General features: G+C 35.4%; 1 pseudogene; it reads right to left on the bottom strand.

Annotated features, from left to right (window-relative positions):
- Nucleotides 1-11,370: 11,370 nt before the first annotated feature.
- On the bottom strand, nucleotides 11,371-53,101 carry LOC149579790 (cell division control protein 2 homolog D-like; annotated as a pseudogene).
- Between the last annotated feature and the right edge of the window lie 18,988 nt (nucleotides 53,102-72,089).

Raw genomic sequence — 72,089 nt, 5'->3', positions numbered from 1 at the left:
ACTAAAAAATTCACATGTCTTGTCTATGGTTCCATGAAATGCTGTGGCTGGAAAAGTGAAGGAAGATCCTTCCATATGGGTTAAATATTCTTCCTTTGTTGGGAGTTAATGTGCTCTGTAATTTAGCTTTAGATTAGATGTCACTGATGGAGAAAGAAAGGGGCAATTTGTCAAACAAGTCATTCACCCTGTCTATGGTTGTCAATGTCAAATTGCACTCAATCATTATTTATGGAAGCTTATGTACTTGTAGAACTTTTATCAAATGGTTGGCATGCCACATATGAATCACCTATTCATTATGCATTGTGTGAATCTATTAGTTGGTATACTAAACTTTCATCAGGCATTTCATCACATAGTTGGATGTCATCTTTTCGACAGTGTCATTTCATTGTGAATTATGAATCTCAGGGATCAAGCTTGGTGTTCATGAAAACCATCGAACAATGATCATTCTAACACCTCACAGTTAATTCTACATTACATCTACAAGTAAGGCACTTCAAACCTTGCATTGGGCGTATTATCAAATAGTTTGTGTGCCTGCCAACGTTATCATTTCAAAACTTTATACTTGTAGTTTAATTGACTTGAAAACAACTAATTAAACAGTTCACATGCCTTGTCTATGGTTCCATGAAATGTTGTGACTAGAAAAGTGAATGAAGATCCTTCCATGTGGGTTAAATATTATTCCTTGGCTGGGAGTTAACGTGCTCTATAATTCAGCTTTAGATTAGATGTCACTGACGGAGAAAGAAGGGGCAATTTGTCAAATAGGTCATGCACCCTGTCTATGGTTCTATTTCAAGTTTACATTTCTTCTATCTTTGCTTGTAGGCTCTTATCTTTGAATACACATAGAAGATTTAATCATTTCCTCACCATTCATACTTTTGATTAGTATCAACACTTGGCAAGTAGTTGGTTGTTTCCTGCACGCCCATGGGCAACTTAGAAAGTAATTGCCATCATTTCCCTTTTTGAATTGTCTGCTACCGACCAATGTTTTAATTCTTCATGTCAGGTTCCATTCGATCAATGCCATGACTAAATAGGGGAGCCATGATTTCCTGCTAGCTAGAAAATGGGGGAATACAACTAGTTGGACATACTACCAACAATCTTCTGCCATGGCTCATCTCTCTAACGTTCCCAACAACTCATGCATGAAACAACCTCTTCGCAAGACATTTAGTCAAACAGTTTACACCCTATCTATGCTCTGCACTTTGTTTTCATATCCGAGCATTTTGTCAAATGGTTCACTTTTCTTCAATCTATATGGGTATAATAGAATAGATACTCAAATCCATTGCACAAGCATGTGGGATATTGGCAATTGGATTGAAGGAGGTCGAATTTAAAATTTCCTGTTCACCGTTTCCCAAAGAATCATTTGGCACTTCCCTATAGAACAAACCAAGCTTCAAGATTATATCTATGAATTTTATTTCTAGCTGGCGGTTGTTTTAAAGTTGGAGTTTGGGTTGGAAAGTTTGGGTTAGGATTAGGTTAAAAATTTGGAGTACGTAGTGAGAGAGTATTTTAGTATGGGGAGAGAGAAAATTGTTGAGGGAGAGAAGGAAACCCAAACTCAAACTTGAACTTCTCTCTAAAAGTTAAAGTACAGGGAGAGAGAAAATGTTGAAATAGTGGAAAACAATTATTTCCTCTCTCCATCTCTCCATTAATTAACTCAATTAATTCTCTCTCTCTCTCTCTCTCTCTCTCTCTCTCTCTCTCTCTCTCTCTCTCTCTCTCTCTCTCTCTCTCTCTCATAAAATTATCTGGGCAACAACACTCTAACCACATAAATATTTTATAAGCAGTGAATGGGAGCTTCAATGTTGGACACAAGCATCAATTGAACGAAGAATTAGTCAAAATGTTAAACAATATATCATTATAATTATAATTCTATATACATTGAATATTTGAAAAATTATCATTCAATCATTAATATAACTTTTCCCTCTTGCATAAAGTTCAAAATTTTCTGCTTCATGACTTCATTTTTTCAATAAAAAGAATTATCTACAAAATATATTTAGTTAATTAAATTAAACTTATTTAAATAAGAAGAATGTATTGAACGGGTGTGAGATTTCTTAAACTCGCTCAATAATAAGTGTAAAATAAAAACTAAGTATATTTTATATTTGAAAATTCTAACAAACATTTAAATTTTAATCAATCATAAATTATATTCTAAATAAATAAATAAACTTGTACATCATTCCATGACAAGTATTCTTTATTGTTAAATTGATTATTACTTTGGAAATGGGAAAGCAATTGCTCAATTACTTCTATGAATTATGCACATAGTGTGTGGCTTTGTGTTATAAATACTCATCAATTTGCAACCAATTTCATACAAAGAAGCATCAATTTGTAGTGTCTCTATAATTATTACTATTATTATTGAAATTGAGAGGGCCTCAAGTAAAACATGTGCAAATACATGTTTCTGTTGGTGGTGTTCTTGGTGGGAACCTGCTACTGCTCTTCCTCCGCCTCCTCATTATTTGGGGAATATGCACTCCTTTGCTTCAAACAAGAGTTGAATGATATAGATGACTACTTGGCTTTGTGGAAGAGGTTGTATTTCCACTCTTGGAAATGAATCACCTATGACAAGGGCTCTAGCCATGTCGCTCATCTCAATCTTGGCACCTTTAGTTATATCACTCCCAACATTTGCTAGGCCAGACAATTCCTAACAACAATCTTAGGGCTTTTCATAGCCAAGGAAGTAGATTGAATGCAACAAGCTTCTGGATCTTGGGTCTCATAGAGGGAATATTATAAATTCCAAAAGACTCTTTGATGTCCACTCAAAAGAGGACGACTTAAACATCACACACTAATGCTTGATTTTTTGGATAAAAGTGTTAACAATCAAAGTTGATTTATTTTTTATATAAGTTTAATTTTTCCCTTAGTGTGTGATGTTTAAGGATGACCCTCAAAAAGAATTTTAAGATTTTATGTTTAAGGTTGAGCATCCTTTCCAGTCAATGGGTTTGGCATCTACCGAATGGAGATATTGAATATCATAATAGTGTAGAATCAAATGAGTCAAGGAAAAGCTTTGACTGTATATTGCATTTAATTGTGATCTTTGAATTACCTTCTTTTTAGCTTACACAAAAGGTCTTATTTTAATAATTCATAGGAAATGAAAGTTGCTGTGATTTGATATGTACTTATTCTTACCACCATTCTTTGTATATTATGGTATAGAAGTGACATGCATAATGAATGCATATGTTTGGTACACAAGAATATGAATGCATAAAATAAAGGTATACAAAAAGAAGAAAAGAGTGATAAAGAGAGGGGTAAGGGTTGGATAGAGGTCGTTGAGAGAGAAAGATGAAAATAGAGATAGGAAATGATATATAAAGAGAGATAGAGAGGGAGGGTTATAGGAATAGAGAAAGATGGATAAATTGTGTGTGTGTGTGTGTGTGAGAGAGAGAGAGAGAGAGAGAGAGAGAGAGAGAGAGAGGTACAGAGATGGAGATTGAGAAGAAATGTGATATAAAGAAGAGAAAAAGTTAGATAGTGTAGATGGAAGATATAAACATATAAAGAAGAGAGAATTAGATAGGTAGAAAGTGATATAGAGAGAGGTAGAAAAAGGGAGATATATAGGGACAGAGAGATAATGAGATAGAGATGGGGGAGGAAATATGGAGATGTAGAGATTTAAAAATATAGGGAGGGGGTGGTGGAATGAGTGGATTGATAAAGAGTGGGAGATGTGTCTAGACATGGAGGGGAGAGAAGATAGAGATAGAGATGAATATATAGTTTGATGATGAGAGATAAATATATAGATAGATAGAGATAGATTAAGAGGTAATTATAGAAAGAGATGTAGGGAGACAGAGGGTGACATAGAGAGGGAGAGATAAAGAGTAACATATATAGATGGTACGAAATATTGATAAAGATATAAGGAGATATAGAGAGTATGAGAGGAAGAGACATGTAAATGATGAAATACTTAAAATGATCTTACTACCTCTACGATGTACCTATTGCACACTAAGGTGCGATTGCTAGTTATTTTTATTATAAGTAGGGAAAAGAGAAAATTTTGATGGGTACTGGTATGGATGAATCACTTCCCCATTTGGTTTTTGGAATTGGACATGAATTGGCATTTGTAATTTTGAAAAAATTCTAATCCAATGTTTTGGTGTGCAAAATCAGAATTGGAATTTTTTAAAAATTGATATTCTCATTTACCTCCTAAAACCAAAATTTGGTCTTCCATCTAAATAAGTGGAATTGCTTCAAATCCCATTCTAATTCCGAGTTCCAAAAATGAGCATTACATATTAATTGAAATGACACTAGTACATTTGAGGCTATTTTTTGACCAATATTGGTTGAAATTTTGACCCAAATTTTGACTAAATTCAACCAAACCATTGTTCACAATTTACCTTGTCAAAATTTCAACCAACCTTCTGGTTGGTCAAAATTTTGACCAATACATTGGTCGAAATCTTTCACAGTTGATGGTACAATCTCTACCAAGAATTGGCCAAATTTTTGACCAATGCAGGTAGAAGAGTTGGTCGAAATATTGACCAAATCTTCTACTTGGACTGGTCAAAATTTTGACCATTTCTTATGGAAGCATTGGTCAAAAACTTTGACAGTTGATGGCCCAATTTGTGCCAAGAATTGGTCGAACTTTCGACCAATGCTTCTCCAAATTTGATCAAAATTTTGACCAATTTTGGTGGAAGCATTGGTCTAAAGTTTGACCAAAGTTGTGGAAGCATTGGTCGAATTTTTTTTAGGCTCACACTTGTTGAGGTCCACTTCAGCAGTGGCCCTTCCTGTGAAATTGCTGTCTAAAACCTTTCTAATGAGATAATGTGTTATGGGCTCTTCATTAGTGGGATGGAACATGAATGTAGAAGGAAGTTGTACATCACCCATATCATGAATGTAACTAAAGTTAAGAGCCTCTATTATTGAATTCTCTTCCCTATCACCCATATTCATTTCCTTTGCTATTCATAATTCACATGATGCATTTATTCCATTTGTTTTGATAAATGTATCATGTGAATTATGAATAGCAAAGGAAACAAATATGGGTGATAGGGAAGAGAATTCAATAATAGAGGCTCTTAACATTAGTTATAGTCATGATATGGGTGATGCACAACTACCTCCTGGATTCACGTTCCATCCCACTAATGAAGAGCTCATAACACATTATCTCATTAGAAAGGTTTTAGATAGCAATTTCATAGGAAGGGCCATCGCTGAAGTGGACCTCAACAAGTGTGAGCCTGAGGGAGGGTTCAATTCCCTCCTTTATTATTCACTATGCATATAATTCCACACACCCATTTGATCTCGAATGATGATATGTATTGAATGCTGAGTGTCTGTACTGAGTGCTCCAAAACCATCCATTTCATGCCTTCATCTATACACAATGTCATTCTAGTTTCTTTCTACTCGCATGCCCATTTCATTTCATGTGATCATTTGAAAATTGTGTCACTCTAAGCTCTCAACTCTTTCCTCTTGATTGATCATCTCATAACTGCTAAATGAGAGCTCTAGGATAAGATATAGGCATCTATCAAAGCATAAAGGATTTTTTCAGACAGTGTAGATGAAGTAGTAGCATTTGCCTTGGGAGACATGCTTGCAAAATGGAAGCATAGATAAGTCATGTGAACTATTTGATAGGATGCCTTAACGTAATGTGGTCATCAAAAGCCATGGTTGTTGGATATGCACAAACTGGGAAATGAACATAAGCTATAGCACATATTATACACTCCATAAAAGAAAACTTGCATTTGGTTAGAACTCTTATTTTGGCCCTCTATAACAAGATAGATACTGTTATTTTACTTTATGATCATAATATGTCTGTCTGTCTTTTGTCATATAAAACTAATTGCCTTATTCTGTCTTCTTTTCTATAATAGATACATTCACAATGATCTAAAATGCTCCCTAAAAAATCTAGAAATGAAAATGAAAAGAAGAAAGCTTAAATCAGTTATCGTGTTGTTTTTTATCTATATGAATCTTAATACCTGTGCAGCTCTTGGGAGGTGGAGCTTACCCAATCGTCTACAACTTTCATAATACAAAGATGATATGCAACAAAAATAGATATGTCTTGAGAAAATTTATCAAGAGCATCTTCAACAATATGCTCTGATTCAACATCTATAGATGAAGTGGTCTCAGATTAGGGACCTTTAGTAGGTAGCCAATTCAAACAACTTCTTTTTATAAACCATTCAATTTAAAATAGTGGATAGGCTTTTTATTGAAAAAGCTTATCTCTATTTTCTAATAGATGAGATAATTAACATAAAACTTAAAATTTAAGCTATCTTTGTAGCATAACTAACTTGGAATTACATATATATTAGAAACAAATTAACAAAGACCTTGATTTCAGCTACCTCGACAGAAACATTAGAATCTTTTCCTCAAAGGGTTTGCAAAGTTGCTCTAAACTCTTTCTCTTGTCCAAACTTTTCCTGCAAGTGAATTATATAATCAATTGGGATTACAAAATGGATTCTCTAAACTAAAACTACTAAGTAGAATTGTGCTTTGGAATTGTGGATTGAGTTTCTCATAGCTTCACTCAGTCTATTAACTACCTACATAAATCTAGTATGGTGTTGCTAGCTAATAAGCATGTAACATATCCAAAATCTGGTTTCTTGCACCAGGCATAAGCTATAAAAAATAAATCTAATTCTAAAAGTACTAACAGTTCACATAAACCATTGACCATGAGGAAATTGTTAGGAAAAAAGGCTATTCAATAACCACCTAGGGGACTCTAGAATAAAGAAGAGACCTTCCTACAAATATCATTCATGACACATATAAGTGGACCAATGTTAAGTTTCCTCAAATGCAAAATAACAATCTCAATGCTGTGATTTTTACCAGACATCAACCTGGATGGAGACCATTTACTATTTATTGTGATATTTTATTTGATGAAAACATGTAAAGCACATTACCTATAATAGCAAGTTCGCGTCATGATACCAACATCCCAAGAAGATATGCTCTTAGTATCCCAGTGGTTATTGAAAACTGTAGAGAAGTCAAGTAACAATGAATCTCATATTTACAGATAGTATTACTTACTTTTAAGTACAATGATGTTGCTTCTAGCATTTAAGTAATATAATTATGTTATTAAGATCATTTTCATATCTAAGGATGAAAATAGCTATTCAGTATTTACAAAGTTGTGGTATATATGATTAAAGACACTGACCCAATTTGTATTTGAGCACTCCTTTAATTCTTCAGATGGACTTCACCTATGTAGACAGGAACATAACTAGGAATTGAAAATAAAAGGAATAAAAATAGTTGCAAAAATAAGCATAGTCAAAATTCAAAATGCAACACACATCATAAATAAGTCAAGGTTAGCTATACTATACAAATAAAGATGTTGATTCACCCATTTTAATTATAATTATAGGAAAGGAAATTTTAATCCTATAGCATCGACTTGTTGAACCAAACTATAACAAGAATTGACCCCACAACTTAACCTGCCAACATACATAAAGGTAAGTTTGTTGAAAAATTAGGTAGTTGAAACATCTCAAGATCTGTTAGTGGCATCATCTATAAGATATTATGTATTTGAATTGATGTTCTCAAATAATGATGCACAATGCACCAATATGGAAAATTTAGAATAACAACCCTTGTAATGCATGAAATTTTGGATGCAGCAAGTGAATTTGATAAAAGTACAACATAAAAGACTAGAAAAACCAAGCCATGTTGGTTTGAATTAAATAGACCACTCTACATCATTGTTAAAAAAATACTAAAAAGAACAAAATCAGTAAACTCTACAAAGAACGTAGGCGACAAAAAAAGTAATTATACACTTTCAATGCAAGATATAAAGGACATATTTCAGTTTCAGATCATCAAATGGAAAAAGAAATGATCAATTTGTTAAAATAACATGCCTATTAACACTCTAAATAAGGCATTACAAGTCCAAAGGATGTATGAGGCTCTTCTAATTTTTCCCATTAATGTGTTTAGAAAGAATAACTTACTTCCATTGAAATGATGTACCCCAATCTTTGCAAGCATAGCATAGTACTCTATTTCTGATCTACGAAGAGGAGCACAGTTGTTTGCAATTATAATAAGCTTTCCTGCAAACCAATAAAACATACAGTGGTTAGTAACTTGTCATTTACAAAAGAAGTGTACTTAGAAGCCATGCTCATTACATCTGAATATCCCATTCTCTTCAACATCTGGACATGCGCAAACATAAATGTAGATCCCATGAATCGTAAGTTCTCAACACTCACCACATAGCTCCTAAGATCTCAAAGTACTTAATGTTTAATTCATCTTTCAAAGTACTTAACACCATAGCTTCCATAGTCACTAGATTACATCCTGCACATGATTAGCATAAAATTCATTTTGAGAAATTTGTATCCCTAAAACAATTTCAGGACTAAAGAAGTTTATATATTTGAACATGATTTCTTTAAAAAAAATGTTGGAACATGAATACAATAAAGTTGTATGATAAAAGCTTAGTATAACCCATGTTGAAAATGTTGAAAATTTTGTGTACTGAAGAATACTTACAACAATGGAACCCTTGAAAAATTTACATGTATTTGATGTCCAAGCTATAAATAAAAAATCTGGAACAATGGATCCATATAAATAATAAACTATGAATGTAGATAGCTTGCCAAGTCATGGACTAGATCAAAATTTCCCTAGCCAAAAGGGATCATCACTTTCCCAATAAAAAATATCCTCATTTCCATCTCCACTTTGATTAAATAAACCTTGCAATGCCGAGCCTATTTGCTTTGCATCAAAGCAATCAATGAAATCAAATGTGGTTTGTGCTTGAACCTCCACTTCTTCACATCTCTCCCCCAATGTAGAAGCTATTAAATTTTTCTTCTCAATATCACTACATCCTTCTTGATTAGCCATATCATGCCAACTAATATGTGGAATACATTCAATGGGTTTTGTAGTGAATGACATCGCTAAGACATTGAAAGAAAGAGCTTTATGAAATGGGTTACATCTAGAGATGAAAAATTCATCAACACCAATGTGAGTTGGATATAAATTTTGGCTGTTGGAAATAAACTCTCCATTCAACTGAGGTGGGTTTAATATATTGTTTTGAGAAGAGAAGATAACTTGATTGCACCTTTGTTTATAAAGAGGATCTTGTGGAGTGCATTCTCTTTTAACACAACTTGTCCCCTCATGTTCTGAATATCCAATTGGGATTTGGTGGAATGAGTTCATATTTTTGTCCTTTTTGTGGAAAGAAGTACGAGTGTATGTACGAGCACCCACAGTAAATTATTGTGTACAGATGTGACAAAGAAAGCGAGGCTGAATGGATTTGCAGTGCTAGCAATTGTTGAGATAGTGGAATGTGCAACTATGACAAGTATTGCAGAAAGGGCAAAGAGGAGGTTTGCAACATCTAAAGCATTAAAAAAGACATGGTCACCTGGGCATGTCTAGGGGCTGTTTGGAGGAAGAAGAGATTCTTGGCATATGTTCTCAATGGACTCCAACAACCACCATGCATGGTGCAGGGCACCTTGGCAAGAGCATGAGAGGAGAGTCATTTAGACTCATGAAGATCAAAGTGATCTTGAAAGATTAAGAGTTAAATACAATCAAATCTATGATCCATCTTTGTATTTGATGTTTTGATGTAATGAAGCCTAAAACTATAAAGGCAATGTAATAGAGGTAAATGGTATTGAAAGATTAAAATGCACCTAAGGAGTTATTAAGGGTCATTTTGTTGATCCTAGCCTAGTTATGGGATTTAAAGACCTATATGGTATTGGACCAATGTAATATGGTCTCTAAAAGCCATTAAATATTGTAAAAGCACTAAAAGTGCTCAAAAGTTGTACTTTGCCATGTTGTCAATTTAGGTCTAGTAAGGCTTGTAAGGGGTTTAGGTGTCTTTGGAAGGGTTAGTGAAGTTATAAAACCTTTGAAAAGGTTAGTGAAATTTATTAAAGGCATATATGATTGTAATTTGTCAAAGTTGACACTTTGTGTCAACTTAGACAACAAATTTCAGTTTATAACTAACTGGTAATAGTCAAATAACTGACTATTACAGTTAGACAACAATGGTTATTGGCCTTGTTTGGCTATTTAGTGGAAGGTGGTCAAGTTTTAGAGGCAATGGAGAGTTGGTGTTTGGAATAATAAGACATGTAATAGATTCTACAAGCAATAAAAACAACTTTTTTCTCTATTAACTAGCCACTGTTCCTTGGGTACAATCATAACCAATACCTCTAAAATGATAGTTGAGTTTGGCTCTTAATTGATCATGATGTAGGAATCTTAAGGAAGTTGTGTCCTATCCATTTCATGCATTTTCTTCCTTATTTCATAGTTTTTAGGTTCAAATAGTCAGGCTGGTGTTTGTAAGACAGTGATTGGCAGAGCACAATCGGGTTTAGATTTGAAGTTTTCTACAATGTGGCAACTCTTCCACCCTTTGTGATTTATGTAATTGGTGGAAGATTTCCACAATGTTGTACATACTTGTATATTTTTTTTTTCTATAGGATAATAAAGAATCTTGGTGGAGAAGCAATGTTGAGAGTTTATTTACTGATTGTGAAAGAGCCTGTGTGAGCACCAGTCAACATGAATGGGCTTTTCTTCAAGGATAATGGTATTTGGTGAAGGAACATGTATGGGGAGGACATTTATGAAGTTTTGGTGTAGTCCTTTTGTTTTGGTGATGTTGTTAGAGGTCTCATTGAACAGGCCCTAGTTTAGTGACCCTAGAACCAAGCCCTAGTTTAGTGACCCTAGAACCAAGGGTTTGGCGACAAATGAATTGGATGGCTAATAGAACCTTGGAGATTTCAAAATATCTTATTTTATGAGCCCTAGAAAGACTATTTCAATGTTTGGGGACAATAGGATAAGTGGAGCTATGAGTTTCTTTGAAAATGGTAGAGAAGTAGGCCTTGTTTGGTGTCACTAGGGGTATTGGATCTTGGGTATGGTCCAAAAGAGTTGATATTGAAACTTAGGGAGGATGTATAGATCCCAAAAGGGTATCTTAATCAGGTTGTAGTTTCCCTAGTTGTTTGGGAAATATTGGAGAAAAATCCAAATTAGTGACGGAGATAAAATGAACCACAGTTGTTATGATGAACCATGATAATCATATCATTCATGGGATAAAATGGGGTTGTAGTAGAAATCATCTCTCTTTGCAAAATCTCATGTTTTAATTATTTGACTGGAAAATTGCTCTTACCTAAAAATGATAAGGAGCTGGCTTATTTCTGAATCTCCCATAAACAAAGGCTTCATTTGGGACATTTCAGCTACATAATTAAGAACCAATTTCAAATATCCATGAATCATAAAATTGAAATGAAATATATAATTTAGGAGCAATAACATATAAAGGGATAAAAGATAAAAATTCTTAAGGGAAGTATAAATATGTACAACTATTAAATTAAAGTAGTAGATTGCAAAAAGCTTACCAAATATGTAGCTAACAAACCACATGTCCATAGCTGTGGAGTAAAGGGTGTCTCCCAAAAGCACCTCAAGAGCCCTATACCAAAGGGTCATAATCTGCAGCAACAAGCAAGGTATTAAAACAATGTCAAAATAATAGCTCAAGTTGATTTGAACATAATAGAATTCCCTAGAACCTATGAACATATTTTTATGGTATTATGCAACTATTGATAATGTAGCTAAATTTAATTAACAGACATAACTAAAATTTGTAGTTGAACAAAAAATCTATGCATCAAAGTCCAACTAAAAAATAAATTAACTTAAATGAGCCCTAAAATTGTGGTACCAGGGCATTAGTTCTTAGTTTAATAAGTTTATATATAGTCCATAAAGTTTAGTATGGGTTTATTACCTTTGACATCTAGATTGAGATTCATGTTACCCTAAGTTAAAGCCATGGTGTCCATGTCTTTGTTATTTTTTTAGTAATTTCATACAGACCCTAAAGTATGAAATGATCTCTTCATCTCTAGCATCTAGATTGAAATTTGAGATAACATATAGTGGCCTTTATTGCTTCAATTCCAATTAATCTTAAATAGTTATTAGCTGGGTAAGAAGAAAAATTGAATATGAAATCAGGATAAATTTTTAGAAAAACTGTCCCACCTGATGGGTATATTTCTTGATAGGAATAGTGAATGTTCTTCCATGCCCAAGATTTGTAATTTTGATCAAACCCCTTTCTTGGTCCACTAGTAGATTGCCGGGCTTCAAATCCCTGAACATTCTAATTATGTTTCAAACGAAATAGATTGAAAAACAACAACAATATTTAAAAGAAGTAAACAATTTACAATCCAGGTTATACAAATGGGAGCACCTATGCATTACACCCCTACTATGGCATAAGAAACACCCTTGCATATTTGGTACAAAAAGCTCTGCAATCCAACAATTAACTTACAATCATAGAAATATTATAATAGATAACAATTAAATTATTGAAACAAAATAAATTTTCTTCATGCAGCATTTGGAATAACCCAACTAAGCAATTACATGAAATCTTGAAAAAATTAACAACATTCAACAATAGAGCTCCTTGGTTATTGATATAAAATTTTAATCCTTTTTCAATGTCTCATAGTTTAAAAGGCTCCATTTTTTGTGAACATTGTCTATGCATACAAGCAAATTGCATTATGGTTACTTATTGATATAGTTAAGTTAAAAGAAATTACCCTGATAATCTGGGGAGATAATTTCTTTTGTCCATGGCAATAACCAACAATATATTTCTTGAGATCAAAGTCCATGTATTGAAAAACCAAATACGAAAGGAGCTTATTCTGTTTGTGCTTTATATGTTTCACGTCCAATAGCCTACAATAAAATACCAATTTATCAATATAGTTGTTGAAAATGGAATTTCTTATGAACAAGTAATTTTTTCAAGGGAAGAAAACATTGGACTATGGTTGCCTTTTCACACAAATATACAGATATTTGTCAAAGTCAAAACTTTGGAACATGATTGTCTTTTAAAACATATTTAGAGATATTTGTTAAAGTTGAAAATATATGAATATGATTGCTTTTCATACAATTTGATAAAACATCTGATGAAGAATCAATTCACTATTTGTGAAGCCCAAAACTTTGATTTTATTTCTCACATACATTCATTTGCCTGCTATTCTCTAAAAGTTATATTATATTTTAAATTGAATTGATTAATATTTAAAATTGTTATGATTAATTATGCATTATAATATAAATGATTAGGTTTTAACAATAAAATAAAATATATTATAATGAATATAAAAGTGTAACAACGAGAGCCTCTTTAGCCACATAAGGGACTGGAAACCTGTGTAATGTCTGAAAATATTTGCAATATATTATTTCAACACAATGGGAAAAAATGAGCTTTGCATTTGGTGAAAATATTTACATAGGTAGGTCCTTCTCAACTAGGCCAAAGGATCTTCAAAAAATTATTTTCTATGGCAGAGTCATCGCTCAACTTGCAAATTTCCTTCAAATTAAAATTTATGGGTTACCCAAGACTTTTGATCTCTATTTGGATACTTTTTTAAATTTAGATTAAGTTGTTATTATTATTATTATATTACTATTATATCGGGTTTTTGTGCAAAAATCACAATTTTGACAATACAACTTATATACAAAGAGAATTCGACAAATAAATTACATAATGGCTAGCAACCTTAGAGAAAGTTATAATTAATTAAGATCAAGCACTATGATCATAAGTAAATCCTATTATAAACAAGAGCATCCTAAATGCATTGGATCTATTCATAACATATTTCTTACAACCAACCATTTAGAAAAATTTGAGGGGAAAGCATGGTAGGATGCATAGAGATTGTCACCCACAACTTAACCCTAGAGCAGAACAACCATCCAAGTCTTTGACCCTGTGGCCCACAATCAAACCAACTCAGCATGGGCTACTTAATTGAGGGAACCGGTACTACTGTATCTTCCAGAGAATTAAAAAAAAAATTATGAATCCTCGATGAATTGGTAATCAATTCCTTGAATAATCTCTTTTTATGAATCTCAAGAAACTTGCTAAATTATACATGTATATATGTATATTGCTGGTTACTTTTCAGAATTTCCTGATTCAATGGACAATCCTCTTGATCGATCCTTTATTAATGGTCTGAAGTGCTGATCTATTCTTATTCCCATTTGATGATTTGCATATTTAACTTCTTATTCGCTTTGATTTTGCTCGATTAATTGGTTCCTTGATGTTTTATGATTCCTCTCCTGTTTATTTTTAGACATTTTGTCATTAATGTCAAGTATACTATTAGCACAATACATGAATCATAGAGGTTTGTAGATTGAAATGGCTGTATGATGAACATTGTTTTCCTCTTGGTTCTTTAAAGAATGCAAAATCTCGACAAAGAACAAATTGTTTTTTTTGGAATAAAAAGAAATACACAAATAAATCAAATTAATGCTTTAAGTAACAACTATTTGTTCTGTCTGTATCTACATGCTCAGATAAAGTATTTTGAATAAGACTTGAATGAAACTGCTTGACTCATACTCATGTACCCATATACCTCGAAGCACACATTTGCAATGGGCTTTGCAGGAAGAATGTATCCCATTATGTACTCTATTATTATGTTTAGCCCTGGTGTTTGCACATTAACTAAAATTAGAATCTTCCATGAATTGAATTAGCAAGCATAATTATTTTTCATCAATATGTTCCACTTTTATCTGATTAGTGGTGGCACTAATAACAATGATGGGCAGAGTGAAAAGGGATGCTAAAGCACAAGTCAGGATTAGACCCCACCATAGAAGCTCCACCTATTCCTTGTAAAACTCACATAGTGCAAATGAAACAACCAAAGTAGCTGCAAGGAGAGTATAGAACCACCATTATGGGATGTCTTTATATTTTCGCATCAATTTAGTATGGATATCAGGTGGAATACTTCTAGATGCTGTGGCCCTTTTCCATATCTCCCTAAAGAGAGGACATTAAAACAACACAAACAATTTTTTGTGTCAAAAATAAAAAAGCAAAATAATGGGTACCCTTCAAACACAATCAAAACTCTAGCCTCTTTACCAGTACCCTACCTTCCATACAAGAGAGAAACATGTGTGACTGTGGAAGCTATGGTGTTAAGTACTTTGAAATCTTAGGAGCTATGTGGTGTTCATGGGATTTACATTTATGTTTGCGCATGTCTAGATGTTGAAAAGAATGAGATATTCACATGTAATGAGTATGGCTTCTAAGTACACTTCTTTTCTAAATGACAAGTTACTAACCATTGCATGTTTTATTGGTTTGCAGGAAAGCTTATTATAATTGCAAACAACAACCCTCCTCTTTGTAGATTAGAAATAGAGTACTATGCTATGCTTGCAAAGATTGGGGTACATCATTTCAATGGAAGTAAGTTATTATTTCTAAACACATTAATGGGAAAAATTAGAAGAGCCTCATACATCCTCTAGACTTGTAATGGCTTGTAATGTATCCATGGCTTCTTAAATAGTTTAATGGCTTCTTAAAAATTAGAAGAGCCTCATACATCCTCTGGACTTGTACTGATCTAAAACCCTACTTGGTGTTCCAACTAGTAGATGTACTGACTGGTACAACCACATGATATCATCCTTTAAACTAGTTCCCCCTGTGGTAACCGGGTAAGTGCACAAAGTTGTGGTGCCAAAAGGGGGGTATAAGTGGACACCTTTTTCCTGAAATCAACAAATTCTAGACTTCAACAAGAATTTGAAGATAGTTATGCTCAAAATTTTAAGATATGACAAAAAAAAAAGTCGTAGTCCTTTGAATCTAGTTTCTAAACTACTAATTTTTTTTCAAAATGGTTTAGTTTTAGGTCCTCAAAAAAGGGGGCCACAGAAAGTGGTACTATTTATTCCAAAAAAACATAACATAGTACAAAGTGTGGCCCCCCTAAAATTTTAACTTTTTTTTTTGAAATTCTTTAATCGCTCTGGTCAAAAGTTACCTAACACTATGTAGTTTATCCCAGATTTTTCGGGTAATTTTATAATGTGTATTTTTTTTTTAATGAATTTTTAATTAGATCCATCCCAAAAATGTGAAATATCTGTGTGCTCCCCCTAGAAATGATTGAAAACTAATCTAAAATCAAAACTTCTTTTTTTCAAAGTGTGTAGAATGGAGTCTAGTTTCTAAAAAACTAAGTTGTTACAAAATTCGATGAATGAGCTAAAATCTACAGCCCAATTAGTACATGGTGGTTTTTGACAAAAAGTGAACATACATTCAAAAGAAATTATAGATGAAAGACTTAAAATAGTTCAAATTAAAAATAAATTATATGGTTAGATAGCTAACACAGAGACCTATAATGTTATGTAACCTGATCTTATCGATACCCAACCACGAGGAATGTTGAAGGGGAGCACACAAGAAAAATCAATCATTTTTTGTATGTTTGCTGGAAAACACATCTCAGACCTGTTTATAAACTCCAAACCTTTGGGTTGGATCTCCAAGGCAAAACCAAGCCTTAGGCTTGGTTTTAATGCAAAGCTTTGAATAGCGCGTGCGTCCTATAGCGCGCACGCGCTATTAAAATGCTATTGAATTTGAGGTAGTGCACACACACTATTGAGACCTAAATTGCAAACCAAAACCAAGAGAGAGCTAGGGGGGTGGGGTGAGGGAATGGCTATTTGTGTGTGTGAGAGAGATAGAGAGAAAGTAGGGGATGGGAGAGGGGAGAGAGGAAGTGAGAAAGAGTAGGGGTGGCAGAGAGAGTATAGGATGGGAGATAGAGGAAATGTGAGAGAGTAGGGGTGGCAAAGAGAGTACAAGATGCAAGAGAGAGGAAGTGTGAGAGAGAGGAGAGAGATTGAAAGTAGGGGATGGGAGAGAGAGGAAGTGTGAGAGAGAGTACAAGTTGGGAGAGAGAGATTGAGAGTAAGGGATGGGGGAGAGAGAGAGTAGGTGGTGGGAGACGAAGTGGGAGAGGAAGAGCGAGAGAGAGGAGGATGGGAGTGCATGTGTGTGAAAGAGAGAGAGTAGGGAATGGGAGGGGGGGAATATAGAGTAGCTTGAGAGAGAGTAGGGGATGAAAGAGAGAGTAGGGGATGCAAGAGAAAGTAGGCGATGGGAGAGGGAGTGGGAGAGGGAGAGAGAGAGGGGGGATGGAAATGTGTGTAAGAGAGAAAGAGAGAGAGTGTGAAAATGTGAGAGAGGGTAGGGGGTAGCAGAGAGAGAGTAGAGAGGGAGAGAGAGAGAGAGAGAGAGAGAGAGAGAGAGAGAGAGAGAGAGAGAGAGAGAGTAGGCAGTGGGAGAGGGAGAGCGAGTGAGAGAAAAAGTAGAGGATGGGAGAGGAGAGAGGGGGGATGGGTGTGTGTGAAAGAGAGAGAGTAGGGAATGAGTGAGGGGAGAGAGAGATAGAGAGAGTAGGGGATGGGATAGAAAGAGAGTAGGCAATGGCAGAGGGAGTGGGAGAGGGAGAGAGAGGGTGGATGGAAGAGAAAGAGATTAGGCAATGGCAGAGGGAGTGGGAGAGGGAGAGAGAGGGAGGATGGAAGTGTGTGTAAGAGAGAAAGTAGGGGATGGGAGAGAGTGTGAGAGTGTGAGAGAGAGTAGGGGTGGCAAAGAGAGAGAGTGAGAGTAGGGAATGGGAGAGAGAGGGAGAGAGTGAGAGAGAGAGAGATAGTAGGCGATGGGAGAGGGAGTGGGAGGGAGAGAGAGAGGGGGAATGGAAGTGTGTAAGAGAGATAGAGTTGGGGATGGGAGAGAGTAGGCAACGAGAGAGGGAGTGTGAGAGAGAGAGAGAGGGGGGGAATGGGAATGTGTATAAGAGAGATAGAGTAGGGGATGGGAGAGAGTGTGAGAGTTTGAGAGAGAGTAGGGGGTGGTAGAGAGTGCTTGTACAGGATGGGGGTGAGAGAGAGAAAGAGAGAGAGAGAGAGAGAGAGAGAGAGAGAGAGAGAGAGAGAGAGAGAGAGAGAGTAGGGGATGGGAGAGAGTGTGAGAGAGAGTAGGGGATGGAAGAGAGAGAGTGAGAGTAGGGGATGGGAGAGAGAAAGTAAAGAGGGAAAGAGAGTACTTGAGAGAGAGAGATAGTAGGTGGTGCAAGAGGGAGTGGGAGAGGGAGAGAGAGGGGGGATGGGAGTGTGTGTGACAAATCTAGAGAGTAGGGGATGGGAGAGGAGAGAGAGAGGGGGGATGGGAGTGTGTGTCTATGAAAGAGAGAGAGTAGGGGATGGGAGAGGGGAGAGAGAGAGTAGGGGATGGGGGAGAGAAAGTAGGTAGTGGGAGAGGGAGTGGGAGAGGGAGAGAGAGAGAGGGGGAATGGGAATGTGTGTAAGAGAGACAGAGTAGGGGATGGGAGAGAGTGTGAGAGAGAGTAGGTGGTGGCAGAGAGAGCTCGTACGGGATGGGAGAGAGAGATGAGATTAGGGGATGGGAGTCTGAGAGAGAGTAGGGGATGGGAGAGAGAGAGAGAGTGAGAGTAAGGGATGGGATGGGATAGAGAGAGAGAGAGTAGAGAGGGAGAGAGAGAACTTGAGAGAGAGAGAGAGTGAGAGTAAGGGATGGGATGGGAGAGAGAGAGAGAGTAGAGAGGGAGAGAGAGAACTTGAGAGAGAGAGAGATCTAGTAGGTGGTAGGAGAGGGAGAGGGAGAGAGATAGGGGGGATGGGAGTGTGCATGACAGATGTAGAGAGTAGGGGATGGGAGAGAAGAGAGTGGGGGGATAAGAGTGTGTGTGTCTGTGAAAGAGAGAGAGTAGGGGATGGGAGAGAGTGTGAGAGAGAGTAAGGGGTGGCAAAGAGAGAGTATGAGATGGGAGAGACAGAGTGAAAGGATGGGAGAGATAGAGTGAAAGGATGGGAGAGAGTGAGAGAGAGAGTAGGGGGCGGCAGAGAGAGAGAGAGTACGGGATGGGAGAGACAGAGTGAAAGGATGGGAGAGAGTGTGAGAGAGAGTAGGGGATGGGAGAGAGTGCGAGAGAGAGTTGGGAATGGGAGAGAGAGAGAGTAAGAGTAGGGGATGGGAGAGAGAGAGTAGAGAGGGAGAGAGAGAACTTGAGAGAGAGAGATAGTAGGTGACCTGGGAGAGGGAGTGGGAGAGGAGGAGAGAGAGGGATGGGAGTGTGTGTGACAAATCTAGAGAGTAGGGGATGGGAGAGAAGAGAGAGGGGGGATGGGAGTGTGTGTGTGTGTGTGTGTGTGTGTGAAAGAGAGAGAGTAGGGGATAGGAGAGAGTGTGAGAGTGAGAGAGAGAGTAGGGGGTGGCAAAGAGAGAGTACGAGATGGGAGAGACAGAGTGAAAGGATGGGAAAGAGTGTGAGAGACAGTAGGAGGTGGCAGAGAGAGAGTACAAGATGAGAGAGACAAAGTGAAAGGATGAGAGAGAGTGTCAGAGAGAGTAGGGGATGGGAGAGAGTGTGAGAGAGAGTTGGGGATTGGAGAGAGAGAGAGTAAGAGTAGGGGATGTGAGAGAGAGAGAGAGAGTAGAGAGGGAGAGAGAGAACTTGAGAGAGAGAGAGAGATAGTAGGTGGTGGGAGAGGGAGTGGGAGAGGAGGAGAGAGAGGGATGGGAGTGCGTGTGAGTGATCTAGAGAGTAAGGGATGGGAGAGGGGAGAGAGAGAGGGGGATGGGAGTGTGTATCTGCAAAAGAGAGAGTTTAGGGGATGGTAGAGGGGAGAGAGAGAGTAGCCCAAGAGAGAGAGAGAGAGTAGCGGATGGGAGAGAGGGGCGGATGGGAGTGTATGTAAGAGAGAGTAGGGGATGGGAGAGAGTGTGAAAGAGAGTAGGAGGTGGCAGAGAGAGAGAATGGGATAGGGGAGAGAGAGAGAGTGAGAGTAGGGGATGGGAGAGAGTGTGAGAGAGTAGGGAGAGGGAGATAGAGAGAGGGGGATAGGAGTGCATGTGACAAATATAGAGAGTAGGGGATGGGAGAGAAGAGAGAGGGGGGATGGGAGTGTGTGTGTGTGTGTGTCTATGAAAGAGAGAGAGTGTGAGAATGTGAGAGAGAGTAGGGGGTGGCAAAGAGAGAGTACGAGATGGGAGAGACAAAGTGAAAGGATGGGAAAGAGTGTGAGAGAGAGTAGGAGGTGGCAGAGAGAGAGAGTACGAGATGAGAGAGATAGAGTGAAAGGATGAGAGAGAGTGTGAGAGAGAGTTGGGGATGGGAGAGAGTGTGAGAGAGAGTTGGGGATTGGAGAGAGAGAGAGTAAGAGTAGGGGATGGGAGAGAGAGAGAGTAGAGAGGGAGAGAGAGAGAGATAGTAGGTGGTGGGAGAGGGGAGAGAGAGAGAGAGAGTAGCGGATGGGAGAGAGGGGCGGATGGAAGTGTGTGTAAGAGAGAGTAGGGGATGGGAGAGAGTGTGAGAGAGAGTAGGAGGTGACAGAGAGAGAGAATGGGATGGGAGAGAGAGAGAGAGAGTGAGAGTAGGGGATGGGAGAGAGTGTGTGAGAGAGAGTAGGAGATGAGACAGAGAGAGTAGAGAGTAGGGGATGGGAGAGGAGAGAGAGAGGGGGATGAGAGTGTGTATCTGTAAAAGAGAGAGTTTAGGGGATGGGAGAGAGAGAGTAGCAGATGTGAGAGTGTGAGAGAGAGTAGGGAGATGGGGGAGAGAGAGAGAGAGTAAGAAGTGGGAGAGGGAGGATGGGAGTGTGTGTGAGAGATCTAAAGAGTAGGGGATGGGAGAGGAGAGAGGGTGAGAGAGATAGAGAGAGTAGGCGGTGGGAGAGGGAGAGCGAGAGAGAGTAAAGGATGGGAGAGGGGAGAGAGAGAGAGTGTAGGGGATGGGAGAGGGGAGAGAGAGAGAGTGTAGGGGATGGGAGAGGGGAGAGAGAGTAGGAAGAGATAGAGAGTAGGGAGAGAGAGAGAGAGTAGGGAGGGTGGAGAGTGATGTGTTCTCACATAGTGCGTACGCGCTACTATGTGAAATCACCTAAAAATGGTCAAAAAGAAACTTTGGGGCCCATTTCATTCATTCTCTGCTTTTGTTCTATTCTGCACTCTATTATCCCGACAGAAATCACGGGTTTCAACACAGCAAACACTCTTTCAAGGTGGCAAACACTATTTCAAGCTAACAAACACTATTTCAAGGTGGCAAACACTTTTGGAAGCTAGCAAACACCAAATTCAATCATTGGATACACGATTTGAAGACTTTTTGAATATTCCTTGTATAGAAAAGGTTAGTGCAATCTATTTTAAATATTGTTTGTTGATATATAGATACAAATTTGATTATAATTTGACATGTTGTTTAATATATAGTGAATTCATTGAAATTTGTATGTTTCAATGAAATGTTATTTTGAAATGGTTAGAAATTTGACAAGTCGTTTTATATATATATTGTGTATTCATTCAAATAATTATAATGTTTATATGTATTTGAATAATTTGTAATTTACACATTTTAAGTAATTCAAATGTTTGAATAATTTGACATGTAAAAATCATCATCATGCCAAGGAAGAAACCAAAAAATCAAACAAATGAAGATAGGGAGAGAGATTTGGCAATTAAAAGAGATAAAATAAAATTACTACGTGAGCAAAGAAAATTGCAAAGCAATAATGAAGAATTGACTTTCGAAGAGGATCAAGAACCACCGGTACCAAGAAACAAAGAGGAAGAATTGGAAAGACAAAGAGAACGAATGATACTGTTACGCTCAAGAAGACAATTGAATTGTGAAGCTACACCATCTTCTAATGTTGGAGTCATATCGTCCACTACACCATCTTCCAATGTTGAAGTCATATCGTCCTCTCATGTTGAAGAGACACCGATTTGTAGATCCGACGATATACACACTGCATCATGTCATGTTGAAGGCACAACATCAATACATCAAGTAGGTGATATTCCATCTTTTGCATCTTATTGCCAAGGCACATCATCTTTGGTTCAAGGTATGCAATACACTCAACCTTATGTTGATGTTCAAAATGTTGAGAGAATTGAAGAGATTATAACACCTTCTAGAATTCGTTTTAGAAGACCAAAATATTTGATTGATATTGATAGTAACATTTTGAAATCAATTCCTAGCAAGATTAGCAAGCATACTTGTCAAAGAAAAGTTAATCATATGTGGAGATTATTTTTTGATGAATTAAATATTATAGGTCAATGCCAATTATTTGTTGAAATAATGAAGAATTTAAAATTTAGGCCTATCATGAAGATTCTTGGGCTAAGAACGATGGATGATTCAAATGAAAAAAACATTGTAAAGAATCTAATGAATGCTTATGACAAAGTGGGTTCTAAATCACGCACCAAAGATAGTAATATCGCAAGACGATTACTTACATCGACAATAGTAAGTAGCCAAATGAAGAAAGCTCGACTCATGAGAAAGGCAAGCAAAACATTAAAAATTGGTAGAGGTACTCTAAGGAGAGCCATGCTAAGGCATGAGAGATTGGAAGATCCAACAAAAAATGAGTTATGGACATTTAGCGGTAGACTACCACGAAATGATAAAGAAATTAGTGAAGCCTTGAAATCATTGATCGAAGATTTTTGAAAAAATAACACACGTGTTTCCCTTAATCAAAGAGATGTTGTAAGAAGGAGGATTGGTAGCCAAAATCGCGAGCCACATGCGAAACATTTTTTGGACACAACTCAGACACAATTTTTTGCAAAATTTATTGGTATGTATCCTCAAATTCAAATAAGTCAAAGATTTTTTGAGATGGGTAAACCTTTTTATGTGAAGATAAATCACACACGCACAACTTGTTGTTGTAGGATACATATTTAATTTTCTAACCATTTTGATGTTTTTAGGCATATATGCATAATTTTGCATTCTTAGTTTGTTTTGCAGGATTGTGACATAAATGAGCCACCAAGATCTTCAAGGGAATTCATATACAACATTTTATGTGAAATAAGGGACGATCGACAATTTTACAAGACATCATGCTTGGATGGTACGTGCTTATCTTGTGGTTCTTTGCAACTTTTATCAACTTGTCAACATATGGATAGTACACATGCAATTGGAAATGAAATAGTAGATTACGGAAAATTTAAGACAGTGACATATGCTCTAAAAGATGGGAAACATGGTAAAAGATGTGATTTAGTCATTGAAAAGATTCCAGTGTATGAGTTCATGAAGATTTTTTGTGAAAACATTATTTACGAGTATGCAAGGCATACCCATAGAGCTCGATGGCTGGATTTGCAATTCAAGTTGTGCAAGGATATGTTTCCATTGGATACCATTGTTTCAGTTGTAGATTTCACAGAGAACTACACACTACAACCACAAAATGAGGTGCAAACAAAGTATTATACTTCTCAACAAGTTTCCATATTTGTTCACATAACATTCATGCATTCACCTACAAGTACAGAGGATGATAGGAAGATTTTGAGCGAGTACCATTTTTACATCAGCGATGATCGATCACATTCTACAGAGTTCGTACATGGTTGTTTTCAACTATTTTATGAAAATTTGGCTAACAGGGGCATCACATATCGTCAGCATATTATTTGGTCAGATAATTGTGCATCTCAATTCAAGAATGCACGGATGTTCTATTGGTTGAGCAGGATGCACAAGTTGTGTAGAATTCAATACATGTGGAATTTCACAGAGGCTGGTCATGGAAAGGGAGAGCACGATGGTGCAAGCGCATGCATCAAAAGAGCCTTAGCTTGTGAAGAACTAAAGTACAAAGATGGAGCAATATTGACAGATGCAAAATCCATCATCTAGTGGTGTAATGCTACAATGGGTCAAGGTAAGGAAGGTGAGTCTACGGTTCGTAGATTTTTTTGGTTGATAGATAATACTAACATTGCACCATATCAGGATTGTTGCACACTAACAGGATCCAGTGAGTTGCACTCTTTTAGAAGCTCTGATGCAGGTTCATGGAGTATCCACACATGAAAAATGACATGCTATTGTCCATCATGTGCAGAGGAAAATTGGGATGACTGTGAGTCGACTGAATGGGTGGACAAATGGGATATACGGGTTTTGGACCCAATTGACACCTATCGTCCCCCACAAGCACTGGAAATGGTACAGATGGAATCGTCTATTGACTTTGATCGCTTGTCTGATCTAGTGCAACCTGGTAATATATATATTTATATATCTTTGTAATTTCAATATGTAACTTTATAACTTTTATGCAAGTATTTTCTGAATTAATGACCGCATTTTGTACATTTGTCACTGTAGGCCATGTTTTTGCTGTTATTGCACCTGAAGACAATGAAGAAGGGACAGATTATTATTTGTGTCGTTGTGTTCAAACCAAACAAAAATTGGATCACTCAGTTATAGATGGTGAAGGTTTAGAGTACCATGTCGGTGCGGTGGTTGTAACCGACACATGGCTTATACGATATTCTATGAAGAACCCTAACTTGTGGTTATTTGAGGATTGGCAAACAAAGAGGAAGATTCTTCATTATTCAAATCTTGTTGTCGCATCAAATGTCCACTTGATAAAATATGGTAGAAAACCACATAATAAGAATCTTTGGAAAGTTTGCGAGTCAGACCACAAGGCAATACTTGAGACATTAAAATGTCGAGCAGATCCAGTTGGCTCATTAGATTGAATACAGAGAGAGGGAGAGAGAGAAAGAGTGATCAACTAGATCCAAATACATTGTTGCAACCTCTTCCCCAAGACTGTCCACATGACTAAGGTGGACCGAATTGTTATGATGCGTAAGTGATGAGATTTAGTTTAAATCATAGATTTTATGTTTTGATTTGTTTAGAATCTAGATTTTATGTTTTGATGTCTCCAATTTTTTTAAAGCTAGAACAATATTTTTCATATTTTCTTATTGTGACGATATTTTTCTTTCATTGCATGTTCTCTTGGATGACAGGAGGGAGAGAAGAAAAATAAGTAGATTTCCAAACAACCAGCCACCCTTCTTCATGTAATTTATTCATTTAAGGTAAAAGTCCCATTTCCTTTGTTTGGCTTTGGTATTTTGTTATTTAAAGTCATTATTCTAGTTGGACCTTCGTATGTTTGAATTTGGGATTGTTTAGTGTCTATTTGTTATGATTATACTGAATTATTAATTCTATGATGTTTCTATTATTTAATTATTTAAAATAAATTAAAACTTTTTGTATAAAATTATTATTTTTTATTTATATCTATTTGTTATGATTATTTCTATCTATTTGTTATGATTATTTCTATTATTTAAAATAAATTAATTCTATAATATCTCTATGATGAACTATTTATATTTCTAAACTTTACATATTTTAAATTAGATATCTCTTGACTTAATTTACCAAAAAAATAAATTAAAATTTTAGGTATGCTACTAGTACACCATGACCAACAATCAAACTATTATAACAATACAAATACATTTAAATAGTAATGTAAGAATGGTTTAGTTCACATAAAAAATAAGTCTATCTTAGATATTCTAAATACATCACAAAACTTTATCGCTTCAAAAAATTTGGAATTTCTCCCATCTACTTGAGTTCCCATCAATTGTCCATAAAACTGGGAAAGGGAATAGGTGCTATGCTCCCAATCCCAACATCCTCCTGTCCACTACTAGGAGATGTGTGTAATGTAGGATTCAGCTCCATCAACTTAGTCATTTTTTTCACTAGTTGATTAGGACTCTCACCATTTGTTGCCAACTATGGTGACAATGCTTGGGGTTACACTTATTAAGTAAGAATATTTCCTAATCTAGGGATTAGAGCATTGAACATATCAGAATGTGATTTATGTTATGGGAGAAGAGGTATGTTGGGCATTAGCCTCAAATATTTCTTCATGTAAAGGTATATCAGAATATTTCCTTCATGTAAAGTGCATTAGCCTCAAATAACTTCTTAGTCTCTCTTGTTCCTTAGAATTTTGTATCCTTTTCTTTGGTAGCTATAGGAATCTACTGGGTAAACCACTATGTTGTTTTCTGTCTAGTGGCATGTAACGTATAAAATCAACATCTCCATCATAGTCATTTTGGGCCTGGGTATCAAAAAATTGTTAACTATTTATTTCATCATGGTTGTCACCATTTGCAAAGCATTAGATGACGTCCTTGGGGTCAACATGTGGTGGGGATGGAATTAAAAGGGAAACATTTTCATCCCCACAAGTATTTGGTTACCCAAGGTTTGTGACAACCTCCTACAACCTCTGGTTGTGAATCTTGCATTAGCAAGCTTAATCTAATATCAATGTTTGTTGTATGCTCAAGGTTTTATCTCCTATAATAGTCCACTGGCTGGTTCAGGTTTTCTGGTTGGGTATTTTTAGGTGCAATTGTACCTAGTCCCTTCATATTTTGTCCATAACTCCTCAACAAAGTGTTAATTGGTTCATCTAATAAGCCATTGATTTTTAGGAAGGATTCAATAGTGATTTCCTCCCCCTCGCTTTACAACTCATCAATATTTGCATCATCTACAGTAGTTGTTTCTTCTGATCCACTACTTGTGGGTTGTGGTTTAGATCCCTATTTTCCATCCTCATCAACAATGAAGCACTTTCTTGGGCCTATATCATTCACTAAAACCTCCCTATTCAAAGACCATATCCCTATCCTATGGAAACCACTCATTATATTATTGGGTGTAAGTGCCAAATTGGAGGCTTTACTGGATAACATTCCTAACTCCTCACGACCAATATTGATTTGAGGGTTCCTAGCCAACCACACATTCCAAATATGTTTTAAGTAAGATTTTAATGGTGAGAAAAAACTAACATCCAATGATTGACACCTATAGATGGTATACGCTACAAGTGACACACAATCTATGCCCGACTTCTTTGCTTTATCAATTATTTTCCATGTCATATGGATTCCATGATCATCAAATACTAGAAGACACCTTTTTGAGAGAAACACCCCACATGGAATTGTTCTTACAAAGTGGTCTAGCCAATTCAAGAATAATTATTTCATCATCCATCCATGTACTTGGACTGCCATGCAGGCCTTGAGATCATAATTGAAAATGTAGTTTTTTATATGTCTCTTAGCCTTGAACAAATAAAAATTGGAATTCTCTAACCAACAGTAATGTAAGGAGACCCACCCTGCTAGTTTAGGCCACTATGTCCAAACTAACCAATGACTTCTTCTGATCCTATAGGGTTTCTTTTTGACCCTATTCCCAAGAGGATATCTCCCAACTATCCCGTTCCCTAGGATCTATGCACACCAATTGACTATGTCAACTTCAATCACCCCAATATTCAAAAGAAGGCATTTTCTCTCTACTAGGAAAAATTGGGCACAAACCCCAATGCAATATCTAGGGTTATTATATGGTCCTCAACTTGATATTTCCAAACTCTCCTAATCATCACAAGACTCCACTCACCAACCCAAATCATAGATGTCCTTTTCTTTCTTACTTGACCTACTAGGTCTAGAGCCCCAATTAGGCCAAAATTTTCAAACTCACTAGGTGCTCTTGCACCATTCTCCCCATGTGACAAAGAACTCATGGTGGATAAATCTGAAGGAATTTCGTAGGAATACCTTTCTTTCCAAAATCACTCTCATCTATCCATGTTACTTCAGATTCTGGTTGATCCTTCCATTTGATAAGATGCTCCATATAGGTGCCATGACAAGTCTTCTTCTTGATTCTTGAATCCATAACCTTTTCAGCTTTTGGTTGAGATTATAATGGGATAGTGACTTCTTCAACCTTTGATTTTGTTTGTCCTTCTATGAATGTAGGCCCTTTATATTGAACTTAGTCCTTGACATTAAAGATAAGGTAAATTTCCAAGTTTGGTGGGAGTTCTATTTTGTTGGCATTAGAACCATAATTTGCAAGTACCTTACAAGGTCCTATCCTATGCATTTGTAGCTTGGTTGGAACACCTTATGCAAGTACCAAAACTCGGCCTTGGCATCATATCATGGCCTCAACACCTTGGATCATCTCAAAACATCTCATCCAACATGCTCCAACTCCTTGAACACTCTCAGCAACTCATCTCTTACACTTTCTCAATTTTGCCTCTTCTAGGCTTGTTCCAACTAGCCCTTGCCAGTCACTAATTTGTTTTTTTCTCCAAAAATTTTCATATAAATTCCTAAACTATTGGGTGATTAAAATACCCTTTTCCTCACTCTAAAATATACTCCAAAACCAACTACACTTGTTTTGTAAAATATCACTCAAAACTGGCTATTTCAATCTGCCAACTAGGCCTAGTTTGAGGCCATTTACAAAGCAACTCACAATCCCTTGACTTTTGGAACTCCCATGACCCAAAAAAGTCTTAAGACACGACTCAAATGCAAGGATTATTCTATTTTTTTGGTCTCATGATCAACTTTACAATGGTTTTTACAAAACCCTTCTTTCTAGCCCCTTTACCCTAGGGCTTTCTAGAACTCTTATTTTGCAACGTCTCTAGAACCCCAAAATGGTTCAAAAACCTTCACTTTGGTTATATTAGATGAATTCAAACATAAAATGCAACTCTTGTTTGGAGAAAAAACTAAATCCACCTTGGGAGCAATCACATACCCCTTTTTATGCACTCAAATTTTAGGGAAAACTATGCAAATACTTCTTAAATTGTTTCAACACTCAAATTTTCAGATGGAAATGGTTATTATAGACTCAAACCAACAAGAAAAATCCCAAATTTGAGGTTTCTCAACACTCAACAATCAAATTTCAAAACTGTTACCAGCACTTACTACTAGGACAATTTCTAGTTTTAACGGTCAAACTCCCAAACCATACAAAGGATGCCCCGCTGTTTTTGCATTTTTAAACACTCTTTTTGGAGACCTACAATAACCTCTCTCACTTTTTGGAGATCACACTCCGTTTTCATTTTACGACGCCATCTCGGGTGATGCTGAAACTTGCAATGTCGGCTAGTACAAAGTTGCCAACTGCCAAATCTCTCTCACCTTTCCTCGTGGGATCAAAATGTCTACTCTGTTAGCTCTGTGTGGCTAGGTAAACCCTATCCTCAACCTCGTCCTATCCCCTTCAGTGCTCGAACGTTCTCAGGCACGCCAATCCAGAATGTCCCCAAGGGTCACTAAATGCCATAGGGCTGCGATCTTTGATGGGCATATCTCGGAGCTCATGTGAGGTATGGATGCGATTCTAGTTCCTATAGGACCATGTTGCAGAGACCTAAAATAAACTCTCTCACTTTTTGGAGATCACACTCCATTTTTTTTTTACAACGCCATCTCGGGTGATGTTGAAACTTGCAGTGTGGGCCAGTACAAAGTTGCCAACTGCCAAATCTCTCTCACCTTTCGTCGTGGGATCGAACATTCTGCTCCGTTAGCTCTGAGTGGTCGGGTAAACCCTATCCCCAACCTCGTCCTATCCCCTTCAGTGCTTGAACGTTCTCGGGCACGCCAATTCGGAATGTCCCCAAGGGTCACTAAATGCCATAGGGCTGCGATCTTTGACAGGACATATCTCGGAGCTCGTGTGAGGTATGTATGCAATTCTAGTTCCTACAGGACCGTGTTGCAGAGACCTACAATAACCTCTCTCACTTTTTGGAGATCACATTCTGTTTTAATTTTACAATGTCATCTCGGGTGATGCTGAAACTTGTAGTGTTGGCCAATACAAAGTTGCCAACTGCCAAATCTCTCTCATCTTTCGTCGTGGGATCAAACCGTCTGCTCCATTAGCTCCGAGTGGCCGGGTAAACCCTATCCCCAACCTTTTCTTGTCCCCTTCAATGCTTGAACGTTCTCAGGCATGCCGAACCTGAATGTCCCTAAGGGTCACTAAATGCCACAGGGCTGCGATCTTTGACGGGGCATATCTCGGAGCTCATGTGAGATATGGATAAGATTCTAATTCCTACAGGACCATGTTGCAGAGACCTACAATAACCTCTCTCACTTTTTGGAGATCACATTTCGTTTTCATTCTACAATGCCATCTTGGGTGATGCTGAAACTTGTAGTGTTGGCTAGTACAAAGTTGCCAACTGCCAAATCTCTCTCATCTTTCGTCGTGGGATCAAATTGTCTGCTCCATTAGCTCTGAGTGGCTGGGTAAACCCTATCCCCAACCTCTTCCTGTCCCCTTCAGTGCTCAAACATTCTCAGGCACGCTGAACCAGAATGTCCCTAAGGGTCACTAAATGCCATAGGGCTGTGATCTTTGATGGGGCATATCTCAGAGCTCGTGCAAGGTATGGATGCGATTCTAGTTTCTACAGGACCGTGTTGCAGAGACCTACAATAACCTCTCTCACTTTTTGGAGATCACATTTCGTTTTCATTTTACAATGCCATCTCGGGTGATGCTGAAACTTGTAGTGTTGGCCAGTACAAAGTTGCCAACTACCAAATCTCTCTCATCTTTCGTCATGGGATCAAACTGTCTGCTCCATTAGCTCCGGGTGGCTGGGTAAACCCTATCCCCAACCTTTTCTTGTCCCCTTCAGTGCTCGAACGTTCTTAGGCACGTCGAACCAGAATGTCCCTAAGGGTCACTAAATGCCACAGGGCTGCGATCTTTGATGGGACATATCTCAGAGCTCGTGCAAGATATGGATGAGATTCCAATTCCTACAGGACTGTGTTGTAGAGAACTACAATAACCTCTCTCACTTTTTGGAGATCACATTCCATTTTCATTCTACAATGCCATCTCGGGTGATGCTGAAACTTGTAGTGTTGGCCAGTACAAAGTTGCCAACTGCCAAATCTCTCTCATCTTTCGTCGTGGGATCAAACTGTCTGCTCCATTAGCTCCGGGTGGCCGGGAAAACCCTATCCCCAACCTCTTCCTATCCCCTTTAGTGCTCGAACGTTCTCAGGCACGCTGAACCAGAATGTCCCTAAGGGTCACTAAATGCCACAGGGCTGCAATCTTTAATGGGGCATATCTATGGGCTATCAATACTTCGACTATACTTTAAGTCAATGATTATCAATATGTGAAAAAATGGAACTTGTTGTATTTTGAATTACTGAGAAGATGGCCTTGCCCTTCCCCAGGAGTTTCAGAAATGGGAGACATTAGGTAAGAGAGTGAAAATGTTACTATCGCTTCAACGCACATGACGCAATTGGAAATGCAAATTTTGATGGTAATAATTTTGTGATAAGGGAGAGACTAGGGATGATCATTGTTACTATCTCTTTAGTAGTGGAATTTTGTTTTCTCTTGAATTTGGTGGTGGGGGATCAGTGGTAAGTCTCCTTGGATATTCCTTCTTATGATGTTAGTGACAAGTGTTGCTCTTTGAAAACACTTGTACAATCTTTTTTAAATTATTAGATAAAAACAGAGAATTGTAAGTATTAAACATGATTAGCCTTTAGTTCCTAGAAGATCTTTATTTCCCCATCAATGCATTTAGAAAGTTAAGTTTTAAGAAGATCATAAATAGAAAAAAATAGAGAAGCGATTTAAACATTTATATCGATTGGAAACACGTGAGTCTTGAGTTTCCTCTACCTTTTAAAGAACGTTCCTTAGCTAGTAGACCTAATTCCACATTCCATAAGACTGTCATTGCGCTAAAGATTTAGGAAACCAACTACTCTAAGATAAAGCTTCCCGGTCAATAATAATCTAGCCTATTGAGGAACATAATACTTCTCAATTAAACTTGTGTTGATTCAGTATTAATTTTGTAATTAACTACAATTTCAGTATCTGTGTACAGGGGGTGACTGAGAAAACTATTTGAGGTCCAATTTGAAAATATATTTGTAAGGATCTCGACCAAGGTTCACAACTTCGATGATTAATACATTCATTCAGGCCAGAACCTCACTACAAAAAAATAATATATAAAAAAGGTAGTGAATAACGTCATGTCTAGACCCAAATCAACCAATGAAAGTCAAATTAGCATAATGTGGAACTACAATATATGCATTGAGTGGGTTGTCATAAAAAAGCTTCATAATAAAATTCATGTCTAGAATTAAAAGACCTTAAAGAACATTTATGCTTGTAACACAAATGGCCATTCAAAACTGAATATGATTACAATATGTGAAATAGCATTACAAGAACTTGTAATGCTCTTGTGAACATCGTGTTAATTCTTGTAAGAATCCCTAAGATGCTTGTTATACTCAAAATTTTGTTGAAATTGAATTAATTTTTATCCTGTCGGTTAATTGGCTTAGGGTGATATATGCTTCTTAGATGGAATAATGAGTTCGTGATTAACTTTGTATTAAGATTCATAGAATCTTCTAGTTATTTGCAAAGGAAATTTATAAATTACTTGCTAATGTCATATGGCTTGCTTGAGAAAGATGTCCGTGTTCTTATTGATGGGTACTAATGACTATCCACATTTAGTTCTTCAATATCCTATTTGACAAGCTTTCCATAGACATTTCTTTGCCATACTAAGTATTTTTGAAAACATATTTGAGTAGAAGGACTACAGTAGATACTACATGATGTTTTAACAAATAAAGTAATGGGTTAAAGACTATTATTTCGAAGGTATTATGTCATAGTATTTTAATTGTAATGATCTTAGACTAGTGATATTCTTGAAGGTAACTTCGACATGCAACAAGAAAGACAACCTACAACCAAGGCTATATTGTGCCTACAACCAAAGCCATAAATGCTCATAGCCAAAGCCACTAGTGCACATAGCCAAAGCCACGGATGCTTATAGCCAAAGTTACAAGTGTTCGCAGCCAAAGCCATGAGTACATGAAGTTGATGATCACAATTGTTTACAACTATTCACCAGAAACAACTTCTTTGTAGTTTTTGAGAAATACTAATAAAGCAAAAAAGAACATCTACTAGTTGGTAGACATAATGGCAACTCTCTAGCAATTGAATTGAATTTCATACATGCACATATCTAATTTAATGTCATACACGAACATATCTAATTTAATGTCATACATGAACAAACATATAATATAAAATGATAACCAATAATGTCATATACATTAACAAACACATAATATATTATGATAACCAATAATGTCGTATATGAACAAACATATCATATGTTAACCAATAATGTCATACATCAAATATAGAATGTCATATGTACATCAAATTTGTATCGAATATGTCTCTCAGATGCCTATATATATACATGGGGAAGGAAAAAAGTCTCTCTCTATATATATATATATATATGTATCAAATATCTCAACTACATCTTTTCCTTCTCACGAGGGGAAGGAAACAAGTCTCTCGACGTCCTTTGCCGTCATGTGGAGGGAGACAGTGGAGATGACGGGGCCCTCCTAACACGCTCACTTGACCTCTTGTTGAGGCTCTTCTCCAGGTCCAACTGATACAAAGAAAGTAGATATGAATCAATATTTATTATATGTTGAAATCAAATATATGTACTCACAAAATCAATTATTTTCTTACCGCCAACAAATAGTCACTCTGTAAGTCCACCTCAAATGCTCGTGGATGATCAGGCGTGACAAGACCCTACAAAAATTCAATAAATATAATCACTTATAAATAACATTAGAAATTTTGAGATGAACTATTATAAACAACAACTAAAATGAAGAAAATTCTTTCATACCTCTGTTAGTGGCTGTGAGCTAGCCACAGCTGCGGCCACTCCACTATCAATAGGCTATCGCAGATGAGGAGGTGTGTCCGACATCATGAGCTGCATGTCATACAATACACGTTATATCTAACATGAAACATGGAATAAATATAATCAAATGAATTAAATTAACATGAAACAACTGTACCTGTGTGAAGCTCGTATGATGTCTCTGCTCTGCGTCTGTGGTAAAGGTTGAGGGTCCTGTGGAGAACTAATGCACATGCATTTTTTTTTTGGTCAATCCTTAATATGATTATGTAATAAATATATGTATTAATTAAAATGATTAAATTGATACATACCTCAGGACTCGTCAAAGGGACAAAAAATGGGCCTAGAGGATCGCTGCTAGGCCCAGGAACACTTTGACCCTAAATTTTGAACAATGTCAATAAATCCTAATTAATAATCATTCACTATACATGTGAAATGTGATCAAATTAGTAATTTACCTGTGTGTCAATGCCAAATGTCTCGTTTAGGAACTGATCGGTGACAAGCCCATCATCTGCACCATCTCCGACATGAGTGCCAAATGTGCATAGGGATCCGCATGAAGTGCACATGTGACCATGATGTATAGAAGGCTCCCCCTCAACTAATGGGCTTGTGGAATGGATGAGGGTCTACGTCAAAGCATTAATGGTCCCTAGAGTGCTGGCCTCTACATGTTCCTTCACAACTGAAGGAATAATCACATGCTCGCGCTATGGATGGACCACAGCTGCCCTAACTACATTAGGGTCACGACATGCTCCTGGCCTCTCAAATGATGACCCCACACCTCTACCCTAGGAGTCTAACATATCAAAATAATTGGGGATCTCCCCAAGGACAAACTCACAATATAATTTCTTCAAAAAATACATGGGGACCTCGTGGTTGTTGCAAGGAGGGGCATCAAAAACCATCCACCATCTATCCCAAAAATTATTTCTAATAGCATCATGTATGCACCAATGGATGGGGAATTGTTTAGTACCCTCTCTAACAATATTTTGCTCACCGGGTTTTCTAAATAATGCACATATACTACCTTTTGGTATTTCCTTTTTTCTAACATCTTCATATGACAATTTATCTGCATAAAATCTTTTTTTTTCATCCCTCTTAGCCCGCCAAATATCTAACTGACCACTAACTTGAGGCTATCTGAGTGTTAATGGATTCGAGGGATGATGCCAATTGAGCCCTCATTGGATTGGTTTGTCCGGATTCTTTCAACCGAGCAATGATTCCTTCTAATTCAGTTTTGCCTCTCTCTATTTCATTTCTTATATTTTCTTGTGTGCCTGGTGGAGGTCTTGCAATTGGTTCGGGTTGTGGAATTTTTTCTTCTTCTTGAGGAGGGTTTTGGTTTTGGGGTTCTTGAGGGTTTTGATGTTCTTGTGGATTTTCTGGTTGATTATGAACATTTCTTGATAAAAAATCAATTGAAATTCAAATAAATAAACAAATCTAAATGAAATTTGTAAAAACCCTACAAAAGAATATAAAAAACTTACAAAACAATATGAAAAATATATCAAACAATGCAAAGTTAGGTTTATATCACTTACGGCGTCGTCGTGGGTGCGCTTGTGGTCTTGGATTTCGTCGACGAGGAGGCATTTTGGCAAATGGTGGTGCAAATGTTGAGTCTTCAACTCGCGTACGCGCTGCTCACTGTAGGAGTAGAAGAAAATGCTGATAAAAATGATGGGCTGCAGGTTTGTAGCCCATCATATATACTTTTTATTTTTTTAAAGCGCGCACGCGCTATAGTGCGCACGCGCTATAGTGCGCACGCGCTTTTTAAAATAGGAAAAAAAAATTTCCTTGTCACCTTTTTGGCACCACAACTCGGTGCATATGCCCAACCATTATTTGAATTTTCAAATGCTTGGCAAGCTCTTTGCATACTTGTGATGTTTGAAGTGCCAACTCTCTTATCGTAACCAAAAGAAGTGCTACATAGAAAGTTCATATAGCTAATAAGTGAAACTAGAAAGCCAATAAATTCCCAAAGATTTATCTTTGTGCCATTTATGCTATATTACTTTGGCCTTTAGTGACCAATTACCTAAGTATTATAGGAAGTCATTATATGCATTGACCTTTGACATAAAGTGACTAAATATGAAAGAACATTTATTTAGATTCTGCATAAAGAGGTAGACTAAGAGTGCAACGTGCTTGTTATGGCATTTGGGAACATAGTTTCTTCATGTGATGCATTGGTCTTGGGGATCAATCTTGGTTGGGTGTCAATGTTGGGATTTCTCAACAAGAAGTAATGGAACTGGTTGTGATTCATTGGAGTGACCTTGAAAGATATAAGGATGAAATTTTTAGATGTTTAGGTGTTATTCACCATTTTACCAGTCACTTTGTGTCCTTGTTTCATCTAGAGATTTATCGGGACAAGATTCTCAATAAGAATTGGAGCATTGACCAAATTCATACACTTGCGATTGCTGCTTGGCAATCCTTGGCAAAGGAAGGCTCATTCCTTTAATTGTCAACTTATTGGTTGGTTGTAGACCAACCATACCACTCTTTAGTTTGCCCTAATACTAGAGAGTTGGCAAGTTCTTCTTGGCCAAGGCAAGGAGAGTTCATAGTCTCAGACTCGTGCAGGCTTCTTCCAGCCACTTCTGAGGTAATCTGGACTAAGGCATTACTCAAGATTCATGCTAAGACTATAGGCCACTCCTATGCTTTGAATATAGTGTTGAAATTGGTGATATCATAATCTATTTCACAAATTCATGTTATGGGTAGCACTAGTCCTAGATCATTTTAGACCTACCACGTGCAAAGTGTCCATTTCATGTTAGTTTGAGCTTCACTTGGTTTCAAGAATACTATAATATTCTCTACTTAACAAGGCCAACCATGTGAAGGTGGAAGCTCATCTGGCCTCACCCCCCTCCCCCTACATCAATCTAAATTACCCATTATCATCTAATTACATACTTCATTCATTCATTCATCCATTTATGAACTATAACATTCAATCAATACAATCACATAACATTCATTAATATGATATAAAATTTATTAATACACAATACTAATCAAGACTTCATTAACACATAACAATATTCATTAACATAAAATAAAAATCAGTATTAATACTCATCATTCATAAATAATTATTTAAAACAATGTTCTTTCATTATCCAACAAGGTTTATAAAAGAGCATTTTTAAAACATCATTTCTTCTTTTTGTTTTTTTTAGCTCTCTTAAGAAAAACATTCATAGGAGCATCCATATCTGCATCATTCTTCTCCTCTTCTAATGTCAAATTATGGTGGCTCCTTCTCTTTGGAGGAGTAGGAGGCTACTACACTAAAGGTGGCTCTGTTGCAAGAACAAGTAAATGAGATAAATTGGCATACTTTTTTTCTTTTTTTAACTGTTACAAGTCCGTAATTAAGTACTAGTACAACATAACATGCATTTTTCTTACCTCACAATGCCACATCATGTACATTAACATTTTGATCCGCTACCATGTCAACATGTTGAACACTTGGAACATGCTCCACTCCTTCAACATGATGTTCAACATGCTCTGAAATATTCAAAAAAAGGATACACGTCAAATTGCAATTGAAGATGTTAAATTGTATTCATAATTGCATAATTATTTTCCAATAGCAAATTAATACCTCCACCACTATAATGCACATCATGGCCTTCATAACGAGCAGGTTCTGTGGTAGGATATGAAGGCTGTGCAGTAAAATGTTATGCACATTGTTATGCAGTCAATTTACGTTCAAAACTAATACCAAAAAAGAATATCCTCAACTATTCAATTTCATTTACTTTTCATCTGACCAATTTACCTATGAGATATCATTTGGTGCACTGGATTCTTGGGCAAGGCTTTTAGATTCTTTGTGTAGGTGTTCAACCACGAATTTGTAGCCTTCCTTCAAGGCAATGCTCTTTTGGTACAATATGATTAATAAGCATAAACTTTTTGACCCCTTAGCTGGTTGCAAGTATAGTTAATTATTAGATATGATCTCCCAAAACAAGCTTTTTGTAACTACCTCATTGATTGCCAATTGTAACTCCCTAATTATGAGTTGCAATAGAATCTCACATAAATAAAGATCCCAAATACTTTGAGAGTTACACATTCTCCATTTGTGAATTCGTGTGCCCCGTTTGCGCAATTAAAACTAGTTATGTCCCATTTTTCACATGTGTAAAGAAAAATTGATAATGGAAGTTAAAAAGTAATAGTTATTTTCTTTGTGATTCCCTTTAGTTTGTAAGACATTGAAATGAGTTTTTGGTCCACAAGCCTAAACAAAACAAAATAGGGCATTAAACACACACACAAAGGTTCAAACACAAACACAAAAGGCTTCCACCCACACTTATAACTTCATCAAGATTTTCATCTAGAGAGCTAGAAACTAAGGAAAATAATCAATAACAAGATAATAAACCTTCAATAATAGTAACAGACAACTAAACTTTCTGATAATTGCAAGTTCAAGTAGACCTATCCCCAAAAAGTCTAGGGTCACTCATTTGTCATGAGTAATCAGACTTGATAGAATCAACAAGATGGAACATGACATCAGCTTTCAAATACTTTGTTAGACATGAGGCAAACTCAACCATCAAGTTGACAACCATCCTTGACCATAGACCATATCAAGATTCTCCCAAAGCATGTCATTGAGTAATTTTCAAAAAAAAAGGTAGAAAAGGAACACAAAAAACAAAAACTTATCAAGGCAGTCCATATTCAGTTTGCTTTACAATTCTATCAATGTTAAGAAAACTATATAGAGAACTAGGTAATATTAATTTCATAAATATTTAAAGAATTAAAAGGAAAATTAATTTACTTTATCAGTTTTGTTTGAAAAGACCTTTAAAGGTTTTTTTGCAAGAGAGTGAATAAAATGTAGGAGACAAAAAAAAAACCTTTCTTAGATAATTCTTGAATTGCAATTGATGATCTCACTGCAAATCTCTGAAATGAATGGCTGCATAGATAGTTCCATTATATGATGTTATTTATGCCTTCAAAGATTCCAAAATACTAATATACTGCAAATAAGAAATCAACAATCTCACAAAAGTAGATCAGCTAATTTGATGCCCTTGTCAGGCTCAAAGACTAATTGAGATAATAAAAAACAAGCTATTTACATAGTTATATTAAGAATACCCAATTCAAAAAAAGAACTCTTTAGCTAGTTCCACAATTAGAAGTCAACACGACTCACAAATTATTTCATAGTGGAATCCCGTAGGCAACATGATTTCATTTACAATTATGTGTGGGTGTAGATTGCAATCTTCGAAAATAAGTGATCAAAAGGAGTGAGGGGTATGTTATAGATGCCAACAACAACAAGACATTGATAGGAATACATATCAGCACAAAAGAAGAAACATGTGTGGGTGGAGAAATAAGGGGAACATAGAGTGTGATTAGAATGGAGCTAGATGCAGATCCGATTGATCAAAGAATTAATAATCTTATGAGATAACACAGTTTACAAACAACAACAGAAGTCTTAAACTTCGATATACAGGATGAGAATATCCTGTCCAGGAAAAGAAATCAGGATAAATAACCCAAAGCTGTGACATTAGTAGAAATGTGGCCACTGAGTGTACTCCACTAAATCATGGGCAATCTCTGAATACAAAGTTGGACAAAATCCAAATCAGACATCTGCTGAAGTGTTTCTTCTGACTTATATTAGGATCATACATAGAAATAAATTTTTTCTTTGAGGCACTCTATTCTATTGATATGAAAATTAAAAACAAAATTTGAGTACCCATTTTATTGCTGATATTCTTCAAATTGGTAGGGCTTGTTTGAAGAAGGGGGGAAAGATGGATTAGTTTTGAAACTTACCCAGGTAAAAGATGAAGATATTAATATTTCTATTAATATTATCAGATGGATTAATGAAGTGGTGGTGAAGTACCAACCTGCTATTGAGAGATGATCCTAGAACATCAATAGCTGCTAAACCCTTTTTTAGGTAGTGACATAAAGGAATCCAAGATAAGAAAAGAATGGAATCTAAACTCCAAAAACCTATATAATGCTAGAGTGCCTACAAAGTAACCTAGTCAATATTGCTACTAAACAAGAGTCTACGGCCCAATCCAAAGACTCCTTCTAGAGGTTGCAATATTTCAGGAATCAAGGTGTCAAAACTAGAGCCAGACTTAATTGGATCAGCCATGGTAATAAGGGTGCTAGATACTTCTTCCAGATCCTCAAATCCAAAGAAGCTAGAGAGAGGATTGAGTCTATTTGGAATGAAGGGAAAGAACTTAACTCCCAAGGTGAAATTCTTCTGGCCTTTGCACATTAATATAAGAAACTCTTCATTTCTGAAGATGTTGGACAAGAAATGGAAAATTCTAGGATAAAACTCAGTGGAATCATTCCTAAAAAGGTGCCTACTGAAGAGATAGCTATGCTTGACAAACCTATATAACCGTGGATGAAAATAATGCTATTCAGAATTTGAGTGATGAAAAGGCCCCCTGGGCTGAATGGAATTCCAGTGGAGCTCTATGAAAACAATATTAGTTGGATGGGCAATGAATTCCTCCAGTTTTATACAGAAGCCATTAACATGTCTCTTGGGGCGGACATCAACTCTAGTCTCATCAAACTTATCCCCAAGGAAGGAGATAGAACATTCATCAAAAGTTGGAGACCTATTACACTGTTGAATGTATCTTACCAAAATTTAGCAGAGATCCTAGCATTAAGGTTGGAGAATGTTCTTCCTTGTATCATTAACCCTTCCTAGACTAGGTTTGTCAATGGTAGATATATCTTGGAAATTCTTATCACTTTTTTTAGGCTATGGATTAGGGTAGGGAATCTAATCAGTAGGCCTACATGTTGCTCTTGGGATATGAGAAAGCATACCACAAAATTGAATGGAAGTTTATTGCCATGATGGTCAACAGTTTGGGTTTCCTAACTTCTTCTTTTAGATGGTCCTAACTCTCTTGAATGAAGCTAATGCAAGGGTGTAGGTGAATGAAGTGAGATCTAAAGCTTTTGATCTTTCAAGGTCAATACTAGGCAAGGTTGCCCATTGGCACTAGCACTTTTTGTCATCATTGCAGATGCTCTACACTATAGACATAGGGACAACTCTCTATCTCCAAGAGTTAAGGGTATAAAGCTTCCTAATGGGGAAGATATATCTAATGTCCAATTTTTTGATGACACAACAATTACCATTGAGCTTGCTGAGGATAATGTTTGTAACCTAATGAAAAAGCTTGACTTATTCTCTATAATGGACTTAATCTAAAAAGTTGTGACTTGTGCAAGATACAGTGCTAGTTACTTACAGACAAAATCTAAGACATAAACTTGTAAGATTTAGATAAGTATGATTCACACCAACTAATAAATCAAACTAGAATGAAAGTGTACAATACAGTGGAGACAAGTTTGTTCTCCGAAAATTATGCATTTTCATTCAAATCACAAGAGTATTGTTGTCAACATATCCAATACTGAGTTACAATTACATGAAGAGAAAAGGACTCAATAAAAGCTCTACAAGAAAACCTTCAAGAGATTTGGATACATGAAGAAGAACTAACTCCAAAATGAGTTGAAAAACTCAATAACTACAAACTACCCACAACCTCCTAGGGTAAGATGCAAGAAAATAGCTCCCAAAATAGGACACCCCACTCTCTGAAATGAAGTCTAAAAAATAAAAAAGTCCCTCCAAGTCATTGAAACATTAATGACTCCCTAAAACCACCCCAAGAAGTGCTCCAACTACTCATAAATAACTTCCAGACTCTATGGAAAAGTCAAATTTGACTTCCCTATATTCTCTCTTAATGTCTCCAAATTGGTTAGATTCCAAGAAGTCTTTGAGCTCATGAATACATCTTTTCCATTTAAGAAGATGCATCATTAAAAGACTTTAACAACTATCAATTGATAAATATAACATTTATCAAAATTAGTAACTGTTAAATTACAATATTTTATTTTTAAAGGAAACAAAAATAATGCTTTATTATTATCTTTATTTAATAATATAGTAATATATTATTAATGTATTTCACTATACTATTAATAAAGACATATGAAAGTGAAAAAATCCCACAAAGATATAAAAAGATGCATAATGCCATAAAGTAATGTGATGCATACTAGAGGATGATAACTCAATGCCCTATAGTGAAATGTCTCTCTATCCTTAGCTAGCTCTTAAACCATTTGAGAAACAAAGAATGAACTTTATTATAGCTTCATTGACCCACAATCCTAAAGACCAAGGTTTAGAATAACATAAAATCCTCAAAATCAAGAGCATTATTCACATTCCATACACAACAATATAGAAATACATCTTGACTAATATGAAAAATGCTAGAAGATGAAGTCATTAGTGACCTTTAGAGTATTGGATACATGTCTGGGTTTTATGGAGCTTTGAATTCTTCGAGATTATAATATGTAAATCTATTTCTCTAGGGGATTATAATTTGTCTAGGTTTTGTGGAGCTTTGAATTCTTGCACTTGTTTGCCAAATCAGTATATATGTGTGTAGTCTTAATTATTTTTAATTCAATCTACAATCATTATTATATTTATAACTTTGCACTACATCAAAGCGCATGATAAACATCTTAACCAACTCCATGAACATTACAAAAAATAAAAAATGACTCTGTCGGTGCTCACCATTGACTTGCGAAATATAGTAAGTATAGAACCAGACATAGGGGAGAATGTATCCAACATATCCCCTCAAGATTCATGGCGTGGTCTAATAGTTTCTTGTGAGATATTGGTTTCGTTATAAGGTACACCTTTTGGGAGAGATCCCCAACTCAACTGTAAGTAAGAGTCTATTTGAGATAGTTTATGGATGTCATGCTAGAGGCATTATGGAGCTCATGGATATAGGAGAAATAGTAAAAATGAGTGCTTTGGGTGAAACATTTGCAAAGAACATAAAATAGATCTATGACTCCAACTAAAGAATTCCTAGAAGATTAAGTTTAGATAAGATGGGTGTCCTACCACAAGTATCGTGGAATGGTGGAATATAAATGTTGAGGGAAAGGTGAGTGTTGAAATCATCTTAGGTAATTTTTTTCTAATTGAGTGTATTGATACTCTCCTACAATAGGAAATCCTTCATTGAAATCCACTTTTTCATGAGGGCACTAGTTTTCATTGTATAGATTGGAGCCTTAATTTTAACCCAAGCACTTATCAAGGAAAACCAATGTGGGTTAGACTTAACGGCCTCCCAACCAATTATTGAAATATTGGCTCAAAAAACTCTACAACATAATCCGTCAATTTGCTTTTGTAAGTACCATTTTTTAGAGCAATTGTCCAGAGTTAGAAAAAGACTTTATAGGAAAACTAATGTTGTTGCTAAGTATGGTTTGGGATTTCTAGTTTATCATCCTTATAAATTCCCTCAAGCATTAGGATATAAATTAGTACCATTGCATGTCAAGTAAAAATACCATGGTATTACAAATGAATTGAGGCTATTTCCTTTTAAGTAAAATTTGAGAAATCACTGCTAGGTTCTAACCCAATTCTACTGAATCAAATTCCTCCTTTATATCTAATATGTGAGAAAATGGAAATTGATATGTGCATGAGAATTACTATTTTGCAAGAACTGCTGGAAGAAAAATGGCAGGCAAATTTCTATATTAAAAATACAATATACTTACCATCTTTTGGGCATAAAAGTTGCAAATGCTCAAACACAAACAATTCAAAGATCTCAAAATTAAAACATAATTTCTGGCAACTATATTTTTATAAAGAAAACAAGATACACAATAACCCTTTACTATGATGTTTAACTGTATGCATACAATAATTTAGATTATGAATCATTTTAAAACAGAAGGAGGAATTTTAGTCCCTACTTAACATGCATATACATATTTTAAATAGCCAAGATTTAGATCATATTTATAAATCACAAAAAAATCATATCACACTATTAAGCAAAGTATTCTAGGGTTGTATTCACTTGGAGGAGCATAAAGAGCTTGTCACTGAATTGGCTATTCATGTGAACAATCCATCTATTGCTTTTCAACAAATTTTGGTCATTTCCTTTGTCCAAAAGAGGAGGTGCTTTAAGCTACAATGACTTCTACTCATGTATATTTAAGCAACTGATTTTATGATAATGTGTGCACTTATGACAAGGAATATCTACCTATTTATTAGCAGATTTATAAGTAAAGTTAAAAGATGATAACAGACTTATATGATGAATAAGAGCAGTTTAGAACAGATTTTGTATTGGAGAAATTGAAGAAAATATGTGTTTGGTAGAGATAGTGAACAAGGCAGAAGAATAGTAAGCAATTGAGATGACCATCAAAAAAAAGTATCATCGATAGCTAGAAGAAGATAAAAATACTCAGGAGCTACTTAGACTTGTCTAGTTAAATGATTATGCATTTAAGACATGTCTTTTCTTTTTCAGTTGCCTGTAAGGTTTGGGAACTAACTGGGCTTTACCGCATGGAACAATATCATGTTTTGGATGCTTGAGACAACATATTTGGTACTTTGTATCTAATGGCTATAACATGTAGACCTTGTTTATCTGTGATTTGATTCTCTTAATTTTTTTTATCTAGTGGGCTTCTAAATCAAAATTACTAAAGAGGTTGAGTAATGAAAAAATGACATGTACCAAAATTACAAGGTTATATTCATGTTCCTACTCTGATGCCACTCAAGAAAAAAATATTTACAGAAAAAATTGATAGATTTGAATTATACTTTGTGATTGGAATAGAAGGTTTGCCTTGAGATGCTATACTTTGTTATGTTATGTTGAACTTTGATGTATGGATTCCCATGTTCAAGGTATGGATGCATCTAGTCCCAATGGTACAACATTCAATTATCTTATTCTTTAACAATTTTTTGTCAAAGAATAATATATATGTGCTGATTCCATTTCTAGATAGATGGAATGGTAATGGATTTTTATATGCTTAATTTCATCAACAGAAGCTATATGGGCTAAAGAAGCTCATAATGAGTGGAATGGTTACTTCTTGTCATAGAATATAGCAGTTGCATACTTTCTTGGACTCCATATTTTGAAATGGCTTGAGAACTTATGCTTGTACAAGGTTCAAAGTTGAAACAGATGTTTTCTGAGATGTGGATAACCCTAATTTGGTAAGGGGCAGCCATATTAGTTTAGTTAAGTCAGCTAAGCTTAAGCAACTCTTAGGCTGCAGGTTATTATATACTAGTTTTGCTAAGTTGTGTGCTATATTTCAGGTCTTATATCATCTTTTAATAAACATTTATGTCATTGTGTTGAGCTATATACTGGGAGGATGCCTTTTTGAAGTGCTTGGTGATTGCTTGTTCCTTTTCTGCTAAAATCTTGCGTATTGAATACACACTTACACTTTTCTATGGCAATGACTATTAGATTATTGTGTAAAATATTTCACATACATCTACCAATGTTATTGCCAAATAGTTGATAGGAAAGTTTAGCTACAATACTCTAGTTATAATGCATCGCTATTTAATTCAAAACTAGATAAATGTATGCCTTGGAGTCTTCTTCATCTACAATTGTTTTTCAAATTATCATTGGCAAGCTAACAAAATGATACCAGGTTACCTAAGGTATATGCTCAACGGTTTGACACAGAACCAAGAGATCCGAAACATATTTTAGTGGGAAATATTTGACCTTTTATGTCATGTAACCATTTTAAATTGTGGCAAGCTGGATTATATATGTCATGTTCCCATTGCAAAATTGTCTTGGGGGAAAACTTACATTCTTATAATACTATGAAAGTACACTAACAAAATGTAAATAGATCAAGCCTGTCAAAGATAACTTCAATCTAAGTGCAGATGTCTTGTAGTTGCAATTATATTCCAAGAGTCACTCACCTAGATTGTAGAGTAGATAATATGACAAGTCTTAATGCTCTCAAGGTTTTTGCTGGACAGTTCGATAAATTTGATTAGATTAGTATGGCATGTAGTTCTTAAATATTGCTAAATGCTCCAGACGGTCAAATGATTTCATAATTGCCATGGCAGTTTTTGCATAGTCGTAAACAAGAAAAGCCAAAAAGTCATTTGCTATGAGTTATTTTATTTACTTTAATATCTTTCATGCACAATTTGTTTATTGCCATTGAACAGTAGCTGTTGGGGTTGCTGCATGCTTACACATCAATCTCCCGTGTATTCCAACTAATAGTGCATAACCTCTAATCATAACCTCTAATCTTACAGAATAGGCTCCAGAAAATTGAACATACCTTGGAATAAACAACGTGGAAGCAGTTCAGACCATTCATACACATTTTAAAAAGCTTCTTCTCCTACTACTTAGCATTTAACATATCAAGGAGAAGAACTCGTGGCCTCTAGTTTATATAATATGCGTACCACAAGCAACTACCACCGAGTATTGCATCAAACCCTAGCTATGAAGAAAAAGGGGAAATTCTCAAAGGAGAAAAAGATATGTCGTGCGACTACTGTGTTAATGCAAGGAGGGCCAAATAATCAAATACAGGTTGAGGAAGGCATATGGAAAAAGATAGCTACACTTGGGAGCAAATTAAACCAAACACACACTTACAGTGATGACCTGCAATGTTGGAACTTTTACACTAACGCATTCTCTTGTCTGCAAACATGCCACTCCTCTCACTGCTCACTCCCTTTCATTTGCAAACCCTGGTCAAAGCCCCTTTACGTTTCTCTTCATGCGTGAAATATAACCTTTTTTTATTTTAAGCTAATGAAGCCCATGTTGGTCGAACGGGCATGGATTTAAAAAAAAAAGTTTTTCCTTGCATATTCCGACCTATTTGACCCTATTTTACTAGATGGTCGAAAATTTTGGTTTAAAAATGGGGTCAAATGTACTAGTGTGAACATGAGTTCCCCCTACCCATGCCTCCACTCGACCATCTCTGCTCAATGGTATCGAAAACCATGGATTGAGGGTGTTTCCTGATCAACAGAAATTGGTGGTGGGAGATTCATTAACCTTCAATTAAGTCTGCCATTTCCAGTGCCTCTGTTTAGATCGATATTTTCTCCAAAAGATATGCACAATCAACTTGGTGTTTGAATTAGCAGTAGCCTTTCAGGAGCTCTAATTATTGTTTCGGGATAGTTAGTGTTGGGTGATGCGACGCGCTCCCCTACCCATAGGTGGTTAATTATGTGGTGTTCTATGTTCACTAATAGTCATGGCTTTTGGTGCAACGACAAAATGGGCCCAACAAGTGGTATCAGAGCAAGGTTGTCTTTCAGTTATCCTCTGCAGGAAAGTCTCACGGTTAAGTGGGAGTCTCACAGTTGAGTGGGAGCAATGGCAGATGAGGGTAAGCTGAGGGTTGATAGGTTTAATGGGCAGAACTTCCAGTTATGGAAGATGCAAATGGAAGACTATTTATATCAGAAGGATTTATGGAAGCCGTTGGAAGGAAAAGCCAAGAATCAGGGAACTATGTCAGAAGCTGAATGGGATCTTTTGGACAGAAAGGCACACGGAAGCATTCGGTTATGCTTGGCACCATCGGTGGCATTTAATATTACAAAAGAAAAGACGACAGAAGATTTGATGAAAACCCTAGCGACACTGTATGAAAAGCCCTCCGCTTCAAATAAGGTATTTCTCATGAAGCGTTTATTTAATATGAAAATGGCAGAAGGTGGATCTGTTGCAGATCATTTAAATGAGTTTAATACTATTACTAGTCAATTATCTTCTGTGGGTATCAATTTTGATGAAGAAATTAGGGCTCTCTTGATTTTGTGTTCTTTGCCTGAAAGCTGGAATGGCTTGGTAATGGCGGTGAGTAATTCTGTTCCTGGATCTAGTACCCTAAAATATGATGATGTGATCAGTGTTATTTTAAGTGAGGAAACTCATAGAAAATCCTCAGGTGGATCTACATCAGGAAGTGCTTTAAATGCACAAAGCAGGGGCAGAACGACTGAAAGAGGAAGTAACTCTGGAAATCATGGGAAATCAAGAGGAAAGTCAAAGGGGAGGAGGTCTCAATCGAGAGGACCAAATGATTGCTGGTACTGTGGGAAACCAGGGCACAAAAAGAAAGATTGCTGGACTCGAAAGAAAAATGAAGGAGATAAATCAGATGGAGACAAAGAGGCAAATGTGGTAAGTAACAAATCCGAAGAGGATGCTTTGCCTCTGTCTTTAGAGAATGTTGATGATTCATGGATTTTAGATTCTGGTGCTTCTTTTCATGCTACACCTCATAGAGGTTATTTCATTGATTATGTCCAAGGGGATTTTGGGCTTGTTTATTTGGGGGATAATGAACCCTGTCAGATTATTGGAAAGGGAAAAATTAAGATTAAGTTGCAGAATGGGAATCATTGGCTACTACATGAGGCAAGACATGTTCCAAAACTAAGTAGAAATTTAATTTCAGCAGGGCAACTCGGTGATGAGGGTTGTGTAGTTACTTTTAATGATAAAAATTGGAAGGTTTCAAAAGGTTCCCTTGTAGTAGCAAAAGGTGTGAAAGTAGGCACCTTATATCTTTGTATAGGTCATATTGTTCCTTCTACTTTGATTGTTTCAGAGAAAAATGAATATTCAGGAACAATTACTGCAGTTGAGCAGGGAGAACAAATAGCTGCTGTAGATTCTGATACATCGCTGTGGCACAATAGACTTGGGCACATGAGTGAGAAAGGTATGAAAGTACTTCATTCAAGGAAAGCTTTACCAGGTCTAAAATGTGTGAATATGGATTTCTGTGAAAGTTGTGTGTATGGAAAACAAAAGAGAGTGAGTTTTGTAAAGACAGGGAAGGAAAACAAAAAGGAGAAATTAGAGCTTGTGCATACAGATGTATGGGGACAAGCTCAGGTATCTTCCCTTGGTGGCTCTCATTATTATGTTACATTTATTGATGACGCAACTAGAAAAGTATGGGTTTATTTCCTTAGACAGAAATTTGATGTATTTCAAACTTTTAAGAAATGGAAATGCTTGGTTGAAAATGAGACTGGTAAGAAATTAAAATGTCTCAGATCTGATAATGGTGGTGAGTATTGCAGTCATGAATTTGAAGATTATTGCTCCACTAATGGTATTTGTAGACAAAAAACTGTTCCAAGGACTCCACAGGAAAATGGAGTGGCTGAACGCATGAACAGGACTATAATGGAGCGCGCAAGGAGCATGAGGTTGCATGCTGGGTTGCCCTTACACATGTGGGCGGAGGCTGTCAATACTACAGTATATTTGATTAATAGAGGTCCCTCTACTCCTTTGGGCTGTGGTATTCCATAGGAAGCATGGACTGGTAAGAAGGTGAGTTATTCTTTTCTCAAGACCTTCGGTTGTGAAGCTTTTGCTCATATAGACTCTGAAAATAGAACCAAGCTAGAAGCTAAATCAAAGAAATGTGTCTTTGTTGGATATGGCATTAATGAATTTGGCTATAGGCTTTGGGATTTTGAAAATCATAAAATTATAAGAAGTCGGGATGTCATATTCAATGAAAAAGTGTTGTACACAGATCTGTTGCAGCAACATGAGAAGAAAGAAGATGATTATGTAGTGCTGGATGATACTCCAAAAGCTGATGTTCTAGCCATTCCTCATGATGTGCAACAACTGCAACAACAAATACCACACACACCAGTGAATGTTAGACGGTCAACAAGGCCAATTAGACCTCCACAAAGGTTTTCTCCCTCTTTGTATTCTATTTTACTTACTGATGCTGGTGAACCTGAAAGTTATGATGAAGCTGTGCAGGTGGATACTAAGATTCAGTGGGAGTCTGCAATGAAAGATGAAATGGACTCTTTGCTGAAAAATAAGACATGGGATTTGTGCAAGTTGCCTGCAGGTAAAAAGGCTTTACAGAATAAATGGGTTTACAGGTTGAAAGAAGAGGAAGGAGGTAAGAAAAGATTTAAGGCCAGGTTAGTTGTAAAAGGATTTGCACAGAAAAAGGGAATTGATTTTGATGAGATATTTTCTCCTATTGTTAAAATGACTTCTATTCATACTGTTTTAAGTCTTGTGGCTACTGAAGATTTGCATTTAGAGCAGATGGATGTTAAAACAACCTTTCTTCATGGTGATTTGGATGAAGAAATATATATGGCTCAGCCACAGGGTTTTGAGGTCAAAGGTAAGGAGAACTTAGTGTGCAAATTGAAGAAAAGTTTATATGGCTTGAAGCAAGCACCATGGGAATGGTATCTGAAATTTGACAGTTTTATGCATGAGCATGGATATAATAGGTGTCATTCAGATTACTGTGTTTATTTTAAGAGGTTGGATGATGATAGCTACATTATTTTATTTTTATATGTTGATGATATGCTTGTAGCTGGGTCTAACATGGATCATATTAAGGGGCTGAAACGCCAATTAGCACATGCATTTGCTATGAAGGATTTGGGGGCAGCAAAACAAATCTTTGGTATGAAGATTTGCAGAGATAGGAAGAACAGAACATTGACGCTATCTCAAGCTGATTATGTTGAGAAGGTGTTGCAACGTTTCTCTATGGAGAATGCTAAAGCTGTCAGCACACCTTTACCTGGTCATTTGAAATTGACTAAGGAGATGTGTCCCAAGACACAAGAAGAGGAGGATAAGATGTCCAAGGTACCCTATGCTTCAGCTGTAGGAAGTTTGATGTATGCTATGGTATGCACTAGGCCAGATATTGCACATGCAGTGGGAGTCGTTAGCAAGTATATGAGTCATCCAGGTTTTGAGCATTGGAATGCTGTCAAGTGGATTCTCAGATATTTGAGAGGAACATCCAATAAGGGTTTACACTTTGGGGGCTCTAATCCTAATTTACAGGGCTATGTTGACTCAGACTTGGCTGGGGATATTGATACCAGGCGGAGTACTACAGGTTATGTCTTTACTGTTGGTGGGGCAGCCGTGAGCTGGGTTTCTAGACTACAGAAGATTACTGCTCTCTCCACTACAGAGGCAGAGTATGTTGCTGCTACAGAGGCAGCCAAAGAGATGATATGGCTTCAGTTCTTCTTGGAAGAATTGGGACATCCTCAGAAGGATAATTATTTGTTCACAGATAGTCAGAGTGCCATTCATCTTGCTAAGAATTCAGCTCTGCATTCTAAGACCAAACACATACAGTTGTGGTACCATTTCATTCGGTCAGTTTTGGAGGATGGACAGTTAAAGCTGGAGAAGATACATACCAATGAAAATCCAGCAGATATGTTGACAAAGGTTGTAACAAGGGAGAAGCTGAACTCCTCTTCAGCTTTAGTTGGTCTTTTAGACTAAATGTGAATAACAGAACAGCAGAGTCCAGGGTGGTTTGATCCAGTGGGAGCCCCATGCGGTAGTTGTATTGCTACAGGATCAGTCTCCAAGTGGGAGATTGTTGTTCAGTGTGGAGCCTGATCAGTTCCCAAGTGAGAGATTGTTAGATTGTAGTGACTGATCAGGAAAGTATTGTACATACTTCATAAATAGTGGGGTTCAGGGCATCGCCCCGAAATTTTTTTTTTTTGGAAGTAGCCGACATGGTAGCCGACATATTATGGCCGACATATGGCCGACATGTTATAACCCTAAAGCGGTTTAATACTTGTATAAAAAGGGCTTAGGGTTGGGTATTTTTCATGTGTGGTGATACGAAATTGGTTCTTGCGGCGGTATTGAGCTGTAAGGGATTACGGATTGTAATCAGGTTGTAATCACTGGATTGTAATAAGATCGGACTTGCTGTTTGGTGGACGTAGCCCAGGGATTGGGTGAACCACGTTAAATCTTGGTGCCTTGTGTTCATTTTTGTGTGTTCTATTATTTTCTGTTATTGGTTATATTTGCATGTAGTTTTTATTTCTGTCTGTGGTTTATCCTAACAAGTGGTATCAGAGCCTGGTTTTGGCTTGGTCATGGGTTCAAATCTCCCCGGTGCCTTCCCGACCCGCGTAAGCACCTGGTATGCGCGTTGAGGGGGAGATTGGTATCTACAGACTATAGGAACATAACTATTTACAATATCTAAATAATCAGATGTACATGTTGTCATCCAAAAACTAAGTGACGAAAAATATCCTCTAACATTGGTTGGATAGCAAGGGTGCTTGGATACCTTTTTTTCGTTTGCAGGGAATGCGATGTGACAACATCCAACCCTTTCCTCCTCATATGAATGCAATGAGTATGCTTAGTTCTAGGCAAAAATTTCCCTTGTCTATTTAGGAGGGATGTTTGGTTGGAGAAGTGATCCAATGTGGAAAACTCAGCTTCATTTCACTGACTAGTATCACATTCCATTACAAATCGAAAAATGACACTGTCATTTTGGTAGCACGTATGATTCCAAATCATAATGTTGCGTCTTTGATTATTGCAAGGGAATTGACAATGATTCTTTATCTTATTTTTCTCTAAAATTATTAAAGAAGAAAAATCTTATAATTTCCCTAGTCGAGCAACCTTAAGAAAATAGATGAAATCTTAAAGCAAAGTGCAAGCTCAAATAATAAACTAATTCCAATACCCAGCTGCAGATGCCAAAGTGTGACTAAAACCAATGTTGATCAACCATATTTGAGAATTTGCAAACCCTCGTCAATCAAGTAAACAACGAATGTAAACCCCCAAAACACACATATGTTCTTTGGATGAACATTTTTATAATGACAGGTTTTTTTTTGGTCTTCCATGCCACAATGACCAAATATGATAACACATCTATGTACGATATCTATATGAATTTTTGTAAAATATTTTTTTATGGTTAGATTTGAAAATTGAAATATTTGTAAACTATACACTTACATCATTTGCAGCTAAATCTGCATCACTGACCAATGACTTGGACTGGTGTGCTAGGAGGTGCAACAACCTTTGAGGCTTGTGTGGTGCTTTATGATATCTTGTGACTACTTTGACTCGTATTTGGGGTCGATGGGGTAATGCAAGGTGAGGCTCCAAATACTGGGCTGCCATGAATTGCCGCAGATAACCTCCAAATCCCTCAATAATGATAACATAAAATTCAAAATTTCTCTGCTTGGAGGAATCATCATTACTGACAATTGCATAGTAAATGCTAGAGTAATATGGTTGTAAGAACAACACACTAACAACTGAAGAGGTGAATGAACAAGCACAGTAAATAAGGAACAGAAGGATTGCATATTATATAGGACTATAATAGATTAAAAACATGGTTACTTTCTAAAATTACGGAGTACAGATTCTTCACCAAACTTGGCTCTTGGTACTTGAGAGGCGTAGCATCAACCCTAACGCGTACTGGTATTGAGTAGGACCTGCATCTCTATTGGGATTTTGTATGCTCTTCAATTTTTAATTCACCGTCTTGATTCAATTCAAATTTGGGCCTTTCCGCATGCTGAGATCAGGAAAATTTGCATAGCAATTAGGTCGATTTCAATTGCTCAATGTTTTCGAGCAAAACTGTCAGTTTTAAGAAACATAAAATATGGAGTGGAGAGATGCAGGGTAAGAAGGAAAACCAATCCAGTGGAAATGCGGGGTATCGATCCCCGTACCTCTCGCATGCTAAGCGAGCGCTCTACCATCTGAGCTAGATCCCCGGTCTGTTTCATTTTTTGTATTTTTCCTTAGTTGTACATATTAACAGGCACAGTGATAGACAGCAAATGACAGTCAAAACTGCGAATTGTAGGAAAAGACGCAGTTTGAGAAGAGACGTAGCCAAAAAGCTTAAAGGACCTCCGAGAGATTACGTCTGCTGCTCTGGTTCAAATATACGAGAAGGGAAGATATACTTCTACAGTCCCATTAATTTAGTATCGTGAACAGGCAATGTGAGAACGTGTAAGAGCATAGCTTTAGATATAGAATTAAAGAGAGAGGAAAAAGACTCTGAGAAATCTTCCGCACCAATGTTTGTCAGATAAAGTAATAAGACTGATTGGATTGGATTGGGCTAGCCAGTATTTTAGTTCTTGATGCAAGGGCGTCTAGTTCAACTCATACGTAGAAATAGAATATAGAAAAGTTATATTAATCAGACATGAAAGTAGCAAGTCATCAAACATCTTTTCCTGTGAATTTAATTGTCTATCTCGTAAAAGTCAAAATTGACTTTTTCTTGGGTATTTGCAGTTACTAGTAGTTGGCCGGAGCTCTTTTTGACTGGGCTTGTTCTATAGGGCGTGAGAGGAAGAAAATCAAATACAAGAGAGGGTCTCACTATATATGCCACTTAGTTTGTTGGTGTGGATTTGCATTCATAAATAAATGAACCATTTTCCTTGAAAAGACTACCAAAGGAGTGTTTTTCTTTTAAAAAGAAAATGCCTTGGTAAATGCCTAAGCAAAGACTTCAGTTTGGTCTTTCGAGGACAATTGTAATTCGGTGTGAGAGACCTCAGCTTGGTCTTTTGAGGACAACTGTAATTCAATGTGATTATTAACATATTTCAAATTTAGGAAAGAAATATAGCTCCTAATGTTATAACATCAACAACTTCTCTTAGTTAGGGAGGTATCTTTCCAGAATATATCCTTGTCATGGTCTCTCAACATGACACTCACAATGGCTACACCAATTTGTGGAAAATATTTTATCACGAAAAACTTTAGTGTGATAATGTCACGGAGTCCCTCAACAATACACCCATTTGTCGAAAAATCTTTATCATAGAATTTCTCAATGTGATAATACTATGGATTCACTCAACATGTTGTCCACCATGGTTATTCCCATTTGTGGATGCACAAGTCACCATCATGGAGTCACTTAATGTGACATCATAATGGAGTCTCTCAACATGATTTCTGCCATGGCTACTCCCATGAGTGGAAAGATCACCACCAACTCTCAAGGGCTTTCGCCTCATTTTATTCCATCTCACAAAAATATGCATTAAAGATAAACATCTCTCGAGAGATTTCACCTTATATTTCCTTGTCTAAGAGAAATATACAATAAAGAGCAACATCTCTCAAGGGCTTTCACCTCATATTTTTGTGTCTTCAAAAAGTATGCATTTTAGCATGTAGCAAGGATCATTGATGTTGAGACTCTCTCAACAAGAGTAGCATTCTTCACAACACCTCACACTAGCTGATCTTATTCAAATAACTCATTGAAATTTCTTAGAAAGAGTATATACCCTATTTATGTGCATAATTTGAGTAGCAGTAAAGCTCCTTCAAAACTTGAGAACCTCCTTTCAAGGGTTGCAAGAGGACATTGATGCAAATTAAAAATGATAAAATCATTGTACAAGTTCTTAGAATTGAATATCCAACTATCATAACATTGAATTGTCATCAAGATTCAAAATGGGCATTACAATAGTTAAAGATTCTGATTTAGGTTTCCATAAATATTGTGTTGGAATCACACACTTGTAGTTATTTTATGGTAACAAAAGCTCTCAATAAAGTAAACACGTAACCCCCACTTTTGTTTAATTCCATGCACCCAACAATATAATTTATCCCTTAGATACTAATGCATAAGTTTACCATGTCAAAGATTTTCCCTAATTGCTGAAATAAATCAGCTACCAAAACAAATGACGAAACTTTGGTGAGATCTCTCCAAAGGGCTTCACTTAGTGAACCTAAATCATAGAAAATGAATTCATAACATACTAAAGAATATATTTTCAAAAATATTGTCCCTCCTTTTTTGTCACCCTGCTTTAATACTCACTCAATACTTTGCACATAATATTCCTATATAAGCCCCTAACCCCTACCCCCAAAAGTAATGGCTAACCCTATTTATGCAATATATTGCCCCCTTTTCTCCCCATTTAAAATGCCCCAATATGAACAAACATGCTATTGTATTCCTCCTTTAGTGAAGACCTTTTGAGTTTCTCTAAACAATTCAATACAACCATTATACTTTAATTTGATTAATAAATCAATTAGAAAAATATATTTTTCATTATAAAAGATTATGTTTAAAAAGTAAAACATAAGGGGGCAAAAATGAATTAAACTTATCTCAATGGAAGGTCATAGATAAAACAAACACAAAGGCTTTAGCTGTGATAATGGAAAGATGCAATTAAAAAAAATTCTGATATTACCCTAGAACTTTTGAAGTTCGTGACAAAGGATTGATCTGATGTGCTATAACAAGTGGGGTATAAATATAGAGGAGTTATGTTTTTTATATTTCAATGGTTAGTACTTGTTTCTTTTTAAAGATGTTGCTGATAATTTATTTTTGATATTCTTAACGTGTTATTAATTTGTTGTTATTGTCTTTCTTGATGATTTATACCCTTTGGGTTTTTGTGTAAAGGACAACACCTTAGTCTTTTTGGCTTTTACTGCATAAAAACTATAGTTTTATATTCTAAACTTTATTTTATGTACATTCAATTTTCAATTTGTTTTCATTTAGTTTTCTCAAACTAAAGGAGAAGCACAATATATAGGGCTACAATGACCAATATACCAGAAAGTGATAAAGAAATGTTAGAGGACTATAGAGAAAAGGTACTACTACAATATTCAGAGGTCAATATGGTTTATGATCAAGGGTTTTCTAGCACTGATAACTTTAATAAAGAAGACAACATCAATGATAATGTGCATAACATTTTCTTTAATGCAAACTTTAGTGATGCTAATTTAGAATTGAAATCACTAGACTTTCCAGATGAAGCTCATGGATTATGGACATTTTTAGATTTAATGAATATCGAATTAGGTAAAGAATTAGAGCAATGATCTTAACAATTAGATGAATCTTAAGATAATCTCATCCTTAAATCTTCAATATGAAACTTTCTAATTATAACAAACACAAATAGTTTGGTAAATCCAATATCAGCTAAAAGGCCATAAAAGAAAAGAGGTAGGAAAACAACCATTGAACTAAGAAATATAGATGAAACTATTGAAAATTAAGTTAAATTATTAATCTGTTGCATTCGAGGAAGTGGAATTTCCTTCCAACGAGACAATGAAAATCATGTAAGAATGTATGCTAATAGACACTTCGCCATTAAAATTAGACCTGATAAAATATTTTGGGGAGGATCACATGATGGAGAACATAATATTAAAGTAGGCTATTACCAATTAACCAAATCTCAAAATTGGCACCTTCAAATTCCCCTCTTAAACTATGTTTTGATAAGTACTGCTTTGCCAAAGATGATACCTTCTTATGGGTCAAAATGCAAAATAAAATACTCACTACTAAATTACTCAAGAAATTAGGCCACGAAGGACCATCTAGGTGTGTATTCTACAAGAATATAGAAGAAACTTGTGAACACACTCTTCTTAATTGTCCATATGCAAAATATTGTTGGTACAAGATTTGCAACAAACTTAGTTGGTCTTTAGCCCACCATTTCAATCTACTAGTTCTTTAAGAAATTGTCAAAAATAATTTACAAAGGAATTATTTCACAAATTATGGACTCTTACTCCCTCTATAGCAATATGGTATTTATGGAAGGAACACAATAGATGATTATTGCAGGATAAAGAAACGACTCCTTAATTATTAGGAAAACAATTGAAGCAAGCATAGTAGAAACTCTAAATAATAGAATTTAGAATTATCATCATTGAGGATTTTTTCTCATTTAGACAATATTATTAGAAATAATTGGTTCAGATTGATAATCCCTCCTCAATTCAATAAATGAAGAAAGATTAAAATGTAAGTGATCATCCCCCAAGAAGGATTTTTACAAAATGAATTTTGATGGAGCATCTAGAGTGAACCCAAGGGTCTCTGGTATTGGAGTTATAATTCATGATAGGGAAGGAAGAATTATACCTAAAATTTCAAAATCCTTGAATGAATCTACTAACAATAAAGCTAAAATCACAATGTTAACAAAAAGTTTGAAAATTTGCAATGTCCTTGATAATAAATACCTAGAAATAGGAGATTCTTAGATTCTCATCAATAATTTTTAAGAACTTGCAAAACTCCTTACTGGAAACTTTAATCTATCTTAGAACTTATCAATGGTAAAGTATTACCCAAATGAAACTTATATCTTCTTCATTCCTTCTCAGATCTAGAATTTAAACATATATATAGAGAATGAAACAAAATTGTGGATGAACTAACCGATAAAGGAGAAGATAGTCTAAACATTATAGAGATTTCGATTCAGGACAAGGATCATAATTAGCCTAATACATATAATAATAATTTAATTCAATTTAAATAATCAAATTAAATTGGATAGTAAGTTTCCTAGACAAAACATAAAATAAACATTTAAATATGTTAGAAATGGAAAAAGAAATCTGTAAATAAACAATACCAGGAAAGAATCTAAGTGAGTACATGCATGAAAAGATATTACCATAAAATAGGAGAGAGAAAGCTTCAAGCTCCAACACCATGAGACAAGATATTTGGAAAGGGGAAAGCAAAGAAAACCCCTTGTGATATTATGAATGAGGCATCAAAAGCCTAAGAAGGAGGAGAGAAAGAGCAAGAGAGCAATTGCTCATACAATAATGAGAAGAGGAAGAAACCTCATTGTTGTTGAATGAGAGAGGAGGGTCATCTCTTAAATAGAGATGAGAGAGAGGAGTTGGAATGTAACTAACTAATACACTCTTCTTAATTAGTATAATATACTTTTCATGAGAGCATTGATCAAGCTTTTTACTCAATTTGTCCTTGTTGACAATTTTTTGAGCATATACTTTATCTTGATATCAGGTTATCTCCATTGTTTTGTGGTAACATGTTTTACTCATTGTTTCTCTATGAGAGTTTTATTATCCTTATTCAAAAGGATTTCGAATTTGCATATATGATGGTATTCTACTTGTGGATATTTGTCTTGTTTTTTTTTTCAAGTGATCCATCAAGGAACCTTCTTGGCTTTCCACATATGAAGATGCGTCTATGCTTCCACATGATCACATTCAAAGGACTCATGCACTTCTCTTGGATCTACAAATGTTCCATATGGCTTGAAGACAATCAAATTACTTCATATTGAAGATTAAGTTGCAGATTTTTGTAAATTTGGGTTTAACACCCTTTGATGTAATTACCCCAAGTAAAGATTAAAGGGGGGTGTTAGAAGTTGTAATCTTTCCTTGGTGTATTTATAAACCAAGGTTAGAACTCCTTTCTTTATTGTTGTAATATATTAGGATATAAGCCAAGGTATCCTAATATATTTATTTTTTGTCCTTTTTCCACTACATCTTATTTTGTCATCTAGTGGAATATGTGAGGACAAATATATATTGTAATTTCTAATTTTAGATTATTCCTCCTTAAGAGGAATCTCACACTTGGCCTCACACACTTATGAATGGTGGCATTCATAGACATGGGAGTTACATTCCAACTCCTCTCTCTGATCTCTATTTAAGAGATGACCCTCTTCTCTCATTTAACAACAATGAGGTTTCTTCCTCTTCTCATTATTGTATGAGCAATTGCTCTCTTTCTCTCCTCCTTCTTAGGCTTTTGATGCCTCATTCATAATATCACAAGGGGTTTTCTTTGCTTTCCCCTTTCCAAATATCTTGTCTCATGATGTTGGAGCTTGAAGCTTTCTCTCTCTCCTATTTTATGGTAATATCTTTTCATGCATTTATTCACTTAGATTCTTTCCTGGTATTGCTTATTTACAGATTTCTTTTTCCATTTCTAACAAAATAAAACATACATATCTAAACATCTATTAATACATAATTACTCACAAAACAATCACAATATGCCTATACATGCACCGCTTAAGACACAAAATGATTTGCTTCTTCCTCAATACACAAATTTTAAAGTAATATTACTTATAAAATTGAAGACATATTATGGTATGCTTAAAAAGTTGATACTTATTATGAAAAAAATAAAAATTTAAATAACATGAATTACCTAGGAAAGGTCAAATAATATAGTTAGTACATACAATCTCAATACAAACAATCTACTATACCTATACGCTTAATCATTTTTCATTAATCACTTCACAACTACTTGTTGGAATATATATATATATATATATATATATATATATATATATATATATATATAGACACAAAATGATTTACTTCTTCCTCAATACACAAATTTTAAAGTAATATTACTTATAAATGATTTGCTTCTTCCTCAATACACAAATTTTAAAGTAATATTACTTATAAACTTGAAGACATATTATGGTATGCTTAAATAGTTGATGCTTATTATGAAAAAAAATAAAATTTAAATAACATGAATTACCTGGGAAAGGTCAAATAATATAGTTAGTACATACAATCTCAATACAAACAATCTACTATACCTATACGCTTAATCATTTTTCATTAATCACATCACAACTACTTGTTGGAACACACACACACACACACACACACACACACACACACACACACACACACACATGGGAAACACGATACTAAGAGGGGGAGATAAATAAGGATCTCAAACTTTTGATAGTAAAATCAATTCTCTTTATTCATAGCCAATTCATCATTAAAACTATAATCTGAAACATAAAATAAGTTCACCACATCCATAATAGTTCAACACAACACAATGATTTGGTTACCCAGAAACACTTCAAGTTAAAACTAGGGTGGAGATGAAACCCACAAATCTTCACTGTTGCAACAATAAGGTTAACCTGTTAAGGTTACAATATTTGACCATAAAATATGATCTACCTAGTGAGAGGTCTGTCTTGTTAAAGACTAAAAGACTATTAGGTCTTGCCTTGTTAGAGGGATTGACACACAATAAAGTAAGGACTCTATTAGGAGATTTACATAGGCTTGTTAGGACCACTCTATTAAGAGATTTTTCCTATCTCAATTACAAAATAATTGATTAAGTACCTAACCTTTGGCATGCTCTGTAAGATGATCTTAGGTCTCCTCTTTCCTTTGACTCTTGTCTTATTCTCCTAATCTAATAAATCTGTTCAGTCCTTCACTTCTTTGATTTTTCTCTCTGTTGGATCTGACTAATAACTCCTTTACATGTGTGTTCCCTTTCACATTTCATCCTTTGTTCGATCTGACTAATTCTAGGATTAGAGTCCTCTTTAAATAGACTTCATGTGAAGCTTCTAGATCTAAATCAACCATTTAAACTTCATCATCTTTTTTTGTTTATGTCTTTTTTTTTGATTGGTCAAATTTTTTATCTAGGGATCATCACCTTTTGCTAATGATGCATAAATAGAATCTAATATGGCTCTATAGATGTTAAATCTTATAGAAATGTTGACCAAATTGATTTAGATATAAGTTTGTCCATTACAAACTCACATAACAAAAATTGTATTGCTCGACACTTGAGTGCTTCTGATGCTCGGTCATGTATGCTATTGCTTAGATTCTATAAATTTGTGTACTTGGCACTGGATAAATTTTCAATATGCTTGGTCATCACTAAAATAATCGGCTCATACTATAATCCTCGCCTCTCATATCTGGTCAATCTTTTCTGAATGCTCAACAATCATTGTTCAACTCAGTCTAAGTATAACTTTCTCAACCTTTATTAGATAACTCAGTTACAATGATGACCTTGTAATCTTGCCTAGTAAATAATTTAGAATAAACCTTTATAACTTGCTCAACCTTTATATTATTTGATGGTGCCATCAATTGTATGAGTAAGTGACAAGTTGTGGTCACTTTGTCCACTACAGAGGCAGAGCATATGAAAGCTACTCGTGCCTGCAAGGGAGCCATTTATCTAAAGAGATTGTGTTCAGATACAGAGTTCAAACAATGCGCAATGACAATTTACAGTGACAGTCAGAGTACAATCTGCCTAGCGAAGAACCTGACATTTCATGTTGGGACCAAGAACATTGATGTACAATATCATTTTGTGAGAGATATGGTCAATGATGGCAAGGTGAAGCTAGAGAAGGTAGAAACTTTGGAGAATGTTGTTGATGCATTAACTAAGCTTGTGAGTATAGAGAAGTTTAGATGGTGTTTAGAGTCTATGGGCCTCTCAATCCCTAGCTATAAGTCTACAATACTTTGGATCCCTTGACTCTTTCAAGGTGCTCGAAAAGTGGGAGAATGTTGAGAACATGTCTCTCAAACTTGCAAGTTTGTTGCAAGCTTTTTCCAAAAATTCCAATAATTTGTTGGTGGTAGTTTTCCACTTGTTTATGCCTTGGAAAAGAGTGTATAAAATGCCAAAAGGTGCTCCGTCCATAGTAGAATATAGGAGGGCCATTTTTAGAGCATAGATAACTTATTCTATGTATTTTATGGGGGTCTAAAGTAGAGGAAAAAATTATGGACAAGATTACTATTTTAACCTGGTAGTTTTTCCCATCTTGGAATTACAAATGTCAAGAATGAGCAACATGTAGCATGGTAGTTTTTTCCATAGTTTTGTAAAACCGCAAGTAGTTTCCAAGTTGTAAAATCACTATATAAGTAGGGCTTGGAGAGGATTTTGATAATTAAGTTTTCTTTGCAAGGTTGGGTGCTAGAAGGTATCTCTCTGAGTTCGAAGTCATGGTGATGTGCTCCTATAAAAACTTACATCACAATTGCAATCTTCTTGACTTGATAATACATTATGTGGGTTTTGGAGGGTGGGGTTTTTCTCCCAGAAGGGTTTCCCCATTGTAATTATTGATTTATATGTTTATTGTGATGTTTTTTTTATGCACTTTTATTTGTCTATTGAAATCTCTATAATAGTTAGTTAAAATTTGCATAATTGGCCTCTCAAGATTAGCATAGGAAACAATTTTGCATACCTTTTTCTTCCTTACATGATGAGGCATTCAAACTGCCTCCATCTTCACAATATCTTATGCTTGTTATATTATATCAATGGATCAAGGCATTAATGTGTAGGTTTTTAAATGATGCAACCCTTAGAAGAAGGGTTGGATAAATTGTTCCACCATTTATATTGTCCCTGTAGCCTAGCCGTATTTGGGTATTCTTAATTTATTAAAATAAAATTAATGTAATTGATATTGATATTGATAGATAAAATTATTGTTCAATTTAATATATTCAATTTATTTAGAGTATTCTATTTATATATACTTTTGATCTATTATAAATAAGAGACAATATTAGATCTTATTATGAGAGGGGTATTATATTCTTCATCATTTTCATCTCCTTTCACTTTCTAGCTCACTTCCCTAAATTTTTCCTCCTTTGGACTTCTACTATCACTCAATCAATGCCTATATTCTTCTGCTTTCTAGCTTGTTCTCCTATATATAGATTGAAGGTTGGCAACATTGTTTGATATGGTCCCCTCAAAGGAACATTAGGCATCAAGCTTAGAGGACCCTGTTGCCAAATTTCTTTCAACGGTCTCATTCTTGGCGATAGATTGCAAGAGGTTATTCTTTGAACTCTTTTCTTGGTCATTAGAGTAGTTTTCAAAATCCTCAATTTTTTAAAATCATTTTCTCTAACAGATATCATGTCAATAGTGACATTCACTCAATGTTTCTAGCATTGGTTAATATGGGGGAAATTGATATGTTTTGTATTAGCACTTTATGTTAAAGAATTTTTAAAGTGGATTATTTGGGGGACTTGGAGAAGGTTACTTCAAACATTGGTGAAGATCTTACCATTCCTAGGTGGTGTAACTACAATGCCTTTTTGAATGGAGGGCAGTTTGTTCAGTTATATCCCATCTTTTCCACTTTAACACTCACAGCCTCATAGATTGGCTCCCTACTATTAAAAGAAATTTAGATTTCTAATTCTTCTTCCTTTATGTCAGATTTTGTTCCCAATCCCCAACCCCCATGTCCCCTGCAGATTGGATTGATTGATACATTGTTGTAGACCATGTAGGGGCTTGGGAGAATGAAGGGACAATGAAACTTGAATAACTTGAACCTTTCCATGCTATTGAAGACTTCCCCGAATCTTCATCTCTCCCTACACCATGTCATGTAGGTTTTCTAGATTTATCCCTTTCACTTGATGGTGTCTCTAAAGTAGTACAACATTTTTTCTATTTTCTTTATCTCAATAAGTAATGTAGATCTCCTTTTATATTCATAGCATTTCCTTTTGTCTCTTTGGGTACAATCATATGCTGTTAGCTTATTCAAAATGGTTCTCAAATATTAAATTATGCTTCCTTTTGATTCAACCTTAGGACAACTCATGTTTATTTGAATAATAATAATTCATAAAGATTCATTTCAAAACAATAAGTTTCTTCTCCCACTTAAACTCTTAAACCAATAGAAACTAGAATTTTTAAATACTGAAACTCTAGTTACTAATTAACTCTAAAATAAAATAATTTATATGGATCACCAAATCAATAAAAGAATAAATTACTTCATTTATTCTCTGTAATAAATATTAAAGTATGACAAACGAAAACAATAAATAATTTCAAACTCAATGTTAACAAACATTTTAATAAACTTTGTTTCTGACAATGAAAATCATATTTCATTTATTTTTTGACATATAGATATACCTACATTTTGAGCTAGAAATGTGAACTTTTATTTCATTTTACTATTATGGACTCTTTTGTGAATGTTGTGACATTTCTTCATATTTCTGAGTCTTTAAAACATCTTTGTACCTCCTACTAACACTAACAATTTTTAGAATCGACTAGGAAGAAAAATTAATTTTTTTACAACAAATTCAATATGAAATGCCTATATAAGAAAATTTCTTGATTAATTGCGTTTCAAAGTTGAGAAGTACAGTGCCCATGGCCAACTTTGGTTTTTCTAGACTTAGAACTAAAACAACAAAATATTGTCCATTCAGGTTTGCTCCACGAAATCTTCTTCTTTACTCTAGACTCAACCTGTGATTTGACTGTATAGTGAACAAGGAATGGATTATTACAGTAATGAGTTGGAAGATTAATTTTCCTAAAGATTCATCACTTGTGAGTGCCAAGTATTTTAATAGGCATTATTTTCCAAACAAAAATTATCTCTCCTTTACCAAGACTCAACACAAGAGCTTCTTCTCCTCATCTAGCAGAATATCTATAGCTGAAATATTTATAAACATTTCAGCCCCACGTACAGATATTTGAATCTTACAAAATCGACAATCAACATTTTTTTATAAATACAGATCTAGTGAGGTAAAAATCATTGAATTATTTTTATAAGATTTACAGTTACATAATTAATGAGAAGAGTTATTGTAGTGAAAAAAAAAAAAAAAAACAGTTTTATTTCTTTACATTCTCAAGGTTTATGTAAAATGAGAGAACACAACCACTTGAGAAAAATTAGAAGCACATTCAAATTTTCTCTTCGCTTAAAATATAAAGTTGAAATATTAAATGCATATTCATTCACATAACTGAATGGCTGAAAATATAAATAGTTTAATAGTCACTTGACACATATTTAAGCTGATATGCTATGCTTATTGTGGGAGCTTTGTTCTTGGAAATTAATTTTTTGACGAAAATGTTGTAAGACTTTGTTGGGTTTTTCATTTTCCAGCTGATTTTTCGATGATGTAGAAAAACCCACTTATTTTTTTTTTTTTAAAGATTAAACTTTCATTTTTAAAGTGAGGAATACTACATATTTCTAAATAGCAATTTTAGAAATAAATATTCTAGACATAAGAAGGTGGAAGGGAAAAACTCATTTATTATGTTTCTATTCAGGTATGTGCAACAAATTCTTATAATGGTTTAGTTTCTATTTCTCTGGAAAAAAGTCCATTTATTCTCATTTTCTATGGGTAAAGGACTGGTATAGATTTAATTTCTATATTTTATACTTTAATAGTTCTTTCCCTTTTGCAAATTGTGTGTGCAAATTGTGTGTACGAGATCAACAACATTAGCCTTATAATCATATTGCATAGAATCAGTTTGCATTCAATCAAGTTTTTGTCTCTTGATGTTGTAGGGGAATAACCTTATAATCATATTGCATAGAATCAATTTGCATTCAATCAAGTTTTTGTCTCTTGATGTTGCAAGGGAATAAAATATTAAGAATTTCAATATCTGAAAGGAGTTTGGAAGTTCATTTATATCAGTTATTTGATCTTTTGGCACAAATGTAACTATCAATTTCTTGGAAATTCATATTTTGGGACAAATAAGAGAGTTAAATAAGCATTATTGTATGCATTCTTTTAATAGTTCTCTGCAGATTTATTTAATTGAATAATTTTTCTTGTGTAGATTTCACTTATGTTGTTTCCGATCGTCCACCTTCCAATTCCTCCTCGAAGAAAATCATGCATGGTTTGGTGATTGGAATAATTACAAACATAATGGTTGTTATTTTGATCTGCCCTGATATTATCCTTCTTGGAAAAAATAAATATCTAATATATGAATGTATATAAAAAATAATGTATAGTATGTACAAATAGTAGATAGATAGGTATTTAATTTTTACAACTTTGTTATTTGGTCTTTTACATTTCATGCTTTTTTCTATTAACAAAATACAACATGAGCATGTTATTGTTTCATAGTAGTGTGAGAAAAAAAATTGTCATCGATTTTACATGTTTATTTTATTTTATATATAAATAGTATTATTTTATTTTAAACTAAAATATTATTTATAAACATGCATTATTTATTAGTTTTTTGTTAAAATATATTTGATTTAAATGAGTGTGTTGATATCTATAGTTAAAACATTCTATAACGAATCTCGTCTATCCTTCAACAATTTGTATGCATCTCAATTAAAACAAAGTTCGCAATCCAATTAAATATAAAAAACTTCCTTTCAAAATCCATCATTATCTGAATCCTTATCTCTTATATATTTCCACATAATTAGCTTTAAAAAAAATAATGTATAGTATGTACAAATAGTGGATAGACAGGTCTTTAATTTTTACAACTTTGTTATTTGGTCTTTTACATTTCATACGTTTTCGTATTAACAGAACACAAGCATGAGCATCTTATTGTTTCATAGTAGTGTGTGAAAAATTTGTCATCATTTTGACATGATTATTTTATTTTATATATAAATAGTATGATTTTATTTTTAACTAAAATATTATTTATAAATATGCATTTTCTATTAGTTTTTTGTTAAAATAAATTTGATTTAATTTATTGTGATGATATTTATACTTAAAGCATACTATAATGATTCTTGTTTATCTTTCAACAATTTGCATGCATCTCAATCAAAACAAAGTTTGCAATGAAATGAGATACTTTTACTATAAACTACAAAATCTATCCAATTAAATATAGAAACTTACTCGCAAAATACATCATTATCTGAATATACATTTCCACATAATTAGCTTTTCTAAATACGATATTGATTATATTTATGAAAAATAGTTAATGTAGGCATAGATTTTTATTAGAAATGAATTTTATTTGAAACTGATAAAATATTTTCAAAAAGAATTTATGTTAAAACTCATGCATATTATGTTACAAAATGATAGAAAAAAAGAAATGTAAGAAATCTAGGTAATAAGATGTACAAATCTTATTGGTACAAAACAAAATTATATTAGCATCTAAATTTACAACACACACACACAAAGGTTTATTAAATTGTGAAAGTAATTATACTGTTGTGAGGCTATTTGAAATGCATACCTATGCTAAAAATTTGAAATTTTTTAAAATAATAAAATTCAAATGAATAGTCCTTTTAACTAAAAGGTCTCAGTTATAAATATATAAGGAGAAAATGCGCACAAGTTCATTTGTTTTATTCAATTATACAATTTTAAATTGGATGTAAATAAGAAATAGATATTTTATTATATATTGTCAAAGTATAGTTAATTAAATCTGACACCTCTTTTTTGCTTTGTTTGATTATTTCATTAAAAAAATCAATCATATCGGCTAATCTTTGCATTAGCAAATTATAGAATAAATAAATAAGTAACCATCTTGCCTGCTATGTTTTGATAGCATAAAGTAGAATAAATCTTCATGTACATTTTTTTAAAAATTAAAAATAAATATTTTGTATCTCGTTTCCTTTCAAGATTAATAATTACATTTAATAAATCTTCCGACTTAAATATTTATTTAGTAGTTACATTTATAATAGATCATTGTTTATTTTTTAGAATATATATTTTTATTTTTTACTAGTTGAATAGATTTTTATAGTTGTATTTTCAAATTTTTTTTTTAATACTAAAAGAGGGGTAAAATTTTTATTGAATACCAGAGAGAGCAGAAGAACACAAGAAACAAAGAGAACTACAAAGCTTTATCCTTGTCCACAAGTTGAACCAACATTTGAGATAAATCAAGGGGAAGCATCCTATGATCAATAATGTTCCAATCCGGTCCATGCTCAGAGGCCCATTTAGCCAGACAATCAACCACACCATTCCACTCATGAGGGATATGCATAAAAGACACAGAATCTAGAGAATTGCATAACTGAATGATTTGCTGAATAACTAGAGCCAAATGCCAATCCACATACACAAGGTTCCTACTATTCAATAAATTCACAACCACCTATGAATCAGTCTCACATATAATTCTTTTCTAGCCATGTTGATAGCACTGTTCCACTACAACCAAGATAGCCAGGGCTTCCATGAGGTTATTAGTATGGTGGCCCTTGTATGGGTATGTGCAGGATCATGGTGTGCCAAAAAGTGGCGATGTGAAAAAAAGAGAGTTTGAAGACGCCTAAAAGCGCTTCAAAATCCACTATGACTTTTTTTTACCTATTTAGGAACCAAACTTGGAAGGTTAAGCCGAGCCTTATCAGATATCCGATATCATATCGAATATCCGATTTGACATCGGATATCCGATTTGACATCGGATATCCGATTTGACATCGGATATCCGATTTGACATCGGATATCCGATTTGACATCGGATATCCGATTTGACATCGGATATCCGATTTGACATCGGATATCCGATTTGACATCGGATATCCGATTTTAAATCAAATATCCAATAATATCGGATATCCAATTTTAAATCAAATATCCGACTAATAATTAAAATCATATAATAGTATGATATATTATTTAATATTATTATTAATATTTAATATCATCTTCTGTGGGTGGGGCTAAGGCTCTTTCTGCATCTCGCTCGGCCTCTTCTGCGGATGGGGGTAGGGTCCCGTTTGCCCCTCTGTCAGCTTCTGGTTCTCTTGCTCCTGGTTCAGGCTCTTTTGGTTTTGGGGGAAGAACTTTCGCTGACGTTGCCGCCTTTGAGGCTGGCCTTCATGGTGCTTTCCCTCATATTAACTCTTCTGGCCCCTCTCTGGTTTCACCTGTAAGTGCTTTAAAGCCTATTAGGGTCCCTTTGGATCCAAATTCAGTTGAAGACATTTTCCAAACAGTAGATGACCTTTCTTCTTTTGCTGCAATTTTTCGCTTCCGTGGCTATTGGCCCTCCCTTGCTGATCTACATGGCTGGATCTCCAAGAACTGGTTGCCACTGATTGATTATAATGTTCACATATTTCTATGTGCTAAAGGTTTTTTTATAGCTAAGTTTCAAGATTCTAATGACAGGAAGATTATTTTATGTCACAATAATTTCTCTTGGCAGGGTAGATTTCCACTTATGGCCAAACCATGGCATATGGATTTTGATCCTCTCTTGGAATCCTTTAATAAGTACCCTATCTGGGTTCAACTCCCTAATCTTCCGATTCATCTTTGGCAGGATTCAGTTTTTGAATCTATTGGGAACGCTATTGGGGATTTCTTATATGTGGGTGCTGACACTTCGAATATTTTCCACTCGACTTGTGCTCGTTTCCTTGTTAACTTGGATGTTTCTAAAGGTCTTCCTGAGGCGGTCTGTTTGGATTCCCCAAGGGGGTCTTGGTCTCAAATGTTGGATTTCGAGGGAATCCCTTTTCATTGCAAGAAATGCCACTTGACAGGTCACGTTGCTGCTCATTGTGTTGTTGGGAAATCCAAACCCAGGCGTTCCCCCTCTTGGTGGACTGGGGCCTCCTCTGAGCATTATATGGTGAAACAATCCTCGGTTGCTCTTGCGGTTTCAGAGGTTGAGGCTAGTGTTCCTTTCATGCCAGTAGTTGCGGAGGTTGCTTTGGCGTCTCATCCTGTGGATTCAGTGGCTGTGGGCAGCATTCTTTCCAAGCTGGTGGTTAAGGATTTGGTCTCTCCCCTTGCTTCGGTTGACCCTCCTAGGGGTCAGTTATCGTTTGTCTCTCATAGGGTGTTTGCTGAGGCCTCTACGTCCCCTAGGTTCCACGGGTCTTTGTCCTCTGAAGATTGGGTGACCGAGGCAACAAAGTTTGAGGACGGTTGGATTGTGGTTAAAGGGAAGAAGGCTAAGCCTTCTGCTCCCCCTTTAGATATGACCCTTCGGTCGTGTAAGGGTAACCTCATTTTAAAAGGATAATCTTTTGTTCCCTTATGCTGACTGGTTCTTCTGGGTTGGTGTTATGGTCTTGTCTCTGGTTTTCTGGTATTTGGTTTGGATAGCCTTCCTGGCTGCTTTGCTCTAGTCTGTTTGTCCTTTCAGATTCCAGAGTTTTTGGTTAATTTTACTGGTCATATCTGCTGGTTTCAAGTCCCTGCAAAACCTGGTTTAGTTGTTTGGCTGGTTTCAGGTCCTTTTAAAACCTGGTTGTGCTTAATGGTTTATCTTTCTCTTTGATGTAATGGGTTTCGGGGCCCCTTCAAAACCTGCTTTTACCTTAATCTAAAAAATAATAATAATATTAATTAATAATATTATTATAATAATTATTATACTATAATATAATAATATTATTATAATTATTATTATACTATATTATAATAATTATTATACTATAATATAATAATAATATTAGTATTATATTATAATCGTATAATATTATACTATAATAATAATATTATAATAACATATTATATTATAATAATATAATATAATATTTCATATATTATAATATATAATATAATAATAAAAAGTAATATTTTATAATATAATATATAATAAAAAAGTATAATATATTATAAATTATAATAATATAATATAATAATAATATTTTATATTATAATATATAGTAAATTAATATAATAAATATAAAATATAATATAAAAATATATAAAATGTAATATATATTATATGTTATATTATATATATTGTAATGATATCGGATATCCGATGTTATATCGGATATCCGATATTGTATCAGATATCCAATACCTGTGCATTGGATTAAATAAAATCACAGACCCGCAGGCCTTTATTTTACGCGAATTTGGGCCAGTATTGCCATCGCGGATCGGATATCGGATATCAGATATCAGGTATGTTCCCGCCCCCTCCCGACTCATTTTTAACCTAAATTTAATAGATTTTAACATGATTTTGTTTGTTTTAGTTGAATCTAGGGTTTTTTTGACAAAAATGGTTAAAATTTAGATTTTTATTTAATATATATTACGTTTTGCAATTCAATAGGAATGGCTGATCAAAATGATGACACTGAGGTAGGGAATAATATTCCTCGCAACCCACCACCAAACGATCTAGTATCCCCACAAAACTGTCCACCAAATGATCCTCTACCTCCTCAAAACCCTCCTCGAATCGAGGATTTGATAAATGAAAATCTCACTGAGTTGAGAGGTTTGCATAGAACATACAATAATGTACCTGCACTGGCTCCTATGTTATCCACGTTAAACACCATAGTGGATAACATTGAAACCCTTACAAACCAACAAAATGCTGCTCTTCGTTGGCGTGATGAAATGCACCAGATGTTTGATGATGGTTTGGATTATGATGAGGTCGCAGCCCTCAACATAACCAAAGACGATTTGGCAAGCCTTTTTGCTAACCCAAAAACGGGTATACCAGTTGACCCAAAAAAAACCAAACTATCGATTAAATGGTGCACAAATGACGCCATACGTGCAAATTTTAGGGACCGTTGGTGGATGGTCTTTGATATCCCTCCACATGGAAATTTAGACATACCATTTTATTTCCTTAGAAAATTATATGCAGAATTTGTGTTGAAACTTAAAGTGAACTATTGGAGCATGAAGCCCAACATGGGCTTAGGACTAGGAGCTCCTCAGGATAGACCCTCTTCCCAGCGGAAGAAACTTGGCACTTTTGTCCCCCCGCTGATATCTCCCCCCCTCCTCAAGTGTAGCATCTAGATATTATGGCAGAGGCTAGCTCTCAAACCATCAAAGCCATTCATAGGCTGAGTAGCCTAATGATATCTCAGGCTAGGTCAGTCCTGCCTCCTCGTGTTGATGATGTTGGTGCCAGTTCATCATCGGCTAGCTCATCACACGTTTGTGTGCCTCACACTTGCATTACATACAAGAATATTTTCCTGGGTCCCATAGGTGATCTTCTTGAGT

The sequence above is a fragment of the Cupressus sempervirens genome, chromosome 1 (assembly GCF_028749045.1).
Source record: "Cupressus sempervirens isolate cs-2001-9-10 chromosome 1, ASM2874904v1, whole genome shotgun sequence".
Lineage (NCBI taxonomy): Eukaryota > Viridiplantae > Streptophyta > Pinopsida > Cupressales > Cupressaceae > Cupressus > Cupressus sempervirens.
Note: the sequence above shows the minus strand (reverse complement) of the source record. Positions and strands in the feature narration are given on the sequence as shown.